Source organism: Anolis carolinensis, chromosome 2 (assembly GCF_035594765.1).
Source record: "Anolis carolinensis isolate JA03-04 chromosome 2, rAnoCar3.1.pri, whole genome shotgun sequence".
Taxonomy (NCBI): Eukaryota; Metazoa; Chordata; class Lepidosauria; order Squamata; family Dactyloidae; genus Anolis; species Anolis carolinensis.
In genome coordinates this window covers 155,773,854-155,845,596 of record NC_085842.1, presented here as the reverse complement: position 1 = coordinate 155,845,596, position 71,743 = coordinate 155,773,854, and the positions used below count along the sequence as shown (strand labels likewise).

General features: G+C 39.5%; 3 protein-coding genes across 3 annotated transcripts in view; all 3 read left to right on the top strand.

The window, feature by feature from the left end:
- The first annotated feature begins 19,193 nt into the window (after positions 1 to 19,193).
- On the top strand, positions 19,194 to 41,661 carry LOC100560629 (keratin, type II cytoskeletal 4). The gene is made up of 9 exons (XM_062970872.1): positions 19,194 to 20,024; positions 27,179 to 27,393; positions 35,206 to 35,266; positions 36,001 to 36,096; positions 36,739 to 36,903; positions 37,595 to 37,720; positions 38,991 to 39,211; positions 40,052 to 40,086; positions 40,184 to 41,661. The coding sequence occupies exons 1-9, from the start codon at positions 19,437 to 19,439 to the stop codon at positions 40,615 to 40,617; spliced, it is 1,941 nt and encodes a 646-aa protein (XP_062826942.1). The 5' UTR covers positions 19,194 to 19,436; the 3' UTR covers positions 40,618 to 41,661.
- Positions 41,662 to 50,509: 8,848 nt separating this feature from the next.
- On the top strand, positions 50,510 to 62,671 carry LOC100560827 (keratin, type II cytoskeletal 7). Its single transcript, XM_016991237.2, has 9 exons — positions 50,510 to 52,583; positions 54,016 to 54,227; positions 54,937 to 54,997; positions 56,078 to 56,173; positions 56,517 to 56,678; positions 58,285 to 58,410; positions 59,055 to 59,275; positions 60,015 to 60,043; positions 60,136 to 62,671. Exons 1-9 carry the CDS (start codon positions 51,858 to 51,860, stop codon positions 60,609 to 60,611), a joined length of 2,109 nt encoding a protein of 702 aa, XP_016846726.2. The 5' UTR covers positions 50,510 to 51,857; the 3' UTR covers positions 60,612 to 62,671.
- A 5,946-nt stretch (positions 62,672 to 68,617) lies between these two features.
- LOC107982338 (keratin, type II cytoskeletal 4) overlaps positions 68,618 to 71,743 on the top strand; it is a 3,554-nt gene continuing 428 nt past the window's right edge. The window contains exons 1-3 of the mRNA XM_016990801.2: positions 68,618 to 69,251; positions 69,945 to 70,005; positions 71,527 to 71,622. Coding sequence (XP_016846290.2) covers positions 69,109 to 69,251; positions 69,945 to 70,005; positions 71,527 to 71,622 — 300 coding nt within the window. The 5' untranslated portion in view covers positions 68,618 to 69,108. The remainder of the gene's footprint in view (positions 69,252 to 69,944; positions 70,006 to 71,526; positions 71,623 to 71,743) is intronic.

Here is a 71,743-nt window from a genome sequence, read left to right as displayed (position 1 = left end):
TCTGTGCAAAACTAGGGCCCTCTTTTAATCCCATGGATGTTGTTTATTCGTTCAGTAGCTTCCAACTCTTTGTGGTCTCATGGATCAGCCCACCCCAGAGCTCCCTGTCAGTTGTTGCCACCCCAGCTTCTTCAAGGTCAAGCCAGTCACTTCAAGGATACCATCCATCCTTTTTGCCCTTGGTTGGCCCCTCATCCTTTTTCCTTCCATTTTCCGCAGCATCATTATCTTCTCCAAGCTTTCCTGTCTTCTCATTATGTGGCCTAAGTACTTCATCTTTGCTTCTAATATAGATACTTTAGGGGAAAAGAATGTTTGGAACTAACTCCATAATTACATCAAGTTCTGCTCCCTTGTTCTTTTGTTACTTGCACTTTGCAAAAAAGTCCCCTATCACAGTAAACATAATGCTAGCACTATGACCCCATTTTAAAGTTTGTAACTCCATCCTATGAAGTCGAAGGGGCGAGGGTTGTAGTTTAATCAAAGGCATGGCACTGCAGGAATTCCTTGGTTGAGAATCCCAGGATTTCACAAGAATTCAATTTTGAGAGTTAAAGTGGAATAATAATGCTACAACTGCAGTGTTAAAGGGCCCCAGATGATCAATGATGATTCCAGTTTTGAAGACAGCTTAGGCAAAATGCTCTGATGTTCATCTTGGACTCCCTCTCCTGTTTCTTATCTCAGCAATGAAAGAGCTACTGTTTTTGGTTGGGGTTCTACATTAAGGTTGCATAGGAATGGATCTCAGAAAGACAGCAGGATGTATTAGTTTAAGTATTAGACCACAGTTCTGGTGACCAGTGTTGGAAAAATGTCATCCTGTACTGCTTAAGTCTCTATGGTTAGATAGGAAGCATAGAAAAGAGTTAGGGACACCATCCCCAGTTCCATGCATGCTTTGATTAGGCTTTACTATTGTTTCCTCCTTCCCAACAACCAGGAATCTCTGCTTAGCCATAGAAACCCATTGCAAGTGACATTTTCTCCGCCATAGAGGAACGCAAAGACAAACCCACTCTGAACAAATTTTGTTAAAAAAAATTCAGTGACTGAGTTGTATTAGGGTTGCCATAAGTCAGAAATGACTAGAAGGCACAAAGCAACAAGGCATAGATTTCTGCACGCAGAATGACACATCTATTGGGCTACATAAGTCTTTAAATGAATGGCAGTGTTGAACAACTGAAAGTATAATCAAGTGCACAAAGTGTATGTGCAATGGTATGTATAATAGAATACACAGCCAGACAGATACACATTTGCATGTACAAAGTTTGCAACCATGGATTAAATGCAGATGTTCTTCATTGGAGAAAGGTATCCAGCTCCTTTCACAGGGAAGCTTACTTAGGCATAAAATATTAGATAACACAGCCCAAGGAGGAAAAACATGGTTTTTTAGGCCTGTTTCTGGGATTATTTGGGATGCAAATTTAAAAAATTGGATTGTATAGACCACATCAACTCTAGTTTCTTAGATATGATTATCGTGGTTTTCTATGGAAGAGCAGATAGGACTGGTATATGGCATATGTTATGTATCTCAAAAACTAGAGCCTATAGGGGAAAGGTACTGTCATTTTTGGAATCAGCAGGTCAAATATACCCAGAATCAGAGCTAACATTTGAAGAATCAAAATGTGTGTTAGCCAGTGTAATCTGTGCATGTACACCTATCTTTATTATCTGTGGTTCTTGTATATCAGTCTACTTAGAGCCCTTGGTGGCGCAGTGGGTTAAACACTTGTGCTGGCAGGACTGATGATTTGAAGGTTGGGTTGCTGACCTGAAGGTTGACGGTTCAAATCCAACCTGGGGAGAGCATGGATGAGCTCCCTCTATCAGCTCCAGCTCCATGTGTGAAGCCTCCCATAAGGATGATAAAAGCATCAAAATGACCTTGCAGATGCAAGTCACACCAGGAGTGACTTGCAGTTTCTCAAGTCACTCCTGACACACACACACACAAAACTTAAAGCATTAAATAAAAAAGAGATTTCAAAGCTGATTCCTGCTGCAACTTGGAGAAGCCTAAAGGGAAGGGAGGATTTTTGTCTTAATTTTCCCCATTGTAGGCTTAGTTCCTGTCAAGGGAATAAATGAGCCAAGTGTGCCCATAGTGTAGACAGTCAGACTCACCAGGTGAGGGTGCTGTTAGATGACAATGCATGCTAGAAGTGAAGCTTGGCCAATCAGGCCCTCAAGAAAGACTTTGTAAAAAGAGACTCAGGGGGTGGGTAGGTAGTGGAGTTGTTTATACCACTTTCATTGCTATGCAGCGCAATGATTGCAGGATTGTCAGATCCAGGATATATTTACCTTTGGGTTCCTGGCAGAAACCACCTTGTGTCAACAAGAGCTATATAATGCAGGCTATCCCACAAGGAAAACATAGGCTCCGCCAGCACAATATGTACATCTTTGTTGGGAATATTTCAGCCTGCAGGTGGCAAACACCCAACGATTATGACAGCAAAATTCTCAGAAGCAGAGAGAAGGAAGAGTTAGTCTGGCTTACTGCCCCTTAGACATGTTGGACTGTGGCTCCTCTCATCCCCGGTGGATAAATAGTCTGGCGACAGTGGAACTCTAGACCAAGACATTTCTAGAGGGCACCAAGTTGGGGTAAAATTGTGGACTATGTCTCAGATTTATTTTGTGGGGTCATTGTTTCTTCATTGGTAGAGATAGGAAACTCTGTCAATTTTGCTTTCTCCTACATTCAGATTTTTAAGTCTCAGCTAGTTTCCCCCTGAAATAAGTTTCCAAATGTTGGTGGATCACTGAAAAATAAACTGAAATAGAAACGTACTGCAGTTTCCTTAGTCAAATTCCATAGATGCAGCTACACTGAGACAATTATATAAACGCATAAAATGTGCATATGCTCGATTGTGTTTTAATAATGTCATGCCTAAATGTTTTCATGATATGACTTGTTGGAAAATAACAGAGTAAATTATATTTACTTTAGATCTGCTAAGGTGTCCAACATAGTGAACATATAAAAATATAAAAATTAATCTTCTGTAGATATATGTTGCCTAAGACAAAAAACAGGGTACAAGGTTGCTATTACAGTTAGTTATTTGTAAGAAAATGCATTAGCTTTGCAATACAGTTTAAAAACTGAACTTTGGAAACTTGGTCAATATATTGTCGCTTGAATTAGAAAAAAAAAAAAGATGGCTCCATTGAAAAATATGCATTTAATTAATTTATGCACTCCCCTTTTCCCAGCACAAAATTCACAATACAACTTACTAGTATTTGAAAACACAGTACAAGTTTAGTACAAATGTTAAATCACAATTAAATCACATTTCTGGTTTTTCAAAACCCATGCAAACTAAAAAAAAGTTAGAAATAGTTTCAAAACACATTTAAAACATAATTAACTTGGAATACAACTCTACTTTAAAAGCTCCTTCTCCTGAAACAGGTTAAGCAACCAAAATGCAAGCAACCATTCAGAATGTCCTTAAGCAAAAAACAAAACAAAACACCAGTGTTATTACATGAAAAGCACACTGTCAAAATTATAATGAAATGTCACTAACTTGATACTGATTTGTCAATTTTTCATCTTTTGTTACACTGATTATCTCCAAGATTCAATAGGTAAAGGAGGGTGCAAGGAGCACATCTGGAAACTAACCTTTTAGGCTCAGCTAAATTGATTCAGCATGGGAAAAGCCTAGAGGCTGTAGATGTCTCACCTTGGCCACATCCATGTAAGGCAGGCGTGTCAAACTTGTGGCCCTCCAAATGTTTGGGACCTCAGTTCCCAGAAACCCTAGCCAGCTTGTTCAGTGGTAAATAATTCTGGGAGCTAAAGTCCAAAACTCCTGGAGGGTCCCAAGTTTGACACTACTGATATAAGCCTTAACTGGCATAATAGTGCAAGTTAAGTTTTGGGCTGGGTCAGTGGTGTTAATAGCTGATGCAGCCAGATACAGACGCAAAGAAAAATGAGTTATACAAAAGGATTTGTTAAGCAGTAGAACCTTCCAAAAATGCCCTTCTACTCACCTCTTGAATGTTCTGAGGTTCTGAATTCCTTTTGATCTAGTCACTCTCTTGAATACTTGACATTGACAGGAACATCTCTTCATATGCTTTGGCAGCCCTTGTGCTGTTCATAAATATTTTCAACTGTAATTGATTGGGTTATATAAAACATTTTCCCCACCCTCTCTGTTTTATAGGATGTTTGGAGAATTCACAACCCCTATTAACAATGGTGGTGATGATTGCCTAACTATGGATGCTTATGATACCACATTCTTCTGTAGATTGCAGGGCTGGGGAACTCTTTTCCTGTACAGGGCTGCTTTTCCTCATGAGCAGTTTTTCAGGGAGTGGCTGGCAGCAGGAGATGCTAAAGCTAAAAGTGGATGGGAACCTCGCTTTTCTTTTTCTTGCATACCTTCTTCTATTTCTGTACAGTAGCTGATATTCTTAATCTTTACCGGAAGCCTGATGTAATACTTTGTATTGGGCTCTTGAACACAGGGTCATAGGTATTTCTTGGTCCTTATACCATATATATTTTCTGTAGGGTTTATATTCTCTTCCATTCCAATACATGTCTTTAAAGATCCTAATCAGACCAGGAGAATTTAGCATCTTAGAACACTTTCACCCCATATATGGACAGAGTCCCATGCCGGTCATCACACAATGTCGTGTAATTTCCGGTGGAGGCCCCACCTCCAACCGGGCTGAAATAATCACCGGACATTTTCCCACAAAATGGGAGGCTTTCCATGTTGAGCTGGCTCCAATTGGGGGGGGGGGGGGCGACACTTCCCCCAGGTGATGTGGAAATTGTCACCGAGAGGGAACTCCACGTGGGGCAATGGATTTGCCCCACTGCCCCTCTCCTTTCTTGGTGAAGTGGGATGCTTTGTCTGGCTTTTGTGATGAGACCCTTTGAATGGCTGATTTTGAATTATAAGCACTGATCGTGACCATTTCACACAAGCTCTGGAAAACCTTGAGAGGTTTCTAGAAATAGAGAGTTGTGAAGAATGAAAGAATCTGAAAAAAATGTGAAGAACAAGTATTCCACAGCTTCCATGTGCACAAACTTGACTGAAAACGGAATCCTTTTCTTCAAAGCAGAGGGTCCATTCTCTGACTTTTCTGTGCCTGCAATCATATCTTGCTTTTGCCTATAGCAAAGGATAATTTTAAGTAGAGGTTGGATGGCCCTCTGTCATGGGTGCTTTGCTTCTGCATGGCATGGGGTTGGATTGGATGGCCCTTGTGGGATTCTGGGATTCTATGATTCTATTACTATATTCAAATGTCTAAAACTAGTAGTTAAAGTAGTTGTTGTAGTAAACAGTAACATCTAAAAAGTGTGAATCAATGAGATATGGTTATTATCACGGAATCTCACTGAATATCTACTCTATTTCATTGAATCTCTACTCTACAGAAAAACAGGGAAGGTATGTTTTTGGTGTTGATCTACAAGGCAGAAATGAAAAAAATACTGTATATACTCATATACACGTCTAGAAATTTTAGTTTAAAGAATTGATCTTCCCAAATAGTGTTAATTTATCTATAGGTAAATGTAATGTTGTACCTTAACTTTTATTAAGAAAGGAACCATCCTCTTCTCTGAGTAGAGTAACAAAAGGCGGGAATTTAGGGCCCATCCTGTCTGGGTTTTTACTGGAGGCATTTAAACGGCTTCCCCTGTGCTTTCCCTGGCTTTATGAGAACACGGGAAGCCTCCTGCATTCACTGGGCTTCATCCTATGACTTTTGCAAGATGGAGCCAGGACGGAGCCCATTGGAAGTAGTCCTGCGACATGTGATGGGCTCCGTCAGGCTCTGTCATGGCTCTGTCCTGAAAGCATCATAGGATGGAATTGAAGACCAATGAGAGCTGTTCTGCAGTGGAACTCTCTGCCCCAGAGTGTGATGGAGGCTCCTTCTTTGGAGGCTTTTAAGCAGAGGCTGGATGGCCATCTGTCTGGTGTGTTTTGAATGTATTTTCCTGCTTCTTGGCAGGGGTTTGTACTGGATGGCTTGTGAGGTCTCTTCCAACTCTATAATTCTATGATTCTATAATTCTATGATCCTATGATTCTATGAATGTGATGAGGTCCTAAGTCATTGGAGGAGAGAACTGTGTGCCATGCAATGTGCCCTTTTCATCCTAACATACTCAGCTACTTCAAGTGTTCTGAAGACTGCTCTTCCATTGCCTAGGTTGAAGAAAGATTCTATTGTCAGTCCAGCTAACTTGTAAACAAAGAATGAGTGGGGTGCTATTGTTTACATTGCCTCAGGCAGCTAAACATCCAGCAATTAAGCTATATTGGCAGGGATCTTTCTTATGGCATAGAGAATGAAATGTTCTGCATGTGAAGCTATGTAATATCCTTTTGCTAAATCCCAGAAGCAGGGAAGTGACTGAGCAAGAGGATTGCAGCCAACCCTAGCTTACAGTTCATCAGCTGGGAGTACACAAATTGTTTTTTCCCTCTGTTTGGAGAACTGCAGATAGGATGGAGCACAGTCCTGTTACCTAGACACCTCACTGCCACCCCCCTTGCCAATAAATACATTAGGCATAAGTGATCCATGAAAAAAATGGTTCTAAACTCGCTTCTAAAGTAGGGGGCGCTGGCGCTTCGTTTCTGAAACTACTTCTGAAATTTGTCCAAAAAAGTTTTGAAACTTGAGAATATTCGGAATATTTGAAATTAATTCATTAATGGCAGATGCGCATGCGCAGTGGACAAAAACAGCACCAGGGGAAAACTTTACAGGACTCTTCTGCCCTGATTTTTTGAACTATCTTCTTCAAACTTTGTACAGTGGTAGAACACATTTAACACTGCTAGCTCACAAAAATTCAGAACATTTCCCTTATCCTCTGATTTTTGGAGAATTTTCATAGCTTTTATAATAAAACATTTTTTAATAATTGCAGAAATCTTTTCCTGGTTTGAAAGTCTTACTTCCTGTTTCATTAAGTTGTCTTTACTTTGAAAGTTGTTACATTTGTAGACAGTGTCCCAGGAAACCATAATGTGCTCCATGTCCCTTGTGCAAAGACAAAGTTCAGGCAGTGTCATAAATTTTGCCATGTTTCTATGACAGAACCAATTAGGAAATTATATTTATCACCCAGGAACAGAAATCATAGTACACCATCAAATCATTTCTGACAGATGGCCATCAGCCTCTGAATATGGAAATCAGTTCCTGGTTTGAAAGTGCTATTTCCTGTTTCATTGGCTTTTCTGGGGCTGAGAGTGTGTGACTTGCCAAAGTGGGTGGCTGAGTGGGGAATCAAGCCACAATCGGAGTCCAACACTCAAACCTCTCCCTTTCTCTCTCGAAACTTCTCATACCTTCCAAGAATTCACATACCGTATGAAAGTTTGGTCAAGATGGTCAGAGGAGGGCAACTAAAATGATCAAGGGTCTGGAGAACAAGCCCTATGAGGAGTGGCTTAAAGAACTGGGCATGCTTAGCCTGTAGATGAGAAGGCTGAGAGGAGACATGATGTATAAATACGTGAGGGGTAGTCATAGGGAGGAGGGAGCAAGCTTGTTTTCTGCTGCCCTGGCTTCAAACTACAGGAGAGGAGATTTCACCTGAACATTAGGAAGAACTTCCTCACTGTGAGAACTGTTCGGCAGTGGAACTCTCTCCCCCGGAATGTGGTGGAGGCTCCTTCTTTGGAGGCTTTTAAGCAGAGGCTGGATGTCCATCAGTCAGGGGTGCTTTGAATGCGATTTCCTGCTTCTTGGCAGGGGGTTGGACTGGATGGCCAACAAGGTCTCTTCCAACTCTACTATTCAATGATCTATGATTCTAAGTGAGAACAAAAGGGGGTGGGGAATGTTAAGAGGAGAGAGGGCCTGGGACATCTGGGAATTGTAGTTTTTAAGTGGGCATAGTACTATTGGAGAATCGTCTGCTTCAGCCCAATGCTTTTATAAATGGGGAAAATTCAGAGGCTTAGTTCTCCTGCTTTTTGAAAGCCATTGGGATGAAATTTGCCACAATCGAAGCAAAAATTCACCACTCTTTGCCTATCAAGTTTCATAATGTTTGACCCATCTACTGATTTTTTGGGAATTTTCAAACAACATTTTTTTAAAAGGCTACAGAACGATGCTCCGCCTCTCCCTCCCTTTTTCTTCTGCCCTGATTTCCTGAGAGGCATGCCAACATGGCTTCACCTCTCAGCGGGGCTACAGCTACATCCGAAGACATTAGAGACAGACAAAAAAAAAGGTGCCTTTTGATTCAAATTCGTAATATTAGGAAGGCAGTGAGCAGATGTGTCAAAACTTGCTTCAATAGTGCTTTAGATCCGAATTTGAAATGAATTTAATGGATATATGAAAAAATTGCCCAACTCTAAAATATATGTAGCAGCCATTCCACAGATGTGCTTTGAATGGTGCAGAGGGTGAATATCCCCTTGTACTTCATCTAAAGCAAGAAATGTATTGGTGTAACAATGGTGGGATTGCTCAGAGCCCAACTAAGACTGGGAAAATCACACTCTTGTGTTTCTGGCTATACTTTCATGGAGAAAGTGACTGTGTGCACAAAAAATTCAACATTTTTGCTACTGGAGTAGATAAGAACATCTAGGAAGCACATAAAATGATAGATCCCAATTTCATCCCTAGTCTGAACAGTAGCCTAAGAGATATGGCTCAAGTTAGTTTAAATCAACTAGCAAGTTTAGTTTAGCAAGACCACTTTCTCCCATTGTCCTGAAATGAATCCATGTCTCTAGGTATTAGATGCAGTATACATATTGCAAAATACATTTTTTTTTTGTCCTGACCTACATGCATGCTAAACTCTCTGTGTGAACCTCCTGGGAGAAAGAGGATTGTGGAATAAAGTCTTTTCCAGCACACATACACGCCCTTAGGAAGATTTGGACATACTGTCTTTGAAGTAAAAGCTTGATTTGTTAATGATAAGATTTGTGTACCCACAACCTAAGCATGGTACACATCAATAAGATGCAATACAAGGGGCCCCAGGACACACTTATTCCCTTCTTGTGCCAAACCGCTGGAGCGAGAACTCCCTAGAACAACTGTTGAAATGTTCTTTTGGTCTGTTATGTTTTTCTCTGTTGTAAACCTCCAAACTGCTGAGAACAAGAAGCTGAAATGGTTACCCAGAGAATCATAAGGCTGGAGGTCAAAATAGATTGACCCTTCATCAAAAAAATCTCATTCCTTTACAGGAGGGGTGGACAACAACTAATTTAGTAGAGGTAGCTAAAACTTCAGGTGATACAAGAAAGAACTTCCTCATGGTTAGAGCATTTTAATCATGGAATAGACAGTCTTGGACGATGGTGGGCTCCCCTTTTTTTTTTTTTTGATATCTGCTTCAAATAGAGGTTGAATAGACATCTCTTGGGAATGTTTTGATTATGTATTCCTGCATGGCAGGGATTAGGATAAGATGGCTTCATAGTTTTAGCTGTGTGAGTTTATGAGGTCTTTCATTTGTTGATTGACTGCATCTTCCAAGATCTTTCATTAGTGGCTATGCTGGATATCATTGAAAGGAGTTATGGTCCAACAGCATATAGAGGGCCACAAATTGGTGATCTCTACTTTATAGCTCCCAGGAAAATCTGATATAGCTCCTAGAAGAACACAATTTCTTGTTCAGTTGCTTGTTCATCTTAATTCCCTTGCCCCACGCATTGGGTTCCAAGGCAATGACTACTAATAGAATAAATAGCGAAAATGTCAGAACAATTCTCTGTGGCTAATCCTGGACAATGATGCTTCCCTCTCACAGAATTTGTAGAGAAGGAGGTGTTCTTGTTTCTGAAACAGCTTGAGGTGCTTGTTGTCTTTTTTACTCACAGCATGCTAACCCACTCCCACTTTAAAGGAGCTGTCCAAGGTTCTGAAACCCACCCCACAAATAGCATCTTGAAGAGTGTTTTTTTAACATTTCAATGAAAATTTAAGAGATTATTAATTGCCCCTCGGATATTGACACTGCTGTCTGCAACATTGGAAACAACTACTTAGCAGCATCAAAATGCTACTCTTTCTCAATATCTTCTGTATGGAGCTAGTAATCTCCCTCAGAACAGCAGGGGCTTATTTACAATCTGTGTCCTCCAGAATAGCATACATCTTAAACTGTCAACAACTCTGCCTAGCAAATAGGTCAGCTTTTTAATTAGCTTCTGTAACCATCTTTGATGGAGCAGATCTGTGTAAATTAGCTCTTTATGGCTGTGATTCTACAATGGGGTGGTATAGCATAAAACAATGCCGGAATTACCACCCATGTAGTGGATGGGGATATTGAGCAATTCATTATATAACTGAAATTACACTGGCTCAGTCCCATTATGCAACAGCAAATGCTGACTGCAAGGAGAGACACAGACCTTACAGACTAGAGTGCTCAATCCATGATGGTTTATTAATCAATCCATGATGGTTCTTAATCCACCACTGATCGATTCATAGTAGTTTTGGAGGCAAAGTGCTTCCTAGCCTCCATTTTCTTGTGGAGTAAAGAATATAGAATTAGCCATTCTGTTTTCATTGTTTTTACTGTATGCATGTTTTGATTGAGTTATCCCATTTCTTGATATTTTAGGCGGGAAACTAAATGGGAGGGTTTAGAATACAGTAGATGTAAGAATTTAGGTAGTATCATCATTTTGTATGCTTCTAACCTAGCTGTAATGTCCAGTTCCATTTTTACACTCATTGATTTGTTTACTTACTTTTTTCCATAATTGTTATAATTTGTCTGAATTATATTATTTAGGTTTTTAGAGATGTAAATGCCTCAGTATTTTAACTTCTTTCCCCACAGTTTCACCCCTAAGATAGATTGAACTTCTTTCAGCTCCTTCCTATTCAGGTTTTTTTTGGTAATTTTTTTTGATTTTTTCATTATTAATGGCAAAGCCTGAAATCTTTTCGAATTTTTAAATTACTTTTGTGACTGCTTTTATGGAGTCCTCCATTCCGCCCTTAAGGACTACTGCATCATCTACATAAACATTATTTATTTCTTCTCTATCCATCTTATACCCTTTTATATTTTTGTTGGCCTAATTAGGTTGGCTAAGGGTTCTATTGCTATGGTGAAGAGTAGTGGAGAGAGAGAGCAGCCTTGTTTGGTTCTGCTTTTGATTTTAATAGTTTTTAAATTAGATCTATTTATTATTACTTCTGCTTGGTTTTCTTTCTATAATTCTGTAATTATTCCATCTTTATCCCCAAATTACACTCCTCACATAGTTTGACTAAATAGTTATGATTTATCATATCAAATGTTTTGTAAGTGTCCAGTTTTATTGGGAGTAATTTTGCGTTCTCTCTTGTTGTGTGGTTATTCTTTTTTAAAAATAAATCCATACTGGTCTTCCTTAATTAAAGTGGGCATTATCTCTTTCAATCTATTTGCTGTAAGTTTTGTAAATATTTTATAGTCCACATTGCATAAAGTAATTGGTTAATAGGAGTTAGGATCATGTTCCTCCTTATTTGGTTTTAAAATTGTTATAATTTCTGATTTTCCCATGTCTCTGGAATTGTTTTATTTTGATAATTTTGTTATATAATATTAGTAAATTAGGGGTTACTTCCTCTTGCAATATTATTTTATTCTAATATTGAATATTAGAATTAGGGAAGATAGCTGTATTAAAGGAGTGAAAATAAAAGGGCATGAATTTAAAGGAAAAGAATATGCAGATGATATGGTTTGCATCTTAGGGGACCATAATAAGGAGCACTCAGAATTTAATGGAGATTTTCAACAGGTATGGTAATGTGTCCAGATTTAATATTAATAAAGAGAAATCTGTGTTTTTAACTTAAAAAATCAGTCAAAAAAGTAACATTGATAAACTGGAAAAATTATCATCTTCCAGAATAACAAAAGTAAAATATTTAGGATGAGCAAAAATAACAATTTATATTAAAATATTTATGAAAAAGCCTTAAAGAAGACCTGGAAAGATGACAAAGAGTTCGACCAACTTGAATAGGGGGGATAGCTCTGATAAAAATGATGGTTCTACTTAAAATGTTGTTTCTATTCCAAAACCTACCAATTATGAATTGAGTAAAGGCTTTTGAACAGTGGAGGAAAATTTTGGTTAAATTTATACGGAATGGCAAAAAAGCTAGAATTGCATACAGAAATCTAATGGACGGAAGGAGGGTAAGGGTTTGCTAAGATGTTATAATTTTTAAAAAGAAAAAGTACTGTACATCTTATTGCATTGAGCTGTGAGCGCTTGCCATTAAAGGTAGAGTCACACTTTCACTACAGACAAAGCGTGTGCATAATATGAACTGGATTGCTCTTCTACTTAAAATAAGAGTCTGTTCCCATAGACAAAACAAACTCCAGAGTGCCTGTCAGGCACTTTGTTCTACCTGTTGCAAAATCATTATCTGAGTCCCTTATGCTTTGACGTTTGACCTTGTCAGCTATTAGAAATGCAGTATCTGTCTTGGAGTCAAACATGTGCAGACAAGATGACAAAAGAGTTTCTAGGTTTTAAGGTGTGATGTTATCAGGGCAACACTTTATTCTCATTGTGTTCAATCCTGCATTATTATTAGTAATATTGTTAAACACTAGGTTCAACCACTCTGCAGGCCCAGGATGAATGAAGAGTGTTCATATTCACCATAGAAAGATGGGGCACAGGCAGCACCATACCTACTTGCTTTGCCTGGAACCAGTGATTTTCAGAATCATCTTACTGAGTGTTACTACTTATGATGCATCACACATAGAGGCCAGCACTTCTACTCTCCAGGAGGTGCTTCAAGGTATGAAGTAAAAGAGTATTCCTTTTTACCCAGGGATTCTATAAAGGTTAATTAGTAACTCCCTTTCCCAATTTCTCTTTGTGTCTGGAAAATGATGGAAACGGGCAAAAGGTATGCAGATCATATTTTATTATTCCACACCTCCCACCCTGGCTTTTCTCAATATATGATAGAAGTAAACACACTTGTAGCATGACAGATACTGCTAGGTCAGACATTCAGAAGCATAGTGGGAAGACTGGTTTCTTGTCGCATTTTAACTACCCACACCTTAGCAATATTTGTGGGTGTGGGTGTCTGCAAAAACCAATGTTTTGCATTGAAAACAGCATCTTTTGCGATACTTTCTGCAGAGAACAATACTCTTAAACTGTTACGATTGCAGATGCTCCTGATTAAGCCTGTCATCACATGTTTTCAGCTGATTTTAAAATATTCCAGTTTCCCTCCCCTCCTCCCACCCAACCCTTTCCCTCAGCCGATTTCAATAATTGCAAACTGAGTTTCAAAATACAAAAGTAGTTTACATAGCAGTCAGCTAAGTAGTGGAGAAAAGAGAAGGGGGAACAGAGTGTTGCCCTTCTTAGTAGACCCAGAAAAAAGCCAAAGCTTCTCCTACTTTGTATGTTTTTCCTCATAAATGCATGTTGCCATCTTGACCACTCTCTTATATCGCATCCCAATTTTCATTTGTGAGAATATGGGAAACAATGGGTTTTTTTTGCATAAATAAATTCTTCCCCCAAAAGTTCCAAAATCATTGGAGAGTGCACAAAAGTTCTAATAATTCCACTGCAATGTGAATATTTTTGTAGTCTCTTCATTTTTTGTGTGAAAATGAAATATGTATAAAGGCTCAGCAATGGTTCAGAATTGCCAACTTGAAATTCAGTGCCCATCTGCACAGACCTGAAACCCCCTCAAAAAAGTGGGAAAGGGGGGGATACAAACCCACACCCATAATGTCCCCTTGCAGAATGTCAGTGGAAACGTGATTTAAAAGTTCAAATAAAATCCAATATTGGGCAAAAAATGCGCTCTACGGGCCACTGTATATCCTAGTGCTGCCCCCCCCCCCCCCGAAACCCCAAGAGTTCCTTGCGGTACACTGATGTAGACTGATCCAGTGCTTATCCTCATTTTAAATTTTTGGAACAGCTGACAAAGGAATGTAAACAGATGGAGCCACAGACACATAGGTGGCTAAATGGAAACACAAGAGGAAAGCAATTCCCATGAGAACTGTTCTACAACCATTCCTTTGTTCTCATTGTCTTGAAATTACACTTCTGGCAGATGTCTCACCCTAGCTTTAGCAGTTCTGTTTAATCTGCATTAAGTATTTCATTTACCGGGACTAATGGGTCTATGTATGAAATTTCATTCAGGTATTGGGATTTCTATATCCACTTTGTTACTCTGGATTAACCAATTGTGTGGAAGGGCTATCAAAGGGTGTACTCTAGATTGATTCTCTATACAAATAGAAATGAGGAACATGTGGATGGTGGCTAATTGAAACATTTGGCTTCTGCAGCTGCAAATGTTGCAAGTGGACACATGTGTTCCACACCTCTGCCCCAAGGACAATGCATGCCCTCAGAGTGGGCTCAACTCAGGTGGGCAAATTATGGATGTTTATGCTAATTCATGTATGTTTGCACTTGAGATGGCCTTGAATCATCAGCATAGTTTTGACTACTCCCCATCCATAATTTTGAAGCACACAAATTCTCTATGTGAATGAAACAAAAGTTTTATCTTATCTCTCTTTTTCTCCCTCCCTCTGTTTATTTAACTTCTACTTTCCTCTCATTGTGTGTCAGCATACAAGTTACTCTAGAAGAATCTTGGAGTCGAGTATGGGCATGGGGACCATACACTAAGATGGTTGTAGGAAACTATGCCCCTTTATACATTATTGTGCAATCCTTTCCTCAGTTCCTGACTATGGGAGATGCTGGATCCTGTTGATGGGAATTGGAATGCAACATAATGAGGGTCACAATTCTTTCTGCTGTTGATACTTGATAGAAGAGTACCCACAAGCAGAGAAATTTGTTATTTGATAGCTGAGGGATACTCGTAATACCATTTACTATTATATAGGTAAAGGTTTTCCCCTGACATTAAGTCTAGTCGTGTCTGACTATGGGGGTTGGTGCTCATCTCCATTTCTAAGCCGAAGTACCAACATTATCCGTAGATGCTTCCAAGGTCATGTGGCCAGCATGGTTGCATGGAGCTCCGTTACCTTTCTGCCAGAGTAGTACCTATTGATCTACTCACATTTGTATGCTTTTGAACTGCTAGTTCGGCAGAAGCCGGAGCTGATAGTGGGAACTCATCCCACTCCCCGGATTCAAACTGCCGACCTTTCAGTCAGCAAGTTCAGCAGCTCAGCGGTTTAACCCAGGGGCTCTGACTACTATTTTATATTGGTACAGTATTAAAATGTAAGACACAAAGGTTACATCTACATTGTAGAATGAATGCAGTTTGTAATATTGTCAAATGCTATGGCTGAATGCTATGGAATCCCAGAAGCTGTAGTTTTACAAAGCTTTCAACCAAAGAGTCCTTGAGCCACACCAAACTAGAAATTCCATGATCCTATAGCATTAAGCCATGGCAATTACAGTGTTGTCAAACTGCATTCATTCTACAGTCTACAGAAAGTTGACCATTCTAGCACGGCAAAACTTGAATTCAAGTGACCAACTATGTGGTTGGCATTTATAATTATTTACTGTGTGGCATCATGAATGGCTTTGGAAGTAGGCAGCCTTCATCCCATGGTTAGCTGACTATACCTTTTTGTAATCATACAGCATTTGAGAGAAACCAAAGGGTTCAATCCAATTCCAAACCAACACTGATTAGGAAAGGCAGAAGATGGATTTCATGTCATATTCCTTCCAGATTTTTCAGATTTTGTTTTTTACTCTAAAAGTGTTTACCCCTAATGGCAAGAAATAACTGGGGCATGCAATTTTCTTTATGCTGGTGAAATATGCACAGGCTTTTGAATTCCCTACTCCCTTAGCATCAGGGCAGCCAGTGGATCTGCTGCCACAGGGGCGGTAAATCTACTCTTCATGATGTTACAGCTCCACCTACATCTGTTCCAAGTTGACTGGGAGCCCTGTGGGTGCTGAAAGGGTAGGGCCAAACATGAGGGGATTTCTTGTAATAACTAGTAGCAGCTGCAGAAGAAGCAGTGGTAAAACCAAGGGTGGATTCAACTCTCTTAGGGTGGTGGTTCCACCAGCAAACCCCTGCTTAGGAGGCCTTGCTGGCTCAAGACATCCCACCCAGATGATTTTACATTATGAATCTTAAATTACTAATTTTAAATCATATACTGGTTGTTTAAATATGCATTGATTGTATATATTTTTAAGCTAATGTTTTAACTGGTTTATTTGTTATGTATTTTTAACTGATCGTATATATTACATTATAATATGTTGCTGTTTCCCACCTTGATTCAAATGGAATGTAAGATAAAGATGATGATGATGATGATGATGACAGCGACGACTAGAGGACAAGGCATTATTCCTCCTCATTCTGTGAAAAGTATCTTGCTATATTGGCAACACAGTATTACTTCTTGATTCAACACTGGGGATAGAACTGTGATTTCCAATACTTTGTATATATTCATATAGAATTCTAGGAATTTCATTTAAAAATTGACTCCAAAAACCTGAGTTGAATTATCCACAGGTGTAAGTACTGTGCCTTAACTCTTTTCAAAAAATAAACCATCCTCTTCTCTGGGTGGCAAAAGGTGAACTGCTTTGAACTGGATTTCATGAGTCTAAACTGCCATATTATCCAGTTCAAAGCAGATAATCTAGATTTTATATGGCAGTGTAGAAGGGCCCACCCTCTACTCTCATTTACTCAGTACTGCTTTTGGTCCTTTTTAAATGTCTGGGTAGGAAAATGGTGGCAGCAGCGAGGTGTTGTTGCCCCCCTGAGACAGAACTGGTGCCTCCCCCTTTCTATGGAAATATCAGCTTATCCATGGGTCAAAATCAATATTTTTGGCTACAAAATCTGCCCTTGACTTATACAGGAGGTCAACTTATACTTGAATAAAAATTGTACTTGAGGGATTGGAGTAGTTTAGGGGAGCTAGAACAGGTTGAACAGCATGGATGGATTTGACTACACCCCCTCATAAAGTAAGTATTGTAATAATGAGATAATGGTTATTAATTTTTAAAGGAACTCTTTCTAACTTTGTATCTAATACAACCTGGATTCATTTTTAAATTCATTCCATAAAAGGAACAAGGAAGGAAATTGTTTACCCCTCAAACAAATATTTTCATTTAAAACTTAGATTTAACTAAATTGATGTCTTCCATGTTATGATGTGATACTGTCACATCTATAGAGAAGTAAGGCTAAGGTATATGTGATGTTATACAGTGAAGAGAAGCATGGAAGTAGTCAAATGGCTGTCCTGGCATTCTTGTCAAATCTTTGTGGGATTATGGCATGTCAATATTGTAGATTCTCAGTTGACTGTCACCCAGGGGGCTTGGTAGATGTCAGATAAATGTCGTTTCTGGTTGCTTGAGAGCTACAATTAAAAATAGGCCTAACATGTACCACATAATATATCATACCATAAGCTTTGCATTGATATGATAGTAATATTGGAATGTAGTAATTAAAAGCAAAGTTTTAAAGTTAAGAGTAGAGACATCACACAGGCAATAAAGATCTGCATAATTAAAGCAATGGTATTCCTTGTAGTAACCTATGGATGCGAGAGCTGGACCATAAGGAAGGCTGAGCGAAGGATGATAGATGCTTTTGAACTTTGGTGCTGGAGGAAAATCCTGAGAGTGCCTTGGACTGCAAGAAGATCCAACCAGTCCATCCTCCAGGAAATAATGCCCGGCTGCTCACTGGAGGGAAGGATATTAGAGGCAAAGATGAAGCACTTTGGCCACATCACGAGAAGACAGGAAAGCTTGGAAAAGATCATGATGCTAGGGAAAATGGAAAGAAAAAGGAAGCGGGGCCGACCAAGGGCAAGATGGATGGATGTTATCTTTGAAGTAACTGGCTTGACCTTGAAGGAGCTCTGGTGTGGGCTGGTCCAGTTATTTGAGAGTTCTGGTTGCTTGTATTCCTATTAACGGGTAGTCTATGCAGATCAGCTCTCCTCCAATTGAGTAGCTCTGAGTGTTTTGGAGCTAATATGGTGTTGTAGTTTGAGTACTGTATTATGACTGGAGACCAGAATTCAAATTCCTGTTTAGCTGTGGAAACCCATGGGGTGATCTTGGGCTATTCATGCTCTCTTAGCCTCAGTTGAAAGCAGAGGCAAATCCTGATCTAAACAAATCTTGCCAAGGAAAACTTTTGCCTTAGGACCACCATACATTGGAAAGGACTTGAGGGTGTAGTACAGCAATGAAGTCTTTTGACTTCATTGTTCTGAACATATTATTGGACATGTTGATTGACGCTGAAGACCAAGACATCTAAAGGGCACCGCCAGATTTACAGGTCTAGTACTCATTTGAGGCCAGGAAGGTGATTACATTAACCATGGAACTGGCCTCAAACTGCTCTATGGTTATTTCATTTCTGGGAAAAGTGTGCACCAGTGTTTCAATGGCAGTGGAGGTGAAAAAAAGTAAAGTAACAGGAGCACAGGTAATCAATTACCTCTCTCAGGGGATCAATTGGCTCCCTGTGGGGCATTTTCAGGCTGTCCTTTTACCCCATGTTCCAAATTATACAGAGTGTATCAGCAAGGGTGGGTGTATACAATACACTATGTTTTCTACACAGCTGAATTCATCCTGAGAACTGGACAAATTGGGATCTACTGCAGCACATTAAAGGGCTTACCTCAGAGTTTCCTGTTACTTTCTTTAATGTACTGTATACCCTTTAATTTGTGCTGCAGTGCACATTGCCAGTATGTATTTTGTGACCACAACAGTTTTGAGTTGGCCTGGAACTGCATAAATGGTCAATGTAGACATGGCCTGAGTCTCTTCTTCTTCTTGGCTCATGGCAGGGGAGGTCTCATTCTAAAGGTGTGAAAAGTATAATTGTACACTAGGTTTCTCTTTTTACACGACACTACTGATTGGTTCAGTAATATATCCCCTCATATTAACCTGTTGTTAACATGTTATCATGTTATCCAGAGTCTTACACCTGTCTTGTAAGCATCTAGGATTAACCCCATTTGGAAAAAGTAAGCCTGGTTGTGGATAACATTAAAGAGATGCAAACAAGAAGGATTGCAAAGCCAGCAACTTTGACAAAATGAAAGTAATGTAATAGGTGTGTTGCGCATTTGCTGCTGGGGTTGAGCCGTTACTGGAGAACTCATTGCTTGAAGGCAAGCCAAGCCCTTCATGAAACATTCTGCCTTAATCTTTGCATTCTCATGCAACCAAACCCAGCACCTCAAACACATATAAGGAGACGTCATCCAGTCCCACATCACAGGGGACTCTCAATCTCCTCCAACCTCTACTCTTCCCTTCTTGCTCCACCACTTTGCCATCCTTATTTACTTTTCTCAAGGAGCCATAATGAGCCGGCAATTTAGTTCCAGATCTTTTTCCACAGGTGGAAGAAGAGGCTATTCTTTTCCAGGCAGTGGCTTCAGAGTGGGCAATGGCTCAACTTCCCTGGTTCCAGTTGGAGGAGTGGGAGCTTCCTCTGGTGGCTTTGGCAGCAGAAGTCTTCACAGCCTTGGTGGAAGCAAGAAGATATCCATGGGCATAGTTTCAGGTGGTGGAGGAAGTGGAGGTTACTTTGCAGGAGGTGTTGGTGGAAGAAACCTGGGCAGTGGTCTAGGATTCAGCAGTTTTAGCACGGGTTATGGGGGTCTAGGAAGTGGGGTAGGCTTTGGTGGTGGTGCATGCTTAGGAGGTGGTGTTGCTCTTGGAAGTGGTGTTGGACAGGGTGGTCCTGCCGGAGGCTTTGGTGGCGGAGGATATGGCCTTTCAGGCCCAGGTCCCTTGCCAGCACCAGGACGGATCCATAATGTTGTTGTTAACAAGAATCTACTGGCTCCGCTGCGTGTGGAGGTTGATCCAGATATTCAGAGGGTTCGAACGCAGGAGCGAGAACAGATCAAGACCCTCAACAACAAATTTGCCACTTTCATTGACAAGGTAAGATGGGATAGAGAAAATATTGGTCTGGAGGAGGAACAAGAAAGAGGAGAAAGAGCAGGAAAGGAGCGCAAAAGTTATTTCCATATAGTTGTATTTTTTAAAAAAACAATGTAAAATATGGATAGAAAAATCTCACATTTTCAGTCATCTGAATACTGCTTGTACTTTCTTTCATCCTTAGTTTATATTGGTTGCAAAACTTTTTTTTGTTCCTTCACTGAAATTCATACACATGTTTTCAAATGCTTGAATTTTTCCCATTGCCAAAGATATGCTTCTGCATATTTTTTCAATTGTATATTCACGTTTGACAACATATTTGACAATGATTTATTTTCTGAAATGTCCTATCAGCCTGGCAAATGTACTGAGTCTTGAAACACTGATGTACATTTTTTCTTTTAGCAAATCTCAAGGATGCTTTTTCAAGATAGTTGAATCCTGCAGAATTTTTCCCCATCCCTAATGTCTAGGATGTTAAAAGTATTGGCGTGATCTTTTGTCTGTTGACAATGGTTTGGAGGAGATGACATGTTGGTAGCTTTCCAATACCATAATTCTATTCCTTGGGAGGTTTGTTAAAAGGTTAAACTGTATGATTATGTTTAAAGGAATTACCAATGATCTGTGAGCTTTTAAAGTTACCAATCTGGATGTTTCAGGTTTTAGTGTGATGTCTTATCATCATGTTCAGGCACATGTGGGTAGAAGGATATTAGTTAGTTTCATTTTCTCTCACACTGGGATGTTCAAACCTATCCTCTTTTTTAGATATGACATTTGCAGATTTTAGTCAATTCTTCAAGCAGTATGTAAAGTGAAATTCTCACTGGTTCCCACCTGGCAAATCCATTAGGTTATTTCCACAAAGAAATAGATTGCTTGTATTTCCCTGTTATACAGGGGTTAAAGATGAGATGCCCATCAGGAGAAAGCAGATGGTAACTCTATTTCAGAACAGTAAGCAATACTGTCTAGGTAACTTCTCAGGCATACCTCTAACTAGCAAGACAGTCATATTTATCTACTTTAAAAATACTGGTCAAATTGTGATCCTTCACAATTAAACCCCCAGATGCCAAGGTTATTGTGAGAGATGATAGGAGTTATATTCCTACAACACCGGGAGGACCACATAAATCCCCATACCTGACAGACAAGGATATGGTGATAAGCCACAAAGCATTTGACCTGCAAGAACATAGCTATTCTGCTCCAGAACAAATAATTTGCAGCCAAAATTCCTCCTGAAAAATATGATTTCTCTCCCTGATGTTTATGAGATGCAGCTGAATATATAGCCCTGCTAGGCATTAACTGCAGATTTGTACAAGAGCTAAGCCTTCTGGGTAAAATAAGAGCTGTAGCAAAGTCATCCCTTGTCTTCCCTTTTCTTTTTTGTGTCATCGTTCTTTACAAAATCCTTTTGTAAAGGCAATGCAAACTGTTTTTAAACAGGTGATGCTTCTAATTACTTTCAAATGGAACAGAAATTAAATGTTGTGAATTCATGATTCTTGCTGTAATCATGAATTCACAACATTTAATTTCTGTTCCATTTGGAACTTGAGTTTTTCAAACTGAAACCATTTCGGATGTAGCTTTTTAAATGTGTATTTTAAGAGCTAGAGTTATTCTTACACTTTGGATTACTTTTATAGCTGTAATGATAAGTGTTTGTTGGTTAAATTCAGGAGGCTGGTTGCTAAGAAAAATGCAATACTGGCAATACTGTGTGATCATGGTGGTTAGTTGCTCTTCTCCAACAGTCTTTCTTGTTTTTGCAAACGCTCTCATGAGTCCAATTGTTGAAATTCCAGGGAACTTCTAAAGCAGTGGGTCTCAACCTGGGGTCCCTAGATGTTTTTGGCCTACAACTCCCAGAAATCCCAGCCAGTTTACCAGCTGTTAGGACTTCTGGGAGTTGAAGGCCAAAAACATCTGGGGACCCCAGGTTGAGAACCACTGTTCTAAAAGTATTGGTGATAGAGGAGGTGTGTGTTTATCTATCAAGCTTAAAATAGCTCTTTGCATTTTTGAGTAACATAAAATCTCTCACCTTCTGCACTTCACCTGCAAAATTAACATTAAACAGTGTTCATATTAGGAATGTCAATTTAAGAAAAAACCCCCCATAGGTTGTAATTCTATATGCCAGGTATAAAGTCTTTCTTTCCTATGAAAAGCTATTGCCGCAAGTTGTGTATGATTAATTTACATCATATGTGCATATTTATGGTACAAACACCATAAATCATTTTAAAAGGAGATGCTGCTAGAGGATGCCATGTACTGAAGTTTTACCTAAGGAAGGCAGGATTCATTGGCTAACAGGAAGAATAATATACATAGCCTTGGAGAGGGGAAAATAGGGAAAAAAATCACGTCTGATTCTTCTATCAGGTAATATATTTATTTAGAGCAGGGAAAGTTGACAGGAGAGGGATGGATTTTCGAGCAAAAAATGTTCAAAGAACTACTGTCCTTACTAGCTTTTTTGTTGTTGTCCCCCTTGGTCCTTCTCTTCAGAAAGATAGTTTGGTTGGAAGTGTTTGGTTCTACATCAGCAGAACCAAACATCGGTTGGAAATATGATCTCTCAGCTGGTCTCCTTACCAGCTGTTATCTTCAAAATTCTTCAGCCAGTTGTCTGTGTGTAGCTATAAAGAGGAATTCTGCCTGAAAATCAGCCCTGGTGCCCTAGGCTTGCCTCCCCAGCTAGAACACTTACCTGTGTTAGTGGATCTTAATTCTGCAAAGACAGCTACTGGATTGCTTTCTTAGTTGATTACTTTTAGAAAAGTGAAAGCAAGAATATAAAAATGTTGTTGCTTTTTAAAAATACGCTTAAGTTTTAATGATAAATATACATGCCACAGTAGATATTGTCTTGAAAGATGCCTTCCTTCCTGTGTGCAACCTTAAGAGAAGAAAGAATGCTTCTTCTGAAAGGACATCTGTGATCAGTGCTGTCATTTAAATGATACACACAATCAAAACATTCTGCTACATCATTCATTGGATGAATATTTTAACTGAGCAAAAAACCTTTAATCCATTGAACTAAGCACTTCATTTATCATATATTGCAGTCATTTAAAAATACAGTCACTGAAACATAAGAATTTTATGCCAGGCACTAATTCAGGGCTTATTTGTTGCCTTCCATGTACCTGACTAAGCACTATAACAAAGTAATCAAATATATCTGTATTTGATCTCTTCAGTGTGGCTATGGATGCATCTACACTATAGAATGAATGCAGTTATACAACATTTTAACTGTTATGGCTCAATGCTATGGCATCCTGGGAGTTGCAGTTTTACGAGCCTTTAATGCCAAAGAGTGCTGGTGTTTCACCAAACTACAGATCTCAAGATTCCATAGCATTGAGCCATGGCAGTTAAAGTGGTATCAGACTGCATACATTCTACAGTGTTAATGCACTCAGAAAAAAAATCATTCAATTCAGTTTCATACTGAGCAGAATAAGATGAATAGACTAACTCTGATATTGTTCAGAATGTGGAGGTGGGGAAGGATTTACCTGAAAATAAATGCCATTCACCTCAGTAAGATTTTTTCTGAATGGACCTACACAGGATTGTGGTTCCCTCCACTGTTTTGTCAACAAAGGGGGAAAAAAACCTACATGTATGTGTGGCTGGAGTCAGGTATGTGCATGTGTGCTGGAAATGAAATGAATGATGGATAAAAGTGGACGTTAGGTTTTCATATTCATATGGTTTTTATGCCATGCTATGAATATATATTTCTCAGGGCCATTTCCTTCATTGACTTTTCAACAAATGTGTTAAAATAACCATAGAACATTAATAAACATAGGGAGTTATTTTAACCATAAAAATGATGGGTACCCTCAAACTCCAGTATACCGTTGTAGAAACCATACTGTCACCTAAGAAAAATTGGAATGTGCTTTAGCCACACAAAAGTGAAATATGGATCCTTATAATCTCTGGCCAGCCTTCCAGTTTATTAACTGGACCTGGAAGCAACACTGAGTTTCAAAGATTCCTTTTAGTGGCTATGGTGTCCCCGCCCCCAGAAAGCTGGGGGATCTGGTCTGCTTTTACACCAATGGCCTCATCACATTGAGGTCCTTGATGTGAGGATAGTAGGGGGACCTGTAGGGCAGCGAGGCAAATCATGGGGCAGCAGGGCAAATCTGTCACCCAGCACCCCACATCACCACACCACCTGCTTATCCATCATACACCTGAAAGCATAGCTTTCTTGTGTGATCCCGCACTGTTCCCATGGTTCTCTACCTCAGCAAGAGTAGTCTCCCATTTTCAGGTTTCCCCTTCCTACCATGATTACTCAATAAGCATGGAGCTCCACTGGATGTAGATGTGCACCATGGGATGAGAGCTGGCTGGCTCCGTGCAGGCTGCACTGAGGAAATGTCATAAGACAGGGAATTCATCTAATGTGATGAGGTCCCAAGTTGTTCCTCTCATGTGATTTTATTATTACAAAAAAACAGATAGGCAACAGTCAATAAAGCTACCCTATTTTATCCTATTCCATGCCTGATCGTTTTATTACTTGGGATGGTCAACACACAAATATACATGCATGTGTGTGTGTGTATATTTATGTACACACACACACATATCTAATTTTATAGTATTAAAACCTTAATAAAGGAGCCCTTTTAAAGCCACAATCCCCATGGAATATGCATTACCTTTATCTCAGCGATATGCATCTTGCTTTATTGAAAAATAGCTAAGGTAGCTTTCAAACAAACAAAATACAATTTTAAGGCAGAGAGGCACTTGTGTTTGGAAATCTGTTTAAGGTTTTCACAATGAATGTAGGTGTAGTCCTATTTATATGGGAAATCAAAAGATAATAATATTTTTGTAGAGAAAAGGGCTCATTAAGACAATATGAATTTTATTTGCCTTTCTTTTGGGAACGGGCATGATCTTAATAACAAGCTGTCTGAAGTAGGAGGGAGCAGCTGTTATGTTTTAGTAGCTAGACTGTGGCTAGACTGTGTTCAGTCAGGTGTTCATTTACTAGCAGATTTATCAGGAATAGAAACATATTCAATCCTCAAATAATCAGATTTTCAAATTATTCCAGAATACAGGCTTTAGACCATGGGAACCACATATTGTTATGCAGCCATAGGCATTCTGGGTGGCCCTGGGCAAAGGACTCTCTTTCTCACGGCTTCACCTCCTTCATCTGCAAAGCCAGTATTATAGTAATAAACAACTTGGCCTAAAGGGGTGTTGTAACAATTTACGAGATAATGATTTTAAATCTTGGCACAAGAGTACAGTTTAGTTGCCAGACAATTCTTTAGTTGCTAGAGCTTGGAAAAGTTACTTGCTTGGATTCCACACTAGTTAAAGGGAATAACTATTCTAACTTCTGCTCCCAAAATTTGAAGTTCTAAGACTCTTGATGGCCAGGTTGAATAGCCATCTCTTAGGAGTGCTTAGTTATATATATTTTTATGACTGGGGATTGAACCAAATGGCTTGTCCAGTGTATCTCCTCTGTAGAATTAATGTTTTTTGACACGACTAACATCTATGGCTGAATACCATGGGGGTTGTAGTTTTACAAGATCTTCAGCCTTCTCTGTCAAAGAGTGTTGATGCCTCAGTGAACTACAATTCCATAGTTCCCTAAATTAGTGGAAGAGAGCAGATTATTGCTCACTAAACTGAACAGTGGACCTCTGTGTTAGTTATGGGAGAGGACTGTTCCTAAAATCAGTGGTATTAGCCACTACTCTGTACCTTGTTAAACATCAAGGTGAGAGTGTCCTTGGATATTACTTTCTGTGTTTGTATCCAAAATTGTGGACGTGCATCCATTCCTTTTTTAAAAATAATAATAATAATGCTATGCTTAAAATACAACCTTGGCTCACCTGTTCAGAGATGTCCATGTTTAAGGATCAATGAAAGAAATGATTTTTTTATCCATATCATGGATGAATGAGCACAGAGCACTTAAAGCCCACACATAGATATCCAACCACCACCAAGTTTTCATATGATAAGGTGAAGTCCAAAGCTTTTGTAGAGTTGACACATGCTCTCAGTTGGAGACAACTAATAGATATGTATTGTAGGACAGAGCCACTGTTTGGCTTTCCACATGGTATCAAGAACCTGGATGGAATTTCATGAATTGAAAAGTTGTGGTCTATAAACAAGAAACGGTAGTTCTTATGTATCCTGTTTTCCCAGTTTGCTCTGGATTAATAAAACATCTTGAAAGATTTGGACCTTAAACTAAGTGCTGGGCTTCCAAGTGCTTCCAAGTACTTCCAAGTGCTGGGCCTATGGGAATTGACTCCTGGGACTACTTCTGAAGTCAAACCCCACAGCCATCCTGGTTCTTCAGGTTTCTATAGCCCAAAGGAGCTGGACAATGGGGTCCAACTCCCTATTTTCCCCCAAAAAACTTACCAGACTTTTCCCCAAAAAACCTTACCAAAAAAACTTTCTCCCCAAAAACCTTACCAGATGTGCAAAAATGACATCAGGAGGTGGGAGGAAGGGAAATTCCTTTTCACCTTACCTCCTGACACCTCATTTTCACACATCAGGAGTATTTTGTAGATGGGCCTGCGCTGCTGGCAGGCCCCTCTGGTAAGTTTTTTTTTGGGGGGGGGGATTGATGGTTGGAAGGGAGCTGGATGCCATCTCTCAAAGGAAAACCCAGTGTTTGGCTTGGGGGTGAGGATAGAAACCCGGGAGGATGCTGCCCAGAGAACATGGGAAGCTTCCTGTGTTCTCATTGAGAAGAACAGAAGTAAGCTGAGTGGTGACACTTTATCTCGTGGGATGTGGAAAGCACCCATGGATTCACCATGCTATCTGGTGGATCCTCCCACTATTGCTTGTAAATTGGACCACAATGTGATGACTTCCTTAGAAGAGGCCAATTTTTCCAATTTTTCCAAAGATTTATCCATAATGATAAGAGTCCTATCATAAGATTGTACCATATAGAAACATACACTATGAGAATATCTTGACCTGAGATCAGTGACTTAGCACATTCTCTCCACACTGAGTATTGAACTCACAAACTAAGCTCAAGAAAGATAAACAGATGCCTCCTTTTCTTTGCTCTCCTCATCATGTTTCAGGTGAGATTCCTTGAGCAACAGAACAAAGTATTGGAGACCAAGTGGGACTTGCTATACCAGCAGGGTACTCCAGCTCTGAGAGACAATCTGGAGCCACTTTATGAAGCTTACATTGACACTCTCCGAAGGCAGTTTGAGAGCCTCACCAATGACAAGAACCACCTGGACATAGAACTGAAGAACACACAAGAGCTGGTTGAGGATTTCAAGAGCAAGTACGTAAAAGGGAGAGATGTGCATGGTATCTGGGAGACATCAGATTTCACCCAACAGAAGGCAAAGCGATGCTATTTCTTGTTCTGGCCGGTTTTTCTCATGCTACTTTTAAACATCTTCATGGTTGTTGTTATTTTCTTACTGCCACTTGTTGATGTTCTCATTACCACTTACTGTAATTTCCCATTTGTTTCCCATCTTCCACTTCACCTCTCTTCACTTGGTTCAGAGCATCTCTGCAAAGCTATTGCCTTTCCTTCTAGATGTTTGGTCTGCACTATGTTGGGCTCTGTCTTCTGCACTTACTTTTACATTCTCAATTTCTTTGATGCCCTGCATAAATCCTGCCCTCATTGTACTTCATTTGTTGAAGATCAGCTCCTTCTGCTAACCCATCTCTAAGCCTTCAAACTGATATTCAGTTCTGTCTGCAGCAACCTCCCTTGATTATTTTGAAAAAGCCATCTCTTTCTTCTCTTTAGATAGCTTTTTAATGCTAGAATCCTATTTGTTAATCCCAGATAGAGGATACTCCAGGAAGAAAGATTCTGCCTAACTATTCCTGATTGTGAATGCTGTTCAAGAGAGGAATACACTGTGGTGGAGTCTCCTTCTCTAGAGATTTTTAAGCAAAGGCTGGATGTCCATCTTTCAGAAATGTTTTGATGAGGTGTCCCTGCACAGTTTTGGTAGTTATTGAATACTGATCAAGAGGTACAGCCAATTGATTGAACAGGTTTACCCACACAGGCATTTTCAAAGTTTTTAATGTTCACCATGGAGTCTTGCCTTGCTTCAGTGAATAGGCACTAATGTTGTTTACAATTTACACATCCATGTTAAAATACTACTTCATTCCCACCCATGACCAAAGTAGAAGACCTTTAGTTCCTCCACAAGAATGACTGGTAATCAACATGTCAGTGCTACAGTGAACTTATTTTGGATTTGAGTGTGAACTTTAATGGAGCTGTGTTATTGAATGTTTTCCGGGCTGTATGTCCATGATCCACTTCTGGAACATGGCCATACAGCCCGGAAAACACACAATAACCCTGTGATTCTGGCCATGAAAGCCTTCAACAACACTTTAAAGGAGCCATTCCTTTATTACATTTTTAAAAAAGGTGATGAGCTTATTTTGATGATAGGGTTCTGTAAAGTTTAGTATAAAACCCAGAATGCATTCACTGTCCCATCACCATGGAAGTTGGATGCATTAAAATATACTTGATAGAGAATGAGTCTATTCACAACAGAGATACAGAGTGACATACATCTTGTTCCTTTAGGAAAAAAAATATCATTGTTTTCTTCACTGTGCAGTATTTGAAGACAATTTGATTTTGAGAACTATTCTTTTACAAAAAAAACCCCCTCACAACTTTTTGTGTAGAATAAGAATTATTCTGAACAGGAATGTCATTTTCCATACAAAAATGCTGTTTTCTATGCAGGAAGTCTGCTTACTGTACAGAATTGTTTCTGTCTGCATGTAAGTTTAAGCATTTTTCATTTACTATCCCTCTCCCTCTTCCCATAAATATTTCCACACACTTTCAGGTGAGCATTTTTGTGTACTGTTTATACTGCTTATATTTTTTTAAATAGCCTTTTAGTTGAATCCATTTTTGTGTTCACTTTTTTCAAATGTACGAAATGTTGTGGAAGTATGTACTTTTTGTCAACTGTCTTACAAACTTCCAATTTTGAAGTATAAATGCATTCTGGTTAATATTTAAGCTTAGAAAATATTAATTTCCTAATTTTAACTTGAATTGTAAATTGAATAAATTACACAGTTCGCTATTTTTGAAGCTAGATATTAGACTCACCTTCTGCAAAAACATCTAAGAAAAGCCATTGTGAGTTATTAACTGGTTAACCCTTTTTTCAGATGCTTGAGCTGCTACAACTGAATTTTTACTCTTTGATATTAGTAAGTCTGATTAAATACAGTTCAGTAACATGCATATGACTGGGCCACAGTGTAGACCCCATCTACACTGCCATATAAAATCCATATTATCTGCTTTGACAGTGTAGACTCTTATAATCCAGTTCAAAGCAGATAATGCGGATTATCTGTTTTGAAAGTTTGGATTGTATGGCAGTGTAGAAAAGCCAAAGACTCAAACTATTAATACAATGACTTCTTTGAAAGGAAGAGCAGATAAAGATTGGAGAGACCTGAAAGTTCCAGCAAGGAGAAACTCAGTCTCCGCGATGGAGGAAATTAATCTCCGAGACCTTCTCAGAGAGATCCAGAGTGTCTCGGGGAAACAAGACATAATCCAAAAAGAAGTTCAGGCAATCGCAACTAAACAGGATATTCAACATAAACAATTCCAGGAGGAAATGGCTGAACTCAAAAGGGAATTGAGAGAGGAATTGGGTTCCTTGAAGGAGGAAATCCAAAAAAATGCAGACGAGATTCAAGATTTAAAAATAGAAAGCGCAAAGGCAGAGAAAATAAATAACAAACTGCAAAGGAAAGTGGAATCGATAGAGGCGAGAAGCAGCAGGTTGGAAAAGATGCAAGAAAGGATTGAAACAAATGAGTCAGAATATCAACTCAGACTCCGTAATGTTCATGAAGAACAAAAAGAAAATATTAAAATTATAGTATCACAATTGATTGCAAGGCTAATGGACTGCCAGGAGAAAGAAGTAGATCTGCAAATTGATAAGGTCTATCGTATAAACACTAACTTTGCAAGAAAGAACAAAGTAGCAAGAGACGTAATTGTACACTTTGTCAGAAAGAGTTTTAGAAACGAAGTTCTGCAAAACAACAGAACCAAGACTATGACATATAATAATAAAAAGGTAGTTATCCTCAGAGAATTTCCCTTGTCAGTCTTGAACAGAAGGAGGAAATATTTTTTTCTCACGGACGAGCTGAAACGATTGCAGATAAGATTTCGATGGGAGAAATATGAAGGCATCATGCTAACATATAATGGCGAAAGGACCTAGATTACGTCGGAAGAGAAAGCGGATGAGTTTTACAGAAAGTTAAAAAAAGACCTAGCCCAGATACAAACACCACAATCGGCTGGAAAGGAGAAAAACCCTAAGAGTTCAAAAAAAAGGAGATTTGAGTCACCAAAAGAAGACTGCACCACTTCGACGTCGACTCGGGTAGCCAAAGAAGATGAAGCGAGCAGACTATCGGATAAAGAGGAGGAGGAAGATGAAGAACCTTTAAATGAGTGATTTTAAACAACCAATAAAACTTTTTTCAAACAATATTAACGGTTTGAATGTCCCCAATAAGAGAAAGAGAGTGTTTAACTATTTAATACATAACAACTTTAATATCATTGGTTTGCAAGAAGTCCACATTTCCCAAAAGCATTATAAATATCTAATAAATAAAAAATTAGGAAAAGAATACTTCTCCCTGGACAGGAAAAAAAAAGGGGAGTAGTTATATATGTAGATGAAAAATTTAAATCGGAATTGGCATTCAAAGATCAGGAAGGAAGAATAATAGCGACAAAGATCAACACAGGTTCTGAAACAATATTATTATGCAATATTTATGTACCAAATGGCCCAAAAAGGAAGTTCGTGAAATTGCTGAGACAGTATATTACCCAGAGTAACTTTGACCATATGATCTTAATGGGAGACTTTAATGGTATAATAGATAAGAAGCTGGACAAATCAAATGTACAAAAGAGAAAGGAAAACAACTCACTCCCACAAAATTTTATGGTATTTAAAAAAGAATATGATTTGCAGGATATATGGAGAATTAGAAACCCAAATCAGAAGGATTACACCCATTTTTCAAATAGGCATAAATCCTGGTCTAGGATCGATATGATTTGGGTATCAAAAATATTGGCTACGAAAATTAATGATTTAAAGATCATATCTAGAGATTTGTCAGACCATAGCCCATTAATTATGGAAATAAACGTTAGGAGTACTACTAAAAAATGGAGACTAAATGATAATATGATTAAAAAGGAACAAGATATTATTAAATTGAGAGAAATGACCAAAGAATATTTTAAGTTCAATGATATACCGGAGACAACACCTAAAATTATATGGGATTCCTATAAGGCGGTGGCCAGAGGATTTTTCATCCAACAAAAAGCAATAAAAAATAAATATAAATATCAAAGATTAAAAGAACTACAAACAGAGATCGATAGAAAAGAGATGGAATTAAAAACTAACCCAGGAAACGAGAAAATTTTAAAACAATTAGGTATGTTAAAAAACCAAAAGAAAAATTGGGAATTAGACAAATTAGCAAATCAGATAAAATGGATAAAACAGTATGGATATGAAAATGCCAACAAACCGGGAAAATGGCTATCAAGATTAATTAGGAAAAAAAGGGAAGCGCAACAAATATTACAAATCAAATTAAAAGATAGAGAGATAAATACTGATAAGGAGATAAGAGAAGAATTTAAAAAATACTATAAACAATTATACGACAAAGATCAAATTAGCCAAGACGACATAGTAGAATATCTATGCCAACAAAAACTACAAAAGATTACAGATGAACAGAGGTTAAATTTAAATAAGGTAATAGATATCGACGAAATTAAAAAGGCAATAAAGGATCTAGATGCAAATAAAGCGCCAGGCCCGGATGGGTTCATTGCAGGCTTCTATAAAATTGAGCAGGACGTAGTCCTTCAACATTTAAAAAAAATAATGAACCTGGCCCTAACTGATAAGACCATACCAGATACCTGGAAGGAAGCTGAAATCATAATGATACATAAGGAGGGGAAAGACCCGAGTGATGTAAGAAACTACCGTCCAATCTCCCTGTTAAATACAGATTATAAAATCTTTACGAAAATATTAGCGAATAGACTAACAGAATTTCTACAGACATGGATTGAAGAAGACCAGACGGGGTTCTTACCAAATCGTAGTACAAAAGACAATGTTAGAATCATTGTAGATGCCATTGAATATTACGACCAGAATTGCCAAAAAGAGGTCGGCTTTCTATCGCTTGATGCGGAGAAAGCCTTTGATAAACTCAATTGGGATTTTGTAAAACTGTTATTAAAAAGATTTCGGAATGCAATTCATAAATGGAATACAATCGATTTATAATCAACAAAAAGCAAAATTAAGGATCAATGGCGAAACAACAGAAGAATTTGAAATAAAAAAGGGCACTAGGCAAGGCTGCCCGTTATCCCCTCTGATTTTTATTTTGGCGATAGAGATACTCCTAAGATCAATCAGGAAGGATCCAAACTTAAAAGGCATTAAAATTGACAAACAAGAAATTAAAATACGGGCATTTGCGGACGACTTAATTTGTATAATAGAAAACCCAAAATCTAAATTAAAAGAATGGTTAGAAAAAATTGAAAAATTTGGCAAACTAGCGAGAGTGAGTATAAACAAGGACAAAACGGTGATCATGACAAAGAATATCTCTTTAAAAGATCAAGAAGAAATAAAGAGGATATCAGGCTTAGAAATAGTAAAAAAAATTAAGTATCTGGGAATTTGGATTGGAGTCAAAAATAACCAACTGTTGGAACTAAATTATAGTATAAAATGGAAAGAAATTAAAAAAGATTTAGAAAACTGGAAGGACTTAAACCTGTCTTTATTAGGAAGAATTGCGACTGTCAAAACGAACATTTTACCCAAATTACTTTATTTATTTCGGAATATACCTATTATTAGAAATATGAAGCTAATTAATGGGTGGAATAAGGAAATAAGTAGATTCATATGGAAAAACAAAAAACCCAGAATCAAATTAGCAATAATGATCACCCCAAAATCAAAAGGTGGATTCGGCCTCCCAGATTTTAAATTATATCATGAAGCCTGTACGCTAGACTGGATTATGGATTGGGTAAAATTAGAAAAAATCAAAATCTTAACACTGGAAGGTTACGACCTAAGAAAAGGCTGGCACAGCTATTTATGGTGTGACCAATTTAAAACTGAAAAAAATTTCGGAAATCATTTCATTAGATCATCCTTAATCAAAACATGGATAAAATACAAGAGATATTTTTATGGGAAAACCCCACTCTGGTTTTCACCCTTAGAAGCACACCAGAGAAGACTTCTTGGTTGGAATAACTGGCCGACATATAGGGAAATCCTAAAGAAACCCCTTAGAACAGAAGAAACACCTCAAATTGAGGAACTAAAGGAGCTTCAAAAAGGATATAACAACGTATCTTGGTATCAGTATTTACAGATAAAGGAGAGTTTTAAAAAAGATAAAGAAGTAGGGTTCAATTTGTGTAATGGATTCTGGGACAACATACTTTTAAGGAAAAAAAAAGTCATAACTCTACTATACAATAAATTATTAGATTGGGCAACAGAATCTGAAGTAGTCAAAGAATCAATGCTAAAATGGTCAAGGGATGTAGGTTGGCCGATTTTAATGGACGAATGGGAAACAATCTGGAATAAGAAAATTAAATACTGCCTAGCAACCGATCTTAAAGAAAATTGGCTAAAAACAATACATAGGTGGTATCTAACACCAAAAAAAATAGGTTATATGTTCCAGAATATAGACAATAGATGCTGGAGATGCAAAGAACAAGTCGGCTCATACCATCATATGTGGTGGGGCTGTAAGAATATTAAAAAATATTGGAAAGTAATTAGAGAGGAATGTGGAAAAATTTTAAAAACCAAATTTGAATGTAAACCAGAAATATTTCTATTAGGACTATCCCCTATATCAGATAGCAAGAGGAAAGATATAAAGGTAAATAGGAACAATGCTGAGAAAATCTTCACATTTTTAGTAACTGCAGCTAGACTTGTAATAGCGAGATATTGGAAAGGAACAATTATCCCAACTAAAGAAATGTGGCTGGAAAAAGTAACAGAGATTAAGAATATGGATAAATTGACCTACATGGTTAAAAAGAATACCGGACGCGCCATGAAGGAAACGGACTGGTCAGACTTTGAAAAGTATCTACAAGAAGAATTAAGAAGGTGATGAATAAACAGACTGAACAGGAAGACAGAAGAGTGGAAGTCTACCCCCCCCCCCTCCCTAGTTAGACAACCTTTCCCAGTTCCTTTCCCTTCCCTTCCTCCCTGACAACCTTCCCCCCATCCATTCCATCGTCCCCGATGAGACCCCCATTCCCCACCCAATATCCTCCCCATCCATATCAACCCCATTCTCTCCCTTTAGTCCCCAACTGAGTGTACTAAATTTCAATAAAAAATCATTTTAAAAAAAAAAGAAAAGCCAAAGACTCCACTGGACTCCAAGGCAGCCTATTCCTCTGCTGACGAAATTCTTCCTAATGTTTAGATGGAATCTCTTTCCCTGCAATTTAAATCTGTTGTTCTGTGCTATTGTTTGTGTATGGTGTGTGGTGTTTTCTGGATCATAACTAGTGTGCTATAAAATCAATCATGAAACTAGAGATAGCAAATTGTCTTGAAGTAGTAACCTCTGCCAAACTTGCAGGATTTCTAAAAGCTTATAATGAAGATATATGCACTAAGTAGTATAAAATATGTCAATAATGAAGGTTTTGGGGGGGGGGGGGCTGAGTACTATTATGTACTGAAAATGCTATTTCTGAGGCAAAAAATGCTGTAGCCTGGGATTTATTCTCCTCAAAATTCATGTGAGGGTTTCAATACGAAAAATGCTTTCCCCTGTGCAGAAAGTGTTGTTTTGGGTGCAATGATACCAAATTGTTAGATAGAGTCTGAATCACTGATGGTTCAAAATTCCATTTGGTAACACCTGGTAGAATGTAAAACTGAAATCAAGCATACGAGTAACAATGTCATACTTCTAACAGGTACGAGGATGAAATTAATAAGCGTACAGCTTGTGAAAATGACTTTGTGGTGCTCAAAAAGGTAAGTGCCATTGAGCTGTATCCTCTATTAGACTTCTGCTTAGAGAAGAGATGCAGTGGAAGCAGAGGTGTCGATCGCTGTCTCCACTGCATTGCCCCAGAACCCCAAAAACGTGCTCTGAGAAGCTGCCAATAAAATGAAAACATAGCTCAGAACTTCGCCAGGCAGCTACCAGGACTATGACGTGTTGGCATCAAAGTGAAAGAGAGAGTGAAAAGCTTAGCATTGCCAACAGGGTCCAGTGGATTTTGGCAAATGATTTTAGAAAAACTGAGGATGGAATGATTACTCTTATTTCACATGGACTGTGATCCAAAAATGTGTATCTATGCAGTACAAGAGTAACAACAAATATCAACAGCCTCTATTTCTAACATTCACTGTCACAGCAACAAGCATACAGAAGATAGTTTTTGCCATTGTTTTTATATGTTAGGAGTGAAACCAAATTTTACACCTCTGAAATCTAGAAGGTTTCTCATATCCAGATAAAAGTGTTTTTAAAAATTCGATTGTTAGGATGTTGTTTATTTTATTACATTTGCAAGCCTGTTTACACAAAGGACATGATTCTTGCATTCACTTGTAAGACATTTCCACTTCATTTAGTTTTATAATTTGTTCATTGTCGATAATCAAAATGTACAGTCTACACTGAACTGTAATGTGGATATATTCTACTCCATAGTAAGAGCAACCTTTTGCTGAATAGTGATCTTATGTTCCTTCCTCAGGATGTGGATGGCTCCTACATGCATAAGATAGATCTGGGATCCAAGGCTGATTCCTTGACTCAACACATTCAGTTCTTAAGAGCACTCTTTGAGACAGTAAGGAGTTTTTCATCCCTCATTTATCTGTTTGACTCCACATTTCTGTACTATCTTCAAAACCCAATATCCATGGTTTTTAATGTGGGTAACAGATCTGCTGATTATAACATAATCTGATATGTGACCAATGTGCATGTTAGCATATATGGTGGGCACCATATAGATATTATAATGTATGTATTTTAGTACAATAAACTGGTGGTTGTCTTTTCCCAAGGTTGACTCATTTTTTTATGTCAGGAGCGACTTGAGAAACTGCAAGTTGCTTCTGGTGTGAGAGAATTGGCTGTCTGCAAGGATATTGCCCAGGGGACGCCCGGGTGTTTTACCATCCTGTGGGAGGCTTCTCTTATGTCCCCACATGGGAAGCTGAAGCTGACAGATGGGAGCTCACCCTGCTCCCTGGATTTGAACCCACAATCTGTCAGTCAGCAGTCCTGCTGGCACAAGGGTTTAACCCATTGAGCCACCAGAGGCTCCGTTGACCAATAATATTAGGTGTGATCTGTGGGCCATGTGTAATTCCCAAAGTTATTATCATTGCCGCCAGGAACCTACAGCAAAATTCATATTTAACATGAGCACTAAAAGGCTCCTTCCATCCTAAACTGATAGCTGAAATCATTATCACTTCCACAGGAATTATCTCAGGTCCAATCCCAGGTTAGAGATACCAACGTTGTTCTACAAATGGACAATAATCGAGATCTGGATCTCAATGGCATCATTGCTGAAGTCAGAGCCCAATATGAAGATATTGCCAACAGAAGCAGAGCTGAGGCAGAAACTTGGTATCAAAGCAAGGTGAGAGTCTCTTTAACAACTGGTGAATACATCTCATTGCCATTAAAAGAAAAGCCTCCTGAAATTTGAAATGGAAATCCTCCACAATTTAGAAATTCACATTGGCATTGAAAAATGAGTTCACTGTCTCCCAGTCCCTTAATTTCATCTGCATACATTTTCTTGTCTTAGACAATGCAGTTCTGCTCTAAATGTTTTGGGAAATGAAATGGATAATCTATATATATAAAAGGGTAATGAAATTTCGGCCTAGGACAAAACAACAAAACTACACATCCCAGCAACACTAAACTTGGCAGCACAACCCCTCATCCATGCCTCTACGTTCATACAACAAAAAGCTCCAGCTACTCCAGAAAACGGCCAGGCTTTGAGACTGCAAAGCTATTCACTGCTATTCCACCTGGCCAACAAAGGATTCCCATAAGCCACAGCAACGCGTGGCCGGGCAAAGCTAGTTTGTCATACAAAGTGAAAGATATCAGAATACTTTTCTGGCTTGATTGTAATGTCTGTTTTTCATCTTCTCTATCACTCTATAATCTGAAGCTAACAAGAACCTAACCTGACACCAAACAATTCCTTGATCTCTCTCTCTTTCTCTCCTCCTTTCTCTCTCCATACTTCTCTCTGAATAATTTAGTTTGTTATTTAGGGGAGATATACTGACTGTTGCTTTGCTTTGCTGCAGTATCAGGAACTGCAAACCACAGCTCAAAAACACTGTGATGAACTGAAAACCACCAAAGATGACATTGCGGAGATGAGTCGGGTTGTCCACAAACTTCGTGCAGAAATTGAAATAGTGAAGAAAGCGGTAAGATACAGCATTTTGTTTTCTTATCACTTAGGGTGTAACTATGCTAGGGCTATTGTTGTTTAGCTCAAGTTGGCTTCAACATTTGGTGTCCCTATGAAGGAGAGATTTCCAAGACTCCTTTCTACGTTTATTTTTCCTATGATTTCATTCTCTACAGTTCTCAGTCATTTGTACTGCATATCTGGGCAACCAGTTCTTAATCTGATGATGTAGGCTAGACACCTGCAATGTTCTTACTACAACAACTACAACAACTGTGGTTATATTGAAGGTTCCCCAGGAACCAAGAATTTAGGATGTGGAACTGGAGTATATAATGCAGAGTCTGTGGTATGGATAAAGCTGGCCAGTCAACAGAATATCAGAAGAACCAAGCACTGGACATGTCTTTTCTTTGTATTTGTTTGACTTCATAGCTACTTCATCCAGACTATGTCAATTCCAGGATGACGAAAGTGCTACTACTAGCAATAAAAGTACAGTCACCCCTTTAGCCTCATTCCTAATTCCGTAAAAAGGACAATTGCACCATTGGCAACAAGGGGACAATGCAAATACCAATGAAAGCAGCAATATAAGAACACAAGGGCACTATGAAAGTAAAGTGGCTGATTGCTCAGGATCTAGTCTTAGATCAGTGTGTAGAATACTTTCTTTTAGGCTTTTACTCCTAGAATCTCTCAAGAAACATAAGTAATGACCATATTGTCTAAGGATTCTAAAGATTGAATACTTCAAAATTAAGGTTTCTAAGCTCTGTCTGGAACATCTACAGTAAACCACCCACTGAGAGGGCCAAACTTGAGTTGTTATGTGCTTTAACTCTGATTTATAGTATTTTTTTGGCAGGGATTTTCTCAGCAAAGATTTCTTCAGATAAGGTTTCCTGTTGTTTTCTCTGGCTGAGAGAGAGTGACTTGCTCAAGATCACCCAGTCATTTTCCATGGATGAATGAGAATTCCTGTTCTAGTCTTCCACTGTCCTAGTCCAATGCTCAAGCCACCATACCATTTTGACTCTCATCTTTGAGTATGAACAAAGAATGTTACCCAGAAAGTCCCTTGAAAGAAAAATATATTTGAAAGAAACATCTGCCATCAAATTATTTTCATTTTGAAGAGCTCATAAAGTTGCTTGGGGCTTTAACCATGCTGAGGACTGTGTCTCTTTCCTGTGATATAGTATTTACAGATTGAAGTAGGAAGCTAAGCCTTGTTCTTAAATGCCAGATTAACTAAAGGAGACATTTCTCCTTTCCTGTTTCAGGTTAATGGTCTGCAGTCATCCATTGCAGAATCTGAACAACGTGGAGAGATAGCCCTCAAAGATGCTCAGAAAAAGCTGCTTGACCTGCAGTCTGCCTTAACATCCTCAAAGGATGAGCTGGCTCGTCTACTGCGTGACTACCAGGAACTGATGAATGTGAAGCTGGCTTTGGACGTTGAGATTGCAACTTACAGGACTCTGCTGGAGGGGGAGGAGAGCAGGTAGGTACAGGCCAGGAAATCAGACATATCTGAGAGACCAAGACAAGTACAAAAGTTTTTTTTCCTTTTTTGGTTAGCATGTGTGTGACATTTCAAATATGACTTCTTATTCTGATCAAAAGATTACTAAGTCATAACTGACTTGTAAGTTTGGCTAGGATTGTGGAGAGTTCTTTCAGCAATAACAGCCAGCCAGTTAAAAGCAACATAAAATAAATGGATTCTCAAGGCCAGAACTGATGGAAAAATGCCCTTGGAAAGGAATACCATAAATTGTAGGAGTTACTAGGCACATTGTATGTTTCTGTGTTTGATGTGATCCACAGAATTTTAGTTGCTTGCTTCACGTAAGACTTCACCACACTGGTGACTACAAGCATCACAGGATGCTTGCAGCACAGCTGATTGCTGGAGCCCCATTCCGCTCATCATACAATGCATACTCGCTTCCAGTTGGGCACCGTAGATCAACTGCGGTGCAAGTGTACTATGATGCTTTGTGATTGGGAAGCATTGCTGTGGGCAAGATTGGGTGTGGGACACCAGGATTGCTCTGCTGCCTTGTGGATTCACCACGGAGTCTGGTAAATCACCCTGCTGTCCCTCATCAATTTGATGAAGTCCTTATTCTCATTTTATCATGGTTCCCTCTCAATTTCATTTTCCATGCATTTAAGATAGCATATGAAGAATAATTGTGTTCTTGGAGGGGCAGATATATCTGATGAAGCTCATTTTCTCTGTCAGTTAGATAAATTCCTATAACAAAGACAGATATCTGGCTGGTCTGTCAAGAATTGCTCTTATTTCAACATGGTGTTTCTCTTTCCCCTATTATAGGATGTCAGGTGAATGCCCAACCCCTGTTAACATCTGTAAGTATAACACTTTCACTATTTAGCTAATTTGAAAAGTTCACTTGTTGCTTGAGAGAAAGAAAAGATATCTCACCCAACTTTTCCATTCTTACAGCTGTGATCAGCAGTTCCAGCACCATCAGTGGTGGTGGTGGAGGAGTCGGATACAGTGGAGGAAGTGGATACGGCATTGGAGGAGGAAGTGGAATGAGCCTTGGTGGAGGGGGAGGGGGATATGGTGTAGGAGGGGGAAGCGGGTTGAGCCTTGGTGGAGGGGGAGGCGGATATGGTGTAGGAGGGGGAAGTGGGTTGAGCCTTGGTGGAGGGGGAGGGGGATATGGTGTAGGAGGAGGAAGCGGGTTGAGCCTTGGTGGAGGAGGTGGCAGTGGACACATCAATACTGGAGGGGGAAAAATCAGCCGGTTTAGCAGTGGAGGCAGCCTGAGTGGTTCAGGAAACATCGCTAGTGGAGGATACAGCTATGGAGGGAGCAGCTCAAGCATTAAGATCTTGCCAACCACAAGCACTTTCAGCAGAATAAGCAGCTAAGGTTCTGTTTCAAAAAAGTGTGCCATTCTTACTTTAAGAAACAACAAAAATGTCCTACAATTACAAAACTCCATATTATGCAACTCAGAGATATATACTAATATTTTTCCCAAATGCAATATTTCCTCAACAATGAAATCGTTTAAAATATTTCATATGCAATTACAATGTTCACTATGGCCTTCTCTAAGCTGAAAGATTTACTTGTTTGTGCACCTTGGTACCATTTCAAACTCAAGCTAGAGAATGGTGTACTGAATACTCTTTCCCCTGCTAAATTGGGGGGGGGGGGGGGGAAACGGCTCTTTGCACATACAAAGCCACTTAGTAAGAAGGCTGTATATAGGGTTTCTCCCTTAAAGGCTGATTTTGTGATGTATAAGCACTGCTGGTTTCCTAATAACTGATGGAAATGAGTATTCACTTACAGACATTGAACTGGCAGATGCTATTCTGACTGCATGTGGTTTTAGCTGTCTCTGATCAATTCAGTTGAACACTGAGCCACATAACAATGCAGATGGAAGAATGTATCTTCACGATTCTGTAATACTTTCAGATGTTATGCTTTATCTATTAATAGGATATTGGCTCTAAGGCAGCTTTTCATTGTACAGTTGCTCAACTCTTCAGCAAACAGGTAGCATAGTCTGTTCCAGGATTTCTGTTTCTTCATTTTGTCCCTAACTATAAAAGGACAGCACCACAAACTTTTTCTAACAAAAGAGAAAGGGATTCTGAGTTATAGCTAAAGCAAAATAAATAAATAAAAATAAATAAAAGCCCAAATAGCATAAGAACAAAAGAAGTGTTGTTTCTGAAAACTCCCATGCCCTAAAAATGTTTTATAGTAAATTCTGTTTTTAAGTTCACATATGTTTTAAAGCAGCTTTCATCCCTTTTCAAGTGTTACATATTGCTAACAATGAGCAGCAGCTCAATTATCCAACAAATTCATTGTCTGTTTCATGTATCTGATATAATAAACTCTTGTCAATAAAAAAGTCATACAGTACTACAATAAACCTGTTAGTTTTTAAGGTATCCTTTGTCTCTTTATTGTGTTTATAGCTGAACATACAGAATCACTATACAGAATGGAAGAAAGACTTTTGTGGATTGAAGTGTTCCTATTTACTTTGCTATCTGTTGACTACACAAAAAGGGGCTGAAATGTCACTCATGATAAGGCATTCTGCGAATCACGTATTTGAAGTGTTAGGCAGGTTTTGTATATTCAGAGAGTGGAGCAAGAAAAGGAAAGACAATGTTGCATGACACAATATTTCTCTCTCTTTTAAGGTTGATATGAAGTCAACATCTTGTCAAAATTTTAAGGAAGTTGAATTAGTCCCTTAAGTTTGCCAAGAAACAGAACCACCTCCTTTGGGCCTAAGAGAGAATCCTATTAGAATAGCTGGAAGTACTGTTACCAAGATATCTTAGTCTTTGCAATGTTCATGTACTACTTTTTTTGGTTACACTGTTCTGAACAAGTTTCTGAATCGCCACAAGGCATTTCAAAATCTGCTTACTACAGATCAGTGGTTCTCAACTAGTGAGTCCCCAGGTTTTTTAACCTACAACTCTCATAAATCCCAGCCAGTTTACCAGCTGTTAGGATTTCTGGTAGTTCATGGCCAAAACATCTGGGGACCCACAAGCTAAGAACCACTGCTACAAATAAATGAGTTTTGCCGGTATACCTCAGACCAAAGTACACCCGTCATATCACCTCCAGTATTATTATCTGTTTCTAAGCAAATATCCATATGAGTATCTGTTTTTCAGATATGAAAGAAACAGTAAACACCACCACCCTTACAAGAAAATTATTAGTGCAAAGCTTATTAGAAAAATTGTGGCACTTTCCTCAGGAGAGAGAGAGACTGAGGTGCTTATGGTAGCTCTTCTTACTTGCTTTCTAATACTCTCACACACAACTCACTTTGCCCGCTAACACTAATTCACCTGATATACCCGAGAAATTTTTCCATTGCCAGCAGTAGAACAAGGTAAAACTTTCCAGTCCAGCTGTACATGAAATGAATAGGAAGCACCATCTTGGGACCACCTTGCTAAGGATTCTTGAATTATTATTATTATTATTATTATTATTATTATTATTATTATTATTATTCAGAAGGAATCAATCATGGAAAACGTTTCTTAAGGATTTGTCCACATTATCTATAAGTCCTATATTCCATTTCAAAAACATTTTTCATTTTTCAATGCCAATGTGTATTTCAAAAACATGTACATGTGAGTAGATTAATAGGTACCGCTCTGGCGGGAAGGTAACAGTGCTCCATGTAGTCATGCTGGCCACATGACTTTGGAGGCATCTATGGACAACGCCGGCTCTTCAACTTAGAAATGGAGATGAGCACCAACCCCAGAGTCAGACACAACTAGACTTCATGTCAGGGAAAAACTTTTACCTTTACATTTTCTAACATTTCTGGTGTCTTAGGCAATAAAATACTGCTTTGTGTGGAAACGTAAACCTTGTGTGTTTGTCCTTCTGTCATAACTACCTTATTTCATCAATTGTAAAATGCCATTGATTGTAAGAAGCAGCTCCAATTATGAGGAAAGAAGTGTTTTCAATATAAAATGTACCCTTTTATCTGAGCTTTAATTTTTTAGTCCGCACCCCAACTTTACTTGTCTTGCTGTCCCCAAAAAGCCTCCTTGACCCTGCACCCGATACTGCTGCCACCTCCCCAACCCCACAACTTTTCTGCTGCTACTGTCTCCAGTCCAGATGCTGGTTCAACATGGCTAATGCACACAGCTCCTTCTCTCTGGGCTGCTTTTGCTGGTCTTTGTTGCTGTCCTCACCTTAGGACTTTATCTCATGGGTGTGTGTGTGGAGGATCATATTATAATGGTGTTAAGTCCTGTAGTATTATAAAGCACATAGTTCCGTTTGTCATTCCTTATCACATGTTGATCTTTCTTACCTTTCCCCCCAAAATAATCCATTTTCATTTTTTTAAAAACGAAAACTGTGAGGGACAAAACCTCTGGGGATACTATGGCCTTTCCTTCCCTCTCGTCCTCCTGCTCTGGAGGAGAACAAAGGCACTATTGATTGTGCTGGCAATAGAGAAACCTCTTGGAATGCAGATCTCTTAATGAGAGACAGACATGGAGGGAACAAGCAAAGTGATTCAAAATCGGGTAAAATTGACAGCTCCTATCTCACATGTTATTGGGTGTGTTCTTCAGTTATATTCCAGTTCCTGAGTCCAGAAAATGATCTCTGACCAACTTCTCTCCCTTCCCTTTTCAATGTCTGTTTCCTAATGAATTCTGATCGGGCTGACAGGAAACTATGCTGCATTGTGGGAAGAGCTCTCTCATAAATCATACCCTCAATGTATTTGGAAAGTGTGTGTGTGTGTGTGTGTGTGTGTGTGTGTGTGTGTGTGTGTATATATATATATGTGTATATATATATATATATATATATATATATATATATATATAAAATGTTTATTTATTTTCATTCATTCAAATATACATACATTGCAAGTGTTTGTTGCATACAGTGCAATACTTTCATCTATTAGTCTTTCATAATCATTTCTCAGACAATATATTTTCAATAAGGGGTCACAGGCTTCTATTTGTATAGTACATATAAAAATATTATAAGTTCCAAATTTATATCCATTTCCTCCTTGCCTTCAGTCTATTAGCTTCCTCTATGTACATTTTTAGATTAATTTTACATTGAAATGTTGGATCATTGTTGCCATTCATTAACAAAGTTCTCTAAAGGTTCTCCTCTTAAGTGCATTGTTATTTTGTCCATCATCAGCAACTCTATAATATATTGTTCCAGTTCTGCTAAGGGAGGTACCTCTGAGTTTTTCCAATATCTAGCGTATACTATCCGAGCTGCCACTGTCACGTAAAACAAAATTCTTCCATATTTCCTTTCCAATTCTTCTTCGGGCATGTTCAAAAGGTACATTTGTGGTGTCATTTTGAAATTTGTATTTAATATCTTTTCTAGATGTACATGAATCTGTTTCCAATAACTATTTACTTTTTGCATGATCACCACAGGTGGTAAAATGTGCCTTTTTCTTTCCCACATTTCCAGCATTTATCGGTGCAACTGTACATCTTCGCTAATCTCTCTGGAGAGAGATACCACCGCAAGTGCATTTTGTAAATATTTTCTTTTAGGTTTTGACATGCTGCATACTTCATTCTTCTATTCCATGTTTTTTCCCATTGGACCATTTTTATCTCTTGGCTGATGTTTTGAGCCCATCTAATCATTGAGTCCTTAGTGTCACCAGGTTTGTTTTGAAGTGAGAGCATTTCCTTTGCTTCTCCTCTCCATTGCTGCTGCCTCACAGTACTGGCTCACAGGGATTCCTTCTGTCTCCCATCCCTTATCTGTGGCCACGTCCACTCTTGATGGCACAAAAAGCATCAAGAGAAGGGGAGAAGAAATAACAGGTCCTAGGTAAGAGTCTAGGCTCTCCGCCCCTCAGAGCTGGGGAGCCAAAACTGGTTGACAAAGAAATCCTGCTCCAAGCAAAGAGAAAACCATAAAGATCTACCTCCCTAAATCAGTGCTGCCAAATCATGCTACTCCCACTCTCTCAGCTGCCACCTCTCCCTTCAAAACGAACCCAGCAACACTAAGGCGACAGCAGTGACAAAGGCCAGCAGCAGCAGAGAAGCTGTATGAATCGGCTGCACTACGCCAGCAGTGGGAGGCAGTGGTGGCATGAAAGATGCAGGGTTGGGGAGGTAGAATCAGCATCAGGTGTGGGTCTGGGGCAGTTTTATGTCAGTACTTCTTCCTATAAGAAATATTTTGAAGAAAAACAGAAGAGTGATTATTCTTTCAAATTGTGATAGTTAATGTTTGAGTTCTGAATCAGTCTACTTATATGGGTTTTGGAGCAGTCTGGCTATTCATATCTTTATTCTCCCCAGAGATGGGAGCTGTCGTTTTGGTAAGGGCTTGAATGAACTCTCAGCAATTACAAGTGCCCCTCATTGTATACATTTCCCAGAATTCTCTTGAGAAATAATAGAAGGGACTCAAGGTGACTTACATTGGGAGCAAGCCCAATCCAACAATGATTAAAACCAACCATAGATTAAAAAATAACTCAATAAAACAATCAATGTATTAAAAATCACATTTGCAAATTTTAGACAAACTTTTTATATTTATAATATAGGTTATATTTTTCTCATGTCAAGAGCCACTTGAGAAATTGCAAGTTGCTTCTTGTGTGAGAGAATTGGCCATCTACAAGGACGTTTCCAAGGGGATGCCTGGATGTTTTGATGTTTTTACCATCCTTGTGGGAGGCTTCTTTCATGCCCCCGCATAGAGCTGGAGCTGATAGACGGAGCTCATCCACGCTCTTCCTGGGTTGGATTTGAACTGGCAGCCTTCAGATCAGCAACCCAACCTTCAGGTTATCAGTCCTGTCGGCACAAAGGTTTAACCCCCTATGCCATTGGGGGCTATGAGATAACTTTACTGAATCAAAGAGAGTCACATAAATACTGACTCCTTCAGCAATGTTCAATGGGTCATCTCTCCTCTTGTGGGAACTAGCCACCTGATTTAGGCCTATCAATCAGTTGGAAGATCAAGCCAGAATCATCCTCATCCCACATAGCAAATTTAGACAAAAAATAATAATTTGCTAATTAATGCCTTTACAGATACCTCCTGGGAAAGCATTTTAATTTCAATCAAAATCATTTAATTTATTAAAAATATTTCAATTGTCATGTAGCTCTGGATGTTAGGAGATCTATTAGATGAGCTTAGACAAGTCATATCATCTCAACCACTGCGGAAAGTGAAGCCAAAATTCCTCTCAACACCTCTTGCCAAGGAAGCTTTGTGATAGGTTTGCCTTAGAGTTGACATATATTGGAAAAGACACAGAGGAACAAAACAACAAAGAATTTAGCTATTTACTGTCCAAAATACCCTGCACCCAGTAAAAATAAATAATCAGCATATAACTTGGAATATGCATACATAATTTCTAGAGAAGATATCAGCTTCAGAAGTGTGATTAATCACTACACTAAATCCAGACCTAATGTGTATGACACTAGAGGCACACCTGTTGCAGAAATTGGAATGGATGCATTAATTCAACCACAAGATTATGGAAATTATAAGAGTGCCTGCAAAGGTGGTAACAATACACTTTCTCAAGAAATAGACAGTTTGGCTCCAGAGGTATTGGCAATTCTGCATAAGTGGAGTGCATACCACAGCAGTTTCAGATGGTGTTGAGCACAGCTCTGGAAGAAAATGATGCTGATGTGGACACTAATTTTAGAAGTGGGTTTAGATCTGGAAGAAGAAAAAACGATTCCAGTGCAAATATTGGATTTGATGGGGTTGCTGGATACAGTGTTAGATGAAGACATGAATTTAGTGCTTGTGGATATGTTTCTCAAGGTCTTGTATATGCAAGTGGCAGGACCAAGGACCTCATCACACAATGGAAATTCAGCATCATAGGATGCTTAGCCACAGTTGACCAACGGAGCCCCACATCACCCATCACACAATGTAGCCTCACTTCTGGCAGGGCTCTGTGAGTGACAGCATAGGACACTGCGCTGCCAACACGGGACCCTTCCTGTGTTCCATTTGGAACAAGGGGACTAGTGTGCAAGGGGGTGGGGAACCATGTGGTGGTGCCTCTCGATCTGCCATCGTGGCTGGCAAACATGAATGCTGGACTCCATTAATGCCATTAGTTTCCAAGTCAGTATTATCTCCAATTGAGTTAGAGATATCAGCACTGTGGTGTTGCTTCTGACAATGAAAGTGAAATAATTAAATAGAACTTTGATAATTGTTTCCCTTTTCACAAAGGGACAGAAAGTTCAGTTCAAGGGGTAAATAATTCATGTTCTGGTGACCACATTTTCAAAGAAACAAGCAGTGGACAATATAGAACTATCCTTTAGTAGAAGTTATGGTTCTTGTGGTGAAGACAATCCACAAATGAGGATTCCCGTGATTGATCACCTCATCAGATAGAGTAACTTTCAGCAGCATATTTTGGATCCTCTAAAATTTTGTGATGGAGCCCACCAGCATCCATGCCACAATATAGAACTACTCATCACAAAACTAGAAAGGATCCAGTGTATGCCACACATCATGGTGACTCTGGCAGTGCCTGGCCAGGGTGTGAGGAACCTGTTGTGCCATGCTCCACATCACCCAGCTTCCTCCCTACCTCATCCCACGGAAAGAAGCATCCGCCACCCTACTTCCCCCATTGATTCCAATTGAACATGGGAAGCCTCTACTGCTTCCCTCCTTGGGATGAAGAAGGGGAAATCTGGGCGATGCAGGGCATGGTTGACAGGTTCCTCCCACTGGGCCCCGCCAAATTCTCCATGATGTGTGGATATTCTGGTGATCCATATGATGAGCTCATTAGTTGGACATCAGATGAGGTCTAACAAAAATATCAGGAACCAACATGGAAACGTCTCCAAAAGTATACTTGCTACAAAAGTATAAAAATCCCAGACTAACATGTAATCAATAGCAAACTGGAATACTAGCTATTAGTGTATTTTCTTACTGTGGTCCCAGTCATCACTTTTTATGAAACTGTGGAGGAATGTGAGAAATGCTCAGATCACATTGATCCAGGGGAAATTATCTCCAGAAATGATATGTTTATACACAAGTAGATCTGCTGGCAAATAAATCCCCACAGCACATGAAGAGTCAGGGTAGAAAGGCTACCCGCTGGTATTCTTCATGTAAATCTCAAGACTATTTAAGATTCATAGAGCATCAAGGATAAAGATGGATTGCTATCAAGGCAACATCTTTTGGATGCAATTTGTCCTATACCTTCAGAAATATGTGCTAAAGAAAATGTTTAGCTGCTTTTTACATGTTTTTAAAATGTGAATTTTAATTTGTTTTAACTGCATGGTTATATTTTATTATTACACCTTTTAATGATTTTTACACCATAATCTTAAGGCAGTTAAGCCTTGAAAAGTGGCTCATAAATCACTTATCCAATTAATATTTCATTAGAAAACTGTAAGAAGGCTCAGGGACATGGAGGAAATAAGACGTCCAAAAAGATAAGGCAGGGAGAGAGAAAAAGGCAGGGAGAGCTTTAAATGTTGTGCATGTAAGATTTTCTTTCACTGGTATTGATCTGTAGAACAAGACTGGAGAATCCAAGGATCCATCTCCTGTTGTTCCACTGTCCCTGTTTCTTTCTAAGTTTAAGAGGAATTGGCAAATTAACTCAGGCCCCTTCTTCACAGCCATATAAAATCCACATTATCTGTTTTGAACTGGATTATATGGCATGTAGACTAAGCAGATGATGCGGATTTTCCATTGTGATAACCTGGATTTTCTCGCAGTATAGAAGGAGCTCAAATAGGAGAAAGATGAGAGGATAGAGTAAAACCTTGCCCTTCCCAGTACATTCAGGGGAAAGCAAACTGCTGAAGCATCTCCTAGTTTGTGTGTTCTTAAATAATTTTTGCCATCTTGATGTTGCATTGCTACATGTACCTCAGTTTTCATCTGTGAAATGTTGGAAGGTATGACATTGTAGATTCCAAAATTAAAAGTCAAAAGCTCTTGGAGAAATAGTCCTCTCTGTCCAAAAAGCCACCATAACACTCTTCACTATTGGCTCTGACAGCTAGGACTGTTAGGAATTGCAACTGAACTATGCCTGGAGGCCTTTGCGAGCTCTTCCCCTGATTTAGGTACAGGTAAGACCATTATGCATGACTACAGGAGTCTTCTCCACCCAAAAAAGGTATTTCATCTGTGTATTTTCTCCTTCCCCCTTTACAGGTTTTGTTGTTGCAAGGAGAGATGGAAAACCTTAATAGCTGTAAGCTGTTGTAAGATTATAAGAGGCATGTGAAGCAAATTACATCTTAGATGGAAAGGATCCTCCCTCCACAAAATGGTGCACCTGACATTCCTCATTCAATCTAGTAAAATTAGCAAACAATTAACAAGGCAAATGAATCTTGTTTAATAAGGTCCCACACACAATGCTAAGCAAAAGCTGTCCTCATTATTTCCAACTTGTACATACTTCTGAAATGAAAGGGAGTTGATTGGAGAAAGGTGGGAACTGCCAAGAGATCTTCCTGTTGGTGACCCACAATCATAGACTTGGTGTCTCCAGATCACCCTGAGATGTGAACTCTGTAGCAACCAGGGAAGAAAAGTATGAAGCACAATTGCCCAAGAGGGTGCCTTTTCTCACAATTCTCCTTCTGTTGCCCCACATGACAAAACACCAAGCTTCTCCAGCAAAGATATTTACTAAACCTTGTGCAAGACACATGCTACTATATGTTCTCCCAAATAATTGCACACAGATACCTCATCATGTAAATGTAGTCAATACTGTTCAGTAGGCTGGATAGGAAACCATAGCTTAGAAAAGTTACTTTTTGAAGGGCAACTCACTGAAAACCTAATTCACTTGGTGGTCAGTATGGCTTTAGAAATCCCTAGGTCTTCCAGCATGCCCCTGAGGTCAACATCTGACTGATGTTGACCAAAGAGTCATACTGAAGAATCTAGATATTATTAGAGAGGTATTGTCTTAAGTAAAACAACTTTTTGTAGTGGTTTCCCCATTTTTGTGAATTCCTGTGCCTCTAAACCCAGTGGATGTGGAGAGTTGACTGTACTAGCTGTCACTCCCAATTTGGTGTCATTTGCAAATTTGATAGGTCTACCTAATATTCCAGTAACTTGGATAATGGAATCAATAACATGCTTATCAAATTTACAGATGCCATCAAATTTGAAGCATCCAACGTGACCTTAACAACGTGACACCTGGCTTGAAAACAATACATGTTAAAGGAATCTAGGAGTTTTAGTTTAAAAAGCCTATGTGATTCTAGGTTGCATCGATACCAGAATAATGTCTAGATCAAGAGAAGTAAAAGTCCCAATCTATTCTGTTTTAGTCAGACCTCACTGTGTCCATTTCTGGGCACCATAATCCAAGAAGGATATTGTCAAGCTGGAATGTGTTCAGAAAAGAGCGATCAAAATGATCAAAGGTCTGGAAGCCCATCCCTATCATGAGCAGCTTAGGGAGTTAGATATGGTTAGCTTGGAGATAGTTTGGAGGGAACATGATAACCATGTTCAAGTATCTGAAAGGATGTCATATTCAGGAGGTGACAGGTTTTCTTTTTCTCTAGATACTAGGAAATGGAACAATGGATTCAGACAGGAAAAGAAATTCCACCTAAACGTTACGAAATTCCTGATGGTAAGAACTGTTTGGCAGTGGAATATGGAGTGTGATAGCATTTCCATTTTGGAGGTTGGGTGGCCATCTGTTGGAGATGCTTTGATTATGTGTTCTTGCATGGTGGGGGTTGGATGGATGACCCTTATGATCTCTTCCAACTCTGTGCTTCTATTTGTATAAATACTTTTCAAATTAGCTGGTGTAACAAGACTGGGAACAGAAAAGATAAACTGGCAACTCTCCCCCACCCTCCCCAGTGTGACAGGAACTGGTGTTATATTGGTACCATGTCATAGAACCAACAGTTGATACCTTATAGGCAGAGGCCAGTCCACAAACCATCACTTTCAGTAACTAGTTAGATCATTTCCTAATCGAATGCTGCTGAGGTAGGGTTGCTTGCCTATCTTGAGTCACAAAGGCATAAAAGTCCAGTCTGCAAAACACTGTCTTCTGTGCTGTGAGGGAAAGGGTGGTGAAATGATGAAACCCAGGAAAAGCAAAATGCAAAGTATCTTTCTGGAGCCATTTTAGCTCAAGCCTATAATTGTCCTATGGAAAACAGATTGAATTAAGCAATGCAACACTGAGAAAGCTTGCAAGCCAAGCGACATTTTAAAAATTTAGATTACTTCATTGACATAAGACTAGCTCTCTTTGATGCATTTTTGTCTACATGTTTGGGGATGGGGGCGGGGAAGGTAAAACCAAACATGTTTAACATTTATGACTTCCAAATAAACCAGTCCCATAGGTTATTCTGATCATTATCTTTGAGCCAAGCCCAGAACTTCAGAAGTATAAAAAGAGTAATGTCTGAGAGACACATAAAAAGGGTTCCACTCTCTGCCTGTTTGCCTATCCATCTCTTTGGGACATCTCCAGGTTTTCATCAGCAACCTTGGTTCTGCTTCTCCACAAGCCACCATGAGCCAACCGTGCGTCAGCTCGGGATCCTTGAGTGGAAAGCGGTGTGTCACATCTGCTTCAACTATCAGCCGTGGATATAGGGGGCCTAACAGTTTGTCTTCTATCTGCTACACCGGAGCAGGCAGAAATGGTGGCTACACCAACATCAGCCATTACAACATTGGCCGTAGCAGGAGACTTTCAGGAGGAAGTTCTGGTGGAAATGGAGGAAGTTCTGGTGTATACAATGCCAGCTTCAGGGATTTTAGTAGCTTGGGCTATAGTGCTGGGTCCTTTGGTTATGGTGCTGGTGTTGCAAAGCCTGGGAGCTTTAGTAGTTACAGCTTAGGGGCTTATAGCCCAGGTGAAGGATTCAGCAGCCGCAGCCTTGAAGGCTATGGCACTAGCTACAGTAGTGGCTACAGAGGCAACAGCTTTAGCAGCCGAAGCCTTGGTGCTGGCCACAGCAAAAACTATGGAACAACAGGTTTCAGTAGTCGAAGTCTTGGTGGTGGTGTCTTTGGCAGCAGAGGTCTTATTGCTGGTGGTCTTTTTTGTAGTAGTTTGGGCTCTGATGCCATTAGCCGCCATGGTGATGGAAGGGGGATCCATGCAGTGAGAGTCAATGCAAAGCTGTTGAGGCCTCTTTGTATCAAAGTAGATCCAGAGATCTCTCGTGTAAAAGAGGAAGAACGAGAACAAATCAAAACCCTCAATGACCAGTTTGCATGCTTCATTGATAAGGTAAGCTTTGTCATCTGTTGCATTATATTTTAAATAGTCTTCTAAAAATACTTCATCAGACGAGGGAATTTAGCAAACTTGGATGCTTTCACCCCATCTAATGGCTGGAGCCTCACACTAGCCATCACACAATTTCATGTGACATCCAGCGGAGGCCTTGTCCCCAACCATGGTGAAAGCGTTGCTGGGCACATTCCCCACAACACTGGAAGCTTCCACAACACTCGAGGAGGGTGACACTTGCCCCATGTGATGGGGGAAGTATCGCCACAGAGGAGCAGCACCCAGGGTGACGGAATCGCCTGCACATAGGGGGGGAGGGGGTCCCCTGTGTGATAAGGTGATAACACATCCCAACAGCAAAAATGGTTGGTCTCTTGGTTTTCATACCTGTTTCTAGAGTTTTTTTGGGATGTTTTTTTGGGGAATTTCCATTGGATAGACTGCATCATCTGTATATTCTTTGATATGGTTATCACGGTTTTCTATGGGTGAGCACATGGCAACTGTTACATGATATATGTACTGTATCTTAAAAACTAATGCTGATGGGGGGAAATTGATGACATTTTTGGAAGTAACAGCTCAAATATACCCAGAAATAGGTCTAACATTTGAAGCACCAAAATGTGTGCTGGGCAGTATAATAGACAAAGCAAACATCACAGTTGTCAAAAAGCCCACAATAATCTTTTGTGCTAGACTTGAATGGGGAAATGGAACAAAGCAAATTTACCCTTTTGTAAATTAATACATTAAAATACATTCAGAACGAGAAACTTACTCTTACAAGAGACACCTCCAAAGGAATATAAAACAAAAAATATAAGGTTCGCTATTGCGATATGTAACTAAATAATTGCAGGCGAGCAAATGGATGCCCATTTCAGTCCTTTTTTCTCCACTCTTTGCCTTTTCATTTTTGCAGTCGCTCTGGCCTATAGCACGGAGGCAGGAAGGCATACATATGTGTTCTGTTTCATCCTGTACTTTTCCTAACTTTATTCATATTCGGGTAACTCAGTAAGGGATCCCAAGTGTATAACTGGTAAATCTAGCAGTAAAATGAAATATGGCTATGATCCTTCCTTACTAAGCATTGCTTAAACAAGGCAGTGGGGTTCCATGCGGAATAGATAACACATAGATGTAATGTAAATCTTGCTCTCCAGGCCTTTTTTATTTTTCCAGTTCTATAACTTGTAATCAAAAAGACATTATTTTATTCTGGGATAGCCAAAATCTCCAGAACATAGCGTCCCTGAAGCAAAATGTGATAGCATGACAAAACCTTTTTCCCGGTTTATTTTTCCAGCTTATACTCTTCTGTTTTTGAAAAAGTGAATTCAAGGACTGAATATTTCCCCCTTCTGCCTAAATAGGCACAGTTAAAACTTACAGACGATAATCTTGACCCCTGTTATAATTTCAGGTGAGACACTTAGAACAGCAGAATAAACTTCTGGAAACCAAATGGAGCTGTCTGCAGCAACAGGAACCCATGGAGAAGCAAAATACTGAACATCTGTATCAGAATTATATTGTGACTCTGAAGAAGCAGCTGGACCTTTTGCTGGATGAACGGGAGCAGCTTAAACTAGAACAAGTCAAATTCCAGGATGTGGTTGAAGAATATAAATCCAGGTACATGGAAAGTCTTGGTTTTTGGGCCTCTTCCAAAGGTTATTTGGGCCACTGATTCAGAAAATTGCATTGGATAGATGGCATCAGCTCTAGTTTCTTAGATATTATTATCATGGTTTTCAATGGGTGAACAGATAGTGACTGGACTAGATAGCATATGTTCTGTATTTCAAAAACTAGAGCTGATAGGGGAGAACCATTTTTGGAATAAGCCAGGCAAATATACCCACCAGAACAGGCCTAACATTTGGGACACCAACATGTGTGTTGGCCAGTGTCATCATTCAAACATATGAATACATTAAATATGAAGAAACCTATAATTATAATATGTACTTAAAATATCTATAGGCTCAGAGAGACTTACTCCAAAGTAAGAATGTTTTGTGTAGATTGTAAGCAGCCTATAACATTTCTAGGTGAGATCAATAAGCTGTCTTAATATCTCTCAGTGCATGATGTTTTAGTAAACATCTGATTAACAATTCCAAGGGAGGCGCAACTTTTTGGAATTCAGAATCCAGTTTTGTTAGATCATGGAATATGTAAGGACAGTCCAGTCCAGTTTCACCTAGTCAAGCCACACACACACACACACACCTATAGCTTTACCCGTAACTGACTTCATAGTACAATGCAATATAGTTGACTTTAAGCAGTGCAAGTCAGTTTCTCAGACTTCTTAGTATCTCAATTTTTCCACTGCAAGGTATGAAGGCGTAATCAATCGACGTCTGGGTGCAGAAAACGAATTCGTGGTGTTGAAGAAGGTCAGTAATCCTTGACTACTGAGAACATAAATGTGCAGTAAATGAGAGGTTTAGACACAACTTGTCATCAAAGTCCTACATTTGTTTAATGGGCTTTCTAGGGACCAGATGGAAATTCTGTCTCAGAAGTTCCTATTTTGGTTCCCATTCAGCCAGAAGAAAATCTCTTTATGTTCACCACACAATGAGGTTTAAAAAGGTGACGTTTCAGATTTTGCTGAACTGGCACTCATTTCATCCCTCAACGTTAGCTATGCCAGCAGGGGTTAATGGGAAATGCAGTCCAACAAATAACTGGAGAGGCAAGCCATTGTACTGTGAACAATTTATTGTGAAGTAAGATATGCTTGTATACCATAAATTGCATAGGCCATTTTTATATTTCCTTTTTTAAATCTATTTTTAATGTAAATTGCATTTCCCAATGTAGAAACACTAATTTTAATCAGATGTCAATTATATTTGAAATCAATTGGGTACCCCTGTCAAATCTAAAGAATATCACACACATTTTGATGGAGGTTACCATCAGGAAACATAGCAAGAACTACATCACATGTGAGAAAAATACCTACATGGAAAACAATAGTCACCAGGCATATATTCTGCTTGAATATTCTGGTGGTTAGAAATTCCTGGGAAACCACAGGCTAATAAAAATAATTTGCATAATTGTGTCTTCAGTTAAACAACAATGAAATCCTATGTATTTTTGCTCACAGATAGGCTTCATTAAATAATTATTCAATTATTATAATCAGATGTATATAGCATGAGAAGGAATCACACAGCTTTCTAAATGTTGTTACACTTCAATGCACAGCATTCCTTGGTCCTGTCTAAGTTATTTAGGGCTGCTGGAACTTGTGAACTAACAACACCTGGAGACTGCATGATTCCTATTTCTCTTGTATGGGACACAAATATTTAATTCTGAGGGTGGTGGAAGTGGTTGACTTGATAGATCACTATTCCAAAGCATTGACTGAAAAAGCCTTTTTATTTATGGTTTTTCTCTCTTTATTTATACTGGTTCTGTTTAAGTGATGTCAATCACACTGAATACACCATGTTTTTCAGGATGTGGATTGTGCCTATACTAGCAAGGTGGAGCTGGAGGTGAAAGTGGATTCCCTAAGACAGGAGCAAGACTTCCACAGATGTGTCTATGATACAGTAAGCAAGCATTCCCATCCCTCACCAACATATGTGGGCCTAAATCAAATTGTTGGTCTCAACTGTATCAATAAGGATTTGAAAATTCAACATGTGTGTAAATTCAGTGAATTCAGTGGGTGGTCACGAATGGAGGTTAACATTTGTATTTAGGGCATAGTTTAATCTTGCTTTCTCTATCTGATTCTGAAAGAAAATATGGATTCCTGCTCGGTAGGGGATTGGTCTGGATCTAGGATCATATGATTCTCTAATATGATTCTATGCCTTAAATAAATAAAACAACCAAGATGGCATCCCCTTTCCAAATGGTTAAAAATCTCTTGAAACAATGTATTGACAGGAACTGGAAAGCTTAGCAACTGCGAGTGACACCAATGTTGTTGTATCTATGGACAACAGTCGCGACTTGGACATGGAAGGCATCATTGAATCAGTGAGGTGCCAGTATGAAGAGATTGCCCAGAGGAGCAAGGATGAGGTCAATGCCCTGTATGAAACCAAGGTAAACATCACATAGGCAGGCAAAGCATTGGTTGCCATTGAAATTGCTTCACTGGTGGGTAAGCTTTCGGCTTGATGTGCCGTTCTACTAGATCTATTAACAAGAACCAGGTGCAAAAGATATCCTCAATGAAAAAATTCCAAGAATCACAATTTGTTTGAGATTATATTTCATCTGTTACATTAATTCCCTATCTTTCCTTCAATAATATCAAGATGATATATGCCGCTCTGCCCAACATCCTCCATAAACCTCAAAACAACCCTATTCAAGGGTCAACAGGCAATTTGCCCAAAGTTTCCAAGTTTCATGGTTTACTGGCATCTTGAACCTGACTCTGTCTTGCCCAGTTCTAGCTACTACATCACATTGCCTCAGAAATGAATGGAGCCCAGAGGTTTCTTTTACTTGAGAAATTAAATGATACAGCTATGGTTGAGGGAGATAGTCATTTTGCGGTTTCTGTTAATAAGTGATTTAAATTGTTGATGTCCTGCTGCTCATTTGGCCTTTGGCCCCTTCAAACTCTCTCAGTTTTGAATTTCCAAAGGGTAGATTCCTTCTCCTAGGAGTGTCCAGGAACAGCAGTTTACCTTTTCAACAGATTGCATCTCTTTCTCTCTTGCCCCAAGTACTTAACACACACATACACACAAATTCACATGAATTGTGCATGCTCTAAGGAGTTCCAGGGCAGAAAATTAGCTATCAGACCATTAGCCAGGCTTCTAACCGGAGCAAATTACAGGGCGTGTTCAACGCCTCTGTTTAAGGAGCTCCACTGGTTGCTGTTTATTTTCCGGGCCCAATTCAAGGTGCAGGTTATCACCTACAAAGTCCTAAACGGTTTGGGACCCACCTACCTTAGAGACCGCATCTCCCCCTACAAACCTGCACGTTCTCTCCGCTCGTCGGGGGAGGCCCTCCTCTCGCTTCCACCACCTTCGCAGTCGCGGCTGGTGGGGACGAGAGAGAGGGCCTTCTCAGTCGTGGCCCCCCGGCTCTGGAACTCCCTCCCTAGGGAGATCAGGCAGGCCCCTACCCTATTCTCCTTTCGGAAGAGCCTTAAGACCTGGCTCTTCCAAAAAGCCTTCGAGGGTTAATTATTATAGGGTCGATTTACCTGCCCATCTAATAATAGGTTGCCTGGCCACGACTATTTCACACTTTATTGATTTTTAAACGGTGAAACTACCTCTACCATGTTGAAGTTTTTCCCCTTGGCCCAGCTCCATGTTTTTAGCCCCTGTTTTTAATCATTTTATGCTATGTGCTGACTTTTATAACTGTTTATTGATGTTATGTTTTTATTGATGCAACATTGTTTTATTGTCGATCTTTGTTTTATTGTTTTATTGCTGTTATTGTATTGTTGTCGGGCATGGCCCCATGTAAGCCGCTCCAAGTCCCTCCGGGGAGATGGGGCGGGATATAAAAATAAAGTTATTATTATTATTATTATTATTATTATTATTATTATTATTATTATTATTATTATTAGTGGCCCAGCCATGAGCTAAATCTACATCCTGTCTTTTTTCTTCAATTAGGTAAGTGAGTCCCAGTTGCAAATGTAAATAAATAATCTGTCTTTACTACATTTTAGTATAAAGAGCTACAGACCACCTGGGGCCATCATTGCAACAGCCTGAGTAGCAGCCGCCATGAAATTCAGGAATTGACCCGCCTGATCCAGAGATACAAGGCTGATGTGGAAAATGGTAAAAAACAGGTGAGGTGGTATGGCTGGAAGATGAAGAGGAGAATACATTTGTTCTTTTTTTCCTGATGTGTGAGGAGTAGGACATCATTCAGAATGAAAAGGAACAATTTGATATATTGTAATCAGGGACAGCTTTCTCTATGGATTTCCATGGTGAGCATTATTATGTATGTCATGTTAGTGAGACTATAAACATGGTTCTTTGCCTACATGTCAAAGGAACTATCCAAGTTGCTGAATCTTGGATAGCTTTACCACCAAGAGAGGAGAAGAATAAGCTATGAGGACTTAAAAACTGTCTAGCGAGGACCATATTTTGTCACACACACTCACCAGTCTTGCTGAGTAATATAAAAAAAATCTGCAAATATCTCATTCTGTATAAGTGATTTTGATTATTCTCAAAGAGAAATCAGATGTAAGAATGAGTTTTGCTTGGTTTTTGAATCAGCCTTTCTCAGCTCAACTCCCACCACCTTCTGCCAACATGGTCAAGTTGTAGAGCAATACAGCTAAATAGTGAGGCTGACCTAGACTGTGCCAGGAAAGCGGTGCCTGGGTGCATCTCCTCTTTATGTGTTGTTAGTTATTTAATTAGATTAAAGAAGATTCTCATCCAGCAACTCAGCTTTTAAATGATGTGTTTTGCCCAGGTTGAGGCGCTGCAGGTTGCCGTTGCTGACCACGAGCAGCAGGGTGACTGCACCCTGAAGGATGCCAAGGAAAAACTGGCAGAAGTTGAAAAGGCCTTGCAGTCAACCAAGGATGAATTGGCTCGTTTGCTGAGGGACTACCAAGAACTGCTGAATGTCAAGGTTGCCTTGGATATTGAGATTGCAATGTACAAGTCACTTCTGGAAGGAGAAGAGAGCAGGTGAGAGGGAAAAATACTCATGCAAACATTGCTCTTATCCTTCTTGTAATGTCATCTGATGTTGTACTTGAAATGTTAATAACATGTATATATTTTTTAAAATGCTGAATTCATCAACTTCAGAATCCAGGGAGTACTACTATATCATCCTGAAAATGTATGGCTAACTCTTAGCTATTTACATGCAAAGAGGTTTTCTTGCACTTTTGAGATTTACTGAGCAAAATAGGTTGTAGCACAAGCTTTTGAAGACTTAGGGTGCATCTATCCTGTAAAATTAATGTAGTTCGACACCACTTTGCCTGCTATGGCTCAGTGCTATGGAATCATGAAGCTGTCATTTTACATGATCTTTTGTCTTCTCTACCTTACCAACTACAAATACTAAGGCATCCAGGGTAGTTAAAGTGGTGTCAAACTGCATTCATTCCATAGTGTAGATGCACCCTTAGTTTTCTTCTGCAGATGCATAGGGTGAACTAATGCTTAGGAACTCAGCATTGTGAGGAAACTGCCTAATTATTTATAATCTCTGAAATGTGGCAAAAAGATATCACATTTGCACTGTGTAAGTTTAAAAACAAGTCTTGCCTTTAAATACAACAGAGCCTCTCACAAATACGAATACATCTGATAGATTTCAGAATTGTTATATCCACCCCCCCCCCCCCTTAGCTTTCTGGGATGCATGGAGGGCTTCTTGAAATAATAGCAAATATATCTTCTCTTTCCTCCACAGGATATGCAATTCTACACCTGTGAACATATGTAAGTATCCCATGGGGAAGATGTCAATAGCCTAGGCTCTAAGTGTGTTTGTATCTGTGACTGTAATAACCAATTTTCCTCTCTTGCTATAGCTGTGACAGGTTTCTCCAACATCTCTATAGCTGGTGGAGGCCATGGTGGTGGAGCTGGATTTGGAAGGAGGTACATTAGTGGTCCTGGTGGAAGAAGAAGACATGTCAGCAGTAATGCAAGATTCACCTCAAGAAGTGGTCATCCTACCCCCAAAACTGGATTCAGCTCCAGGAGTGGAGGGAATCTGCCCCGATGCACAATGAGCTCTGGCTTTGGTGAATGCACTGCCAGCCCCGTGGTGCCAAGTGGGGAGCCAAGGGATTTTGCCCCATTGAAATTAGGAAGCACTGCAAGTGGAGTCTCTAGTTCTAGGAGCAGACGGTCTCGCAACAGGAGTGGGAGTTGCAGCTCTGGCAGGGTACGCATGTCACCAAATGGTGGGGTTTCTAGCATAGGGAACGTTACTGTAAGTAGCAGCTACACCACTCATGGCACAACTACTAATACAGGAGAGGAATACAGCTCTCGGTACTAGAGCAATGTCTAAATGGCTTCTCAAAATGCCCCACTTTGTTTTTGGGGAAAATTTTCAGTAAATTTCTTCAGGGCTAAAAGAAATTTTCTAGTTTGATATCTTTTCCCTATCCCACTTCCTCTCTTTTTTGCTGCTAGTGAAGAGACAAAAGGAAAAAAGAAAAGAAATAATATTAATAATATTGTTGTTCTCCACTGTGTCTTGGGTCTTTCGTCATTCCATGGCAATCTGGATGGTCAGGGGTGGGGTCATGGCAGCTTACCATACAAAGTATGATTTCAAATAGTTGGGGGGGGGGATTTGCAATTTGCTCCTTTTTTTCTAGAATGGGATGGGTATGAATAGAGGGCCTATCAGTTCCTCTCATTGATATTCACTGTTACCCAGATTTATATCATTGTCACTCACCCCTTATTTCCAAACTGCTGATCCTTCTCCAAATAAATTGTAAGCTTAAAATGAAGAAATGCCCCCCTGCCCGGCATCCAGGGACTCAGTTCTCCATTATGGGGATCTTTTTCACTAAGATAGGGATGCCTAGGAGAGACAAATGGACAATTCCCACCTCTATTCTAGGAGTGTGAGGGGGGAAAATCTACAAAAATGTCAAGGTGAAAAAGGTTCCTGAGAAAATTTTAACTATTAACTTTTGTAAGTCAGCTTGAGACCTAAGGTGCTATGTGTATGTGTAATACACACACACACCCCACCTTGGGACTCAACATGTCTTACAAGGTGTCCTATAACACAACAGTTCACCTTAAAGTATAGATGCCACTGCTCTACCATTACAAAAGTTCAAGGTTTGCTTGTTTGAGAAGGTGTGTATTTCATCTACTTGTTCCCAGAAATAAGGCAATTTATGCCTCAAGCTGACTGGTATAATATGTTAACAATAAACACAGTCTCAATCCAGGGGTTTCCTCAGTCATATAACTCCAGTTCCATAGTTAGACTTGAACATGATGTGCTCCCTGCCTGCATTTTGTTGGTAGTGCTACAGTTGCTGGTTTCATTGCCAGTCCTTCTCCTAATGTGTGCCAGCAAAGGAAAGGTCAGCCAAGAAGTTTATTCCAAGCAGCAGTAGCTAGTAGCTTCCATGTCAGTGTGACAGTACTGTATATCTATTTTAGGTTTAGTCAGAGCTTTGAAAGGTGCTGGACGGCATTCACAATCTTGGATGGCTTCACTGAAGTTCGGACTAAACCCAGAGCAGATTCACTGCCTCACTTGCATGGAAGCCATAAGCCTGGTTCCAGTTTTCTCTCATGCCACAAGTCTGGAACACTCCAAGTAGGCTTAAGGCACTGGAGAGTTTTCATTCTTTAAACAGACATACACACACATGCATGCACATACTATATTTTGGTCCAGAACACTTGTTGGATAAACATGTGAGTTGACCTACAAATTCTGATCGTTGCCATCAAGATATGAGAGCTGCCAAGGATGGCATCACCATTCAGCTGGATGATGGTGTGGGAAAACATCCCAAGGAAATGCCATTTTGGACAACATCTCCATTTGATCATATGTTCATGTGCAGTTATTATTCCATTGCTGCTTATCAAATGTGTCTCTCTTTCCACTCCATCTTACAATGAGACAACAGCTGGAAACTGGTTGGAAAGTTATGAATGTGTAATTTAGAGCTGCATACTCAAAAATCTTGTATTCATGATCCTTACATAGTGCTTGGGTTAGGGGATTCATAGGGATAGAATGTGTGATCTGGCATGAAAGGCTATCACAACAGGGTTTCTGCCTCTGCCTGTCTCACTAGAGATAGGAAGAGGCATGACTGTCAGCTGCTTCCTGAATGACAGGGGAACAGACCCTCGTTGATCACAGCAGCAGCTGCCCAGTAACAGAAGTGAAGATCAAGTGGATTGGGATTCATTATGTAGCACCATAACAGAAAGCTTTTTTTCTGTTGCTAAATTAACCAGTTAGCAAGGTTAAGATAAGAACCCACATCTGTTTGTTTTGAACCTGTGGGAATATAGATAGAAGTGTGGTAGTTTTGTAGTAGACATTCAGAAAATAAAACTATAAAAATCTTGGTGTCTGTGCTTTGTTGAATTAGAGCTCGGTCTTTCCTCTTTATACAATAATGCCATAAGACAAACATGTCAACAAGTCATCTATGAAGGGAGGTTTTTTTTTAACAATTGACATATTTCTGCTCTGTGTTTAGCAATGGAAGAAAGCCTCAAAATATAGGATGAAACATATTGGATGTCTGAAGTCCTGTGTTTGTATTTTTCTGATTATCCAATACTGGCACATTATTCCCCATGGATTTTGGGAACAAAATTGGCATAATCTTGTTTCTAGAGTGCTATAAATGTATATGAGAGGTCTCCTACTTTTAAAAAATGTCTGGCCTTCTAAAACTTTCATGATATTACTGTTAAATGCTTTGCTTGAATATTGCTGTGTTAACAGTGTGAATGCAGACACATGAAATCACCTTTCTCAGAGAAATACTGAAGGGAATCCATGATCACATAAGCACCTACTCCAATGCATCTTCACTTCAGCGGAGGCGAAATGGGTTAAACCCTTATGTCGGCTTTACTTCTGACCTGAAGGTTGAGTTGCTGACCTGAAGATTGCTGGTTTGAATCTGTGAAATGGGGTGAGCTCCAGTCTGTCAGTAGTAGCTGACGGGGATGAGAGAAGCCTCCCAGCAGGATGGTAACACATATGGGTATTCCCTGGGCAATATTTCTGTAGACGGCCAATTCTCTCACACCAGAAGCCACTTTGCATGATGTTCTCAAGTCGCTTCTGACATGATAAAAATCCTTCATTTCTGAAAGTGGGTCCTCACTCTTGACTTTAGACAAGCTCGGGACTGGCCTGGATTTAAATACATTTATTTATCTGATTCATTTATATTCTCAATCTTACACAAGATGAGACTCAAGAAAGCTAATGATGTATTTTGAAACAATTGCACATTGAATCCATACAAAGTCATTCATAATGTATAAATATAAGAACTATTTCAAAAGCAATTAAGAAATTTATAAAGTGATAAGGTTAAACATTAAAAGTTTTAAAATTCATTATAAAAATCTTTAAAAGAGCACAGTGCAGCATTAAAAGCCTAATATAGTCAGTTTTTACAAGCCCAACAGCAGACTTGACTTGCTGAAGAAAGGAAAGGAATTTGTAACAGTCTCAAAAAAGAATGTGTCAGAGTTGTTCAGAAGCTATGCGATTTTATAATACCCTTGCCATTGAGAACACTATGAAAAAAATTGAATCCTTGTATTTCATCCATATATTATCATATTTAGGACAAACAAAGAATGGTGAAGTGTTTCAACAGAGATCAGGTTACAAGAACAAGCCATTTTGGAATGGATAAATGGAATTGTATGTTACCTGTAGCCAGCCGCAGCTTGCAACCCGGCTGCAGCCTTTTGGATCAACTAATGTTTCGGTGCACCTTATAAAGGGACCCTCATGTAGAGTGCAATAAATAATCCACATGTGATATACCAAGGCATATACCACTGTGGCCACAACCACCTTCTCCAGGAAAAAGAGAAGAGATGAGCCCATCCATTGACCAATTTAATTTGCTTCTGAGCCTGCCAAATTGGTATCAAATTCAATGTAGCAATGTTGCATTGTCTTGGATTGCCTCCAAAGCTGATTGCATAACTGAAATCTATATCGTGTATCTGTAGAAAATGAGGGCTCTTCCACACTTCCCTAAAACTTGGGAGGAAGTAACCCACTTCCTTCCAGGTTTCAATCATCACCCTCAACCTAAACCCCGGGCTTTCCCTTGAGGGGTGGCTAAAGGTCATCCCGGGTCAACCAACGGATGACCCGGGATGGCATCCAACCCCTTCCAGCTCACATCCCGCACAAAAAAATTTTTCAGAGGGACCTGCTGGCAGCATGGACCTCTCTGCATAGCACTGCGAACATGACATTGGGAGGTGAGAGGGAGGAGAGCAATTTTCACACACCAGGAGTACTTTTCATAGGGGTCTGTGCTGCTGGCAACCCCCTCCAGTAAATTTTTTTTTGGGGGGGGGGAATGGGGGGCTGAAGGGGAGGGCATCAGTGTCCTCCTGTTCCACCAGGCTCCAGGATCCCGAAAAACCAGGATGGCTGCGGGGATTGAGCAATCTCCACAGGTCCAGAACCTGGAAAGATCCAGACCTTAGCTTAAGGTCTGGATCTTTCCAGGTGTCAAATTAATGTCTAGTAAACTGGGAAAACCCAGTTTTCTCTGCATTAATTTGCTTTTACCTGAGGTATGCCCATGCTTTGGAAAAAGCGAGACAGGTCCCAAGTTTTAGGCATGCCTGGAAGGGCCCTGAAACAAGAAATCATAATACTTTTTGCTTGAGAATTTATCCTACTTCTCCGCAGGAAATGCATCTTTCCTGAACTGTGTGGCCAGCAATAAATAGTTTACAGCACATTCTAGATCACTGATTTTCTCTGTAATGTTTAGTAATAGCTAAGATTGCATCTTCCTTATCCAAAATGCTTTGTAGATATAGAAACTGTCACTCCATCACACTGATGGAAGAGAGAGGAGGATAAAGACTCTGAGTTCAGCTATACTTACACTAATGCCCTGTAAAAAGCAAATGTCAAGGAAGGAAATGTCCAAATGTATCCAGCTGCTGGGAGCTCAGAAGGAAAATGTTACCTGAAATATTAGGAGAAAATGAAATGGTGAAAGAAATGCCTGGAGGGGTGGAGGACATTTCCTCACTGGATGTCAGGATGTGAAAGCCCAGCATTCATAACAACTGTACTCTCCACATCCTGCCAGAGCAATGAAGGGTGGGAGATAATCTAAATGATAAGAGCCATCTGGCCAGGAGGATGGGTTTTATGGCCAGCTCTGGTTTTTCAACCCTGGGAAAGGACTACTTAACAGATATGTGTGAATGTGGAAAGGGGGGAAGGTAGGAGGTGGATATACTCGGGGTTTGGCAGAAATATGTCAGTTCTAGCTTCGTTTTCATCTTGTAAAGAAGGTCTTCAATAAAGCGTTTCCACGGAACTGCCTGTGTGAACCTGCTTTGAGTCCTATAGCTTTCAAGACCTGACACTGGAGGTCTTCAAATAGAGGTTGAAAAACCACCTAAAGTGAATGCTCTAGCTCTGGGCATTGTGTATTAACCAAGGCATGAAACCAGATAGTCTACTTCAGGAGTTCTCAAACTTTTTCAGCCGCTGAGCCCTTTTTGAAGCAAAAGTTTCTCATGGAGCCCCAATAAATGTTTATGTATTATATTATGTTGTGTGTGTGTGTGTGTGTGTGGATATGGTATGGGCAAACTTTTGGACCAATACATACATACACACATACACACACACACACACACACACACACACACACACACACACACATATGGATATGGTATGGGCAAACTTTTGGACCAATATAAACTTAACAGTATTTCAGCAGAAGACCCTCATAGCAAGCAGACGAGGGAAAAGGCTTTTGGTGGCAAGGGAGGCAGGTTGAAAAGGCTTTTGGCGATGAGGGAGGAGAAGGTACAGGAAAGATGAGGGAAAGCCTGGAGGGGGAAGGGGAAGAGGGAGGAGCCCTTTAGTATGCCTTGTAGATCCCCAGGGGCTCCAAGGAGCATTCTTTGAGAACCACTGGTCTACTCTATGCCTCCGGCTCTATCATTTTGTTGGAAAGATTAGGATTCTGAGGATGTTTAATTGTTGTATCTAATGTATAAGATATTATTATATCATAGAATAATAGAATCATACACTTGGAAGAGACCTCATGGGCCATCCAGTCCAACCCCCTGCCAAGAAGCAGGAAATCACATTCAAAGCACAAACAAAACAAATAAAAGTCAGCCATGCTGGGGAAACAGAATAGTCATTGACTGTCACCACCTTGTGGGAAAGTGGGGACATGCAGTGACAATTTTGTATAAAGATTACAACTGAAATTGTCCTCAGAAATATTTTCCTTTTCTTTGTCTTTGCTTGCAAAGCTGTGGAACTGAACTTATAATTTGATGCCAACACAGGGACAATATGATGTCTGTCTACTAAGTCCCTAGTGATGTAATCAGAAAGAGACTAGGACTAAAAGGCCTTCATTTTGTTTGCTGTCACATAAAAAAAAATAATTCAAACCGTCCCCTTTTCCAATTTTACCAAGGAAAGGGATAGAAATATAGAGGAGTCCCTGCAGTTACAGGCCCAATGATACTTGGAAGCATGAAAGTTATGTTTTAAAGAGAAGTATAAAGAAGGGAATAGATCATACTGCCAAGACAAATTATGTGCTTATTTTGCAAAACTAAAGGTACAGTAGAGTCTCACTTATCCAACATAAACGGGTCGGCAGAAGGTTGGATAAGCAGATATGTTGGATAATAAGGAGGGATTAAGGAAACGCCTATTAAACATCAAATTAGGTTATGATTCTACAAATTAAGCACCAAAGCATCATGTTATACAACAAATTTGACAGAAAAAGTAGTTCAATACGCAGTAATGCTTTGTAGTAATTACTCTATTTACGAATTTAGTACCAAAATATCATGATATATTGAAAACATTGACTACCAAAATGTGTTGGATAATCCAAAATGTTGGATAAGCGAGTGTTGAATAAGTGAGACTCTACTGTATCACCAAAACAGAAAAGCAGAAGGAAAGTTGCATAAAAAGCAGTTACTGATATCTGTACTATAACCAACTTTCAGAAAGGCAGTGGCAGTATCAACAGATGCCTTTGTTCTGCAGAGGGTGCGGGAATACTAAGCGGAGCACATGGTGTTCCCACTAAGCCTTTGTGGCTGGGGGGAGATTACTCATGGGGAGTCATGTGGGCATGACAGCCAATCAAACCAATGGGGTCTTGGACTCTCATTGGCTCATTAAAGGGCCAGCAAACACTATAAAGTGCTGGCTCCAATGGGAAAGAAGCAGCCATTCTTTGATTTCTGTCCACCCACTTCTTCCTACATATCCCTTGCCACAACATGTGGTTTAGTGGGCAACGTGGGTCTTGGATTTTAATAGTGATGGCAGACATACATTGACAAATATAGGGGTATCCAGGTAGGGGAACCCCTGAGACTGTAGATAATGGCTCAAGGTCTTCCCATGTGTGAACAGGACCCACCACCAATAATTAGATTATCAAGTGAGAGATACAGCAGCTGTCACAGGGTCAAGTTCAAATTCATGGTGGCATGCCAACCACATGATTTGATAGGATCCTGAACCCTTGTAGTGTGCCAACCAATTAATCTGTAATCATAAAGCTGTGGTCTTGTTTTACCCAACATATGTGTCTTTATGATTCATGGAGGCTTACCTCCACGCTTTCCAGGGAATAGATTGCATACCCTCCCACGGATTTCGATTGAAACCAAACATGTTTAACATTTATGACTTCCAAATAAACCAGTCCCATAGGTTATTCTGATCATTATCTTTGAGCCAAGCCCAGAACTTCAGAAGTATAAAAAGAGTAATGTCTGAGAGACACATAAAAAGGGTTCCACTCTCTGCCTGTTTGCCTGTCCATCTCTTTGGGACATCTCCAGGTTTTCATCAGCAACCTTGGTTCTGCTTCTCCACAAGCCACCATGAGCCGACCGTGCGTCAGCTCGGGATCCTTGAGTGGAAAGCGGTGTGTCACATCTGCTTCAACTATCAGCCGTGGATATAGGGGGGCTAACAGTTTGTCTTCTATCTGCTACACCGGAGCAGGCAGAAGTGGTGGCTACAGCAACATCAGCCATTACAACATTGGCCGTAGCAGGAGACTTTCAGGAGGAAGTTCTGGTGGAAATGGAGGAAATTCTGGTGTATACAATGCAAGCTTCAGGGATTTTAGCAGCTTGGGCTATAGTGCTTTTTTCTGTACTCTTTGACTTCTGATTTTTGCAGTCGCTCTGGCCTATAGCACCGAGGCAGGAAGGCATACGTATGTGTTCTGTTTCATCCTGCATTTTTCCTAACTTTATTCATATTCAGGTAACTCAGTAAGGGATCCCAAGTGTATAACTGGTAAATCTAGCAGTAAAATGAAATATGGCTGTGATCCTTCCTTACTAAGCATTGCTTAAACAAGGCAGTGGGGTTCCATGCGGAATAGATAACACATAGATGTAATGTAAATCTTGCTCTCCAGGCCTGTTTTATTTTTCCTGTTCTATAATTTGTAATCAAAAAGACATTATTTTATTCTGGGATAGCCAAAATCTCCAGAACATAGCTATGTGTCCCTAAAGCAAAATGTGATAGCATGACAAGACCTTTTTCCTGGTTTATTTTTCCAGCTTATTCTCTTCTGTTTTTGAAAAAGTGAATTCAAGGACTGAATATTTCCCCTTCTGCCTAAATAGGCACAGTTAAAACTTACAGACGATAATCTTGACCCCTGTTATAATTTCAGGTGAGACACTTAGAACAGCAGAATAAACTTCTGGAAACCAAATGGAGCTGTCTGCAGCAACAGGAACCCATGGAGAAGCAAAATACTGAACATCTGTATCAGAATTATATTGTGACTCTGAAGAAGCAGCTGGACCTTTTGCTGGATGAACGGGAGCAGCTTAAACTAGAACAAGTCAAATTCCAGGATGTGGTTGAAGAATATAAATCCAGGTAAATGGAAAGTCTTGGTTTTTGGGCTTATTCCAAAGGTTATTTGGGCCACTGATTCAGAAAATTGCATTGGATAGATGACATCAGCTCTAGTTTTTTAGATATGATTATCACGGTTTTCAATGGGTGAGCAGATAGTGACTGGACTGGATAGCATATGTTCTGTATTTCAAAAACTAGAGCTGATAGGGGAAAACTGGTACCATTTTTGGGATAAGCCAGGCAAACATACCCACCAGAACAGTCCTAACATTTGCGGCACCAAAATGTGTGCTGGACAGTGTTATCATACAAACATCATTAAATATGAAGAAACCTACAATTATAATACGTACTTAAAATACCTATGAGCTCACGGAGACTTACTCCAAAGTAAGAATGTTTTATGCAAACAGCCTATAAAATTCCTAGGTGAAATCAATAAGGGGTCTTAACATTTCTCAGTGCTTGATGTTTTAGTAAACATCTGATTAACAATGCCTAGGGAGGCTTAACTTTTTGAAATTCTTGGGAGTCCAGTTTTGTTAGATCATGGGATGTAGCCTAGTCAAGTCACTGCCACATACACACACTTATTTCAGGATCTATAGCTTTACCAGTAACTGATTCTGTGGTACATTGCAATATAGTTCTCTTTAAGCAGAGCAAATCAGGTTCTCAGACTTCTTAGTATCTCCATTTTTCCACTGCAAGGTATGAAGGCGTAATCAATCGACGTCTGGGTGCAGAAAACGAATTCGTGGTGTTGAAGAAGGTCAGTAATCCTTGACTACTGAGAACATAAATGTGCAGTAAATGAGGGATTTAGACACAACTTGTCACCAAAGTCCTACATTTGTTTGATGGGCTTTCTAGGGGCAATATCCAGGAGAAAAATACTGGACCAGATGGAAATTCTGTCTCAGAAGGTCCTATTTCGGTTTCCATTCAGTCAGAAGATGAGCTCTTTATGTTCACCACATGAGTGTTAAAAAGAGTGCGGTTTCAGATTTTGCTGAACTGGCACTCTCTTCATCCCTCAACGTTAGCTATGCTAGCAGGGGTTAATGGGAAATTCAGTCCAACAAATAATTGGAGGGGCAAGCCAAGTTTCACAATGATGTAAGCTACTCTGAACAATTTCTTGTGAAGTAGGATATACTTGTATACCATAAATTACAGAGGCCATTTTTATATTTCCATCTTTTCAATCTATTTTTAATGTAAATTGCATTTCCCAATATAGAAACACTAATTTTAATCAGATGTCAATTTTATTTGAAATCAATTGGGTTACCCCTGTCAAATCTAAAGAATATCACACACATTTTGATAGAAGTTACCATCAGGAAACATAGCAAGTACTACATCACATGTGAGAGAAATACCTACATAGAAAGCAACAGGCTGGGCTGTGGCGCAGCTGGCTAGTAACCAGCTGCAATAAATCACTACTGACCGAGAGGTCATGAGTTCGAAGCCCGGGAAATTAGGGAAATTTAGGTATGCTTTATGCGGGAGGCTAATTTAACTAATTTACAACATTATAAAACTGCCAGCAAAACACGAGGAATGGAATGAGGAAGTACAGCCACTACTGGAGAGTGAAGCAACAGCTCCCCCTGTGGCCGGAACCGTGAAGCTGGAAAAAAAATGTTAAATGCCTCTGTGTCTGTCTATATATGTTGTTTGTCTTTTGGCATTGAATGTTTGCCATATATGTGTTCATTGAAATCCGCCCTGAGCCCCCTTCGGGGTGAGAAGGGCGAATATAAATGCTGTAAATAATAAATAATAAATAACAGTCACCAGGCATATATTCTGCTTGAATATTCTGGTGGTTAGAAATTCCTGGGAAACCACAGGCTAATAAAAATAATTTGCATAATTGTGTCTTCAGTTAAACAACAATGAAATCCTATGTATTTTTGCTCATAGATAGGCTTCATTAAATAATTATTTAATGATTATAATCAGTTGTATATAGCATGAGAAGGAATCACACAGCTTTCTAAATGTTGTTACACTTAAATTCACAGCATTCCTTGGTCCTGTCTAGGTTATTTAGGGCTGCTGGAACTTGTGAGCTAACAACACCTGGAGACTGCATGATTCCTATTTCTCTTGTATGGGACACAAATATTTAATTTTGAGGGTGGTGGAAGTGGTTGACTTGATAGATCACTATTCCAAAGCATTGACTGAAAAAGCCTTCTTATTTATGGTTTTTCTCTCTTTCTTTATACTGGTTCTGTTTAAGTGATGTCAATCACACTGAATACACCATGTATTTCAGGATGTGGATTGTGCCTATACTAGCAAGGTGGAGCTGGAGGTGAAAGTGGATTCCCTAAGACAGGAGCAAGACTTCCACAGATGTGTCTATGATACAGTAAGCAAGCATTCCCATCCCTCACCAACATATCTGGGCCTAAATCAAATTGTTGGTCTCAACTGTATCAATAAGGATTTGAAAATTCAACATGTGTGTAAATTCAGTGAATTCAGTGGGT

Excerpts from the sequence above, each read along its gene's own strand:
- LOC100560827 (XM_016991237.2), top strand. The coding sequence starts at position 51,858 with ATGAGCCAACCGTGCGTCAGCTCGGGATCCTTGAGTGGAAAGCGGTGT. Across the intron at positions 54,998-56,077 it reads AATTCGTGGTGTTGAAGAAG|GATGTGGATTGTGCCTATAC; the intron begins GTCAGTAATCCT and ends CATGTTTTTCAG. Across the intron at positions 58,411-59,054 it reads TGGAAAATGGTAAAAAACAG|GTTGAGGCGCTGCAGGTTGC; the intron begins GTGAGGTGGTAT and ends TGTTTTGCCCAG.
- LOC100560629 (XM_062970872.1), top strand. The coding sequence starts at position 19,437 with ATGAGCCGGCAATTTAGTTCCAGATCTTTTTCCACAGGTGGAAGAAGA. Across the intron at positions 20,025-27,178 it reads TTGCCACTTTCATTGACAAG|GTGAGATTCCTTGAGCAACA; the intron begins GTAAGATGGGAT and ends ATCATGTTTCAG. Across the intron at positions 36,904-37,594 it reads AAACTTGGTATCAAAGCAAG|TATCAGGAACTGCAAACCAC; the intron begins GTGAGAGTCTCT and ends GCTTTGCTGCAG.